At 51.2% G+C, this 50,997-nt stretch overlaps 3 protein-coding genes and 1 non-coding gene across 10 annotated transcripts; 2 read left to right on the top strand and 2 right to left on the bottom strand.

The window, feature by feature from the left end:
• Positions 1-7,970: 7,970 nt before the first annotated feature.
• On the bottom strand, positions 7,971-34,588 carry TRUB2 (TruB pseudouridine synthase family member 2). The gene is made up of 11 exons (XM_006181951.3): positions 34,452-34,588; positions 27,318-27,434; positions 26,837-26,918; positions 20,958-21,087; positions 20,465-20,596; positions 18,917-18,991; positions 17,709-17,770; positions 16,368-16,449; positions 14,603-14,675; positions 13,947-14,083; positions 7,971-13,167 (listed from the first exon to the last, which is right to left on the bottom strand). Exons 4-11 carry the CDS (start codon positions 21,064-21,066, stop codon positions 12,842-12,844), a joined length of 996 nt encoding a protein of 331 aa, XP_006182013.1. The 5' UTR covers positions 21,067-21,087; positions 26,837-26,918; positions 27,318-27,434; positions 34,452-34,588; the 3' UTR covers positions 7,971-12,841.
• Positions 21,263-31,591, top strand: COQ4 (coenzyme Q4). 5 transcript variants are annotated; one of them, XM_032478544.1, is made up of 7 exons: positions 21,263-21,602; positions 21,677-21,808; positions 22,915-23,011; positions 23,466-23,633; positions 28,241-28,370; positions 28,968-29,061; positions 29,580-31,591. In XM_032478544.1, the coding sequence occupies exons 1-7, from the start codon at positions 21,493-21,495 to the stop codon at positions 29,749-29,751; spliced, it is 903 nt and encodes a 300-aa protein (XP_032334435.1). In that variant the 5' UTR covers positions 21,263-21,492; the 3' UTR covers positions 29,752-31,591. The 5 variants fall into 5 exon arrangements, with proteins under 5 accessions (XP_032334435.1, XP_006181948.1, XP_014412364.1 ...); XM_006181886.3 differs by having other exon boundaries at positions 21,266-21,602; positions 23,531-23,633; XM_014556878.2 differs by lacking the exons at positions 28,241-28,370; positions 28,968-29,061; positions 29,580-31,591 and adding an exon at positions 25,822-27,067 and having other exon boundaries at positions 21,510-21,602; positions 23,531-23,633.
• On the bottom strand, positions 34,331-34,421 carry TRNAR-UCU. Its single transcript is given in 2 exon segments — positions 34,331-34,366; positions 34,385-34,421. It is a non-coding gene; the product is annotated as a tRNA-Arg (tRNA).
• SLC27A4 (solute carrier family 27 member 4) lies at positions 34,442-47,656 on the top strand. 3 transcript variants are annotated; one of them, XM_014556877.2, is made up of 13 exons: positions 34,442-34,552; positions 36,312-36,478; positions 38,040-38,434; positions 39,674-39,832; positions 41,229-41,298; positions 41,405-41,496; positions 42,314-42,423; positions 42,687-42,896; positions 43,122-43,248; positions 43,853-43,990; positions 44,143-44,307; positions 44,396-44,542; positions 46,801-47,656. In XM_014556877.2, exons 2-13 carry the CDS (start codon positions 36,318-36,320, stop codon positions 46,956-46,958), a joined length of 1,932 nt encoding a protein of 643 aa, XP_014412363.1. In that variant the 5' UTR covers positions 34,442-34,552; positions 36,312-36,317; the 3' UTR covers positions 46,959-47,656. The 3 variants fall into 3 exon arrangements, with proteins under 3 accessions (XP_014412363.1, XP_032334428.1, XP_006181949.1); XM_032478537.1 differs by lacking the exon at positions 34,442-34,552 and adding an exon at positions 34,794-34,813; XM_006181887.3 differs by lacking the exon at positions 34,442-34,552 and adding an exon at positions 34,869-35,067.
• Positions 47,657-50,997: the final 3,341 nt, after the last annotated feature.

The raw sequence follows: 50,997 nt of genomic DNA on the forward strand, positions 1-50,997 counted from the left end.
TATCAGCAAACACTGGGAGCACAAGCCCTGTGCCAGCCCCTACCCTAGTGCTCAGCATGTGTTCCTAATGGCGGCCCCAAAAGGTATGTGCTTATCCCCATTTTCCAGATGAGGCAAGTGAAGCTCAGAGACATCAAGCCACTTCCCCAAGGAAACAAAGCTAGGTTGCAGACTCAGAGGTTGAAGATTCCACAATTATGCTCTTGAAAGGCCAGGTAATAATTTCCAAACCTCTAAGTATATCACAATTACTGGAGAAGGTTTTTAAAAATAAAGGTTTGAGGCTCTAACTTCTTCCTAGGGATTCTGATTTGGCAGACCTGAGGGAGGCCTGTATTTTTTTAACAAGCTCCCCAGGTGATCTTGATATCTGGCCTCTCCAGTGAGTGTTCCTGGATAGTTGACAAACCACTTCTAACCGCCAGTAATAACGTCCAGTTGAATTCTCCCTCCAAACAGCTATCTTCAAATCCATCTGCAGAGCCACTGGACCCTAAGAGCCAGCTCTGGGTCAGACCCAGGTGGGATTTTTATCTGGCTTCTGCCCAGAGCCCTCTCTCAGGTCCAGGCATTTGTTAGCTCTGCCCCTGAACTGGACCTGCTGCTCCACCCTCCACCTGGCACCAGCAGACCTGCCCAGCTGGTTTGCCAGGGAGGAGCTCAGCCTGTTTTGCCATCTTAGGGCTCTTCTCGCTTCTGATTTACTAGGGGCACAGAAGTACCTGCAAGACTTGGAGGAAGTGGGACCACATGGAGAAGAATGTTGGGAAGGGAGTCACTTTGACTGAAAGCTGCTTTGCAGACCACAAGGGGGCTGAAAGGCCCCAGGACAGCCCACCACCCCATCCATCACACCCAGCCACCCACCTGATGTTTGTTTCTCTTAGTCAACCACCCCCAGAAGCACCCGGATCCAAGTCTCACTCAGACAGGAACTACTCTTGAGTGACTAATGTCAGTCCCTCCTGTTACCCAGCCTACCCGCAGATGAGTTCCCCGTCTGACTGGGATATTGCAGAGGAAATCAGATGATGATACAGTGGTGGGAATGGGTTTTTGTTTTTCATTCTGTGGCCAATCAGAGCTAAAGCTCAGCTGGCCATGCTGTGTATAAACAGATGCAGGAGGCTGGGCTGGTGGCTGGACCATCCCAGACCTCAGTTTTTTCCATGTCTATAAAGTAAGTACAATGATACCTGCTGTGGTCACTTCACATGCGATCACAGATATAAAAGCTGGTTTAATGACTGTGATGAAGTAGGCCAATGTCAGGTCATTGTTATGATGATACATTTGTGTGTTTTAAGCATATTCCTGGCTCCCTGGGAATGCAGGGTCCTTATGGCTTAGGTGGGGCCTTACTGAGCTAACATTCTTGGCGCAATAGGATGGGGGAGGGGTGCAGAGAGGAGGGCTGGGACAGAGTAAGAAAGCGAGGAGTCCAGGGAAGGAGGGTGGGCTGCGGAATCTAAGAAAACTCTTACCTTGAAAGCTGCGGTTATCTGGACATTGATTTTCATTCACTGATTCATTCAACAAGTATTCAGCCACTGTCCTAACCCCTGGGGATGCAATAGTAAAGAGAATAGACAAATATCCCTTCTAAGGTAGGGGAGACAGACAATAAAGCAAATTAAAATAAATCATTCTTTAGATGGTGATAAGTGCCGGGAAAAGGGAAGGGAACCAAAGCTTATAAAATTTGGGCCTCTCTTCCCTGCCCATCAAATATATATTGACTGAATTCAAACTTAGGTCCTGGGCCTAGGAAGGGGCTCACTCTGGAGCAGTTTTAAATAGGGTGGGAAGCTGTCAGAAGAGGGGAGACCACTGCGGGGCTGGGGGGGTGGGACCCGCAGCAGAGAGGCCCTGAGGCAGGAGTGTTTGAGAAAAAGTGTAGAAGACAATGTGGACTCAGAGGGGCCATCAAGGAAGAGAGCAGAATGAGATGGGAAAATAGAAGAAATGGGGAGCAGTTTATGAGGGCCCTCTAAGCCATAGTAAGGACTTTGGTTTCTATTCTAGGTGAAATGGGATGGGTTTTGAGCATAAAAGTGACAAGAGCTGACTTGCAGTTTTTAAAAATGCCTCTATCCACTGGGTGGAGTGGAGGGGCAAGGGTGGACACAGGTGAATGGTGAGAAGTGGTCAGATTCTGAAAAGAACAGTATTGTGAAGGTAGAACAAACAGAATTTGCTGATGGGTTAGATATGAGGTGTAGGGAAATGGGGCCTGTAGAATTTTGGCCTGAGTGACTGGAAGGGTAGAGTTGTGATTTACTGGACTGGGAACGTCTGGGAAAAAACAGGTATAGAGGAAGATAAGGAGTCAGGCTGGGGATCTGTTAGGTTGGAGACGCCAGCTCAAAGCAGAAGAAGAAATGTCAAAGGACAGATATTTGGGGACGGAATTCATGGGCAAGGTCAAGGTGAGAGGGGGTATGAACATGGGCTCCAGCAGTGTGACAGGTTGTTTTGGTTTGGTTTTTTTTTTACATTTTTTTATTGAGTTATAGTCATTTTACAATGTTGTATCGAAGGCAGTGTGACAGGTTGATGGTATTCAAGTCCTGTGATTTTAGACTGACATCCCCAAGGAGTGGGTAGGGACAGAGAGAAGAGCTGGCTGGAGCTTGTGGACGCCAAGGAGGAAAGCTGGGGAGGAGGGACTCCAGCAAGGAGGCTGAGAAGGAGCCAGGGAGGGAGGAGGAGACAGTTCCAGGAGGAGGCGGGACCGGCTGTGTCAGATGCTGCTAAGAAGGAGCCGCTGGATTTAAAGAGGAGGAGGTCATCACTGACCTGGGCAAGAGCGGCTCCTGGAGAGCTGTGTAGCGTGAATGTCTGATTAGGGAGGGCTCCAGGGCGCATGCGCTGAGAACTGGGGGCAGCGACTAGAGACAGGCTTCCCAGGAGTTCTGCTCTTAAAGGAGGCTGAGAAATGCAGGAACTAGAGAGAGATGGGAGGTTGAGAAAGAGTTTGTATTCCTGTTTGGGGCTTTTGGAGGGTAAAAGACATATACAATTTAAAAATTTTTTTAATACATAATATATACACTATATATAATTTATATTTATTATATATGTTTATATATACAATTTACATTATGTATGAAATATACTTTTACCATTTTAACCATCATTAAGTGTACAGTTTAGTGACATTAAGTACGTTGTTGTGCGACTATCACCACCATCCATCTCTCTAGCTCCTTCCATCTTGCAAGACTGAAACTCTGCCCCCATTAAACATTAACTCCCCATACCCCAGCCCCTGGCAGCCACCATTCTATTTTCTGCCTCTATGAATCTGGCTATCTAGGTACCTGATATAAATGGAATCGCACAGCCTTTCTCTTCTTGTGAAAGGCTTGCTTCGCTGAGCATAATATCTTTAAGGTTCATCCATGTTGCAGCAGGTGTCAGCAACTCCCTCCTTTTTAATGCTTGAATAATATTCTATTGTGTGGATAGGCTATATTTTGCTTATCCATGCATCTGTCGATAGACATTTGGATTTTTTCCCCCACCTTTTAGCTACGTGAATAATGTTGCTCTGAACATGGTTACACAAGTATCTGTTTGAAACTGCTTTCAGTTACCTTGGGTATATATCCAGAAGTGGAGTTGCTGGTGATTCTATGTGGTAATTCTATGTTTAATGTTTTGAGGACCTGCCGTACTGTTTTCTGTTTGTTTGCTTTCAAGATAGGGGATATAGTGGTGTGTTTGTACACTGATGAAATGATCAAATAAAACGGAAGAAACTGATGAAGCAAAAGAGAGGAGAGAATTGCCCCAGTAATGACATTGGGTCAGGAGAGAAGGTAGGATCTTGTGCACAACTGGAGGAAGCTTGGCTGTAGGCAGCAGCCCTGAATTTATCCTTAGTTACAGATTTTATGGATCTGGATGCAAGAAATGGGGATACACACAGTAGAGGGAGCTTATCCAAGTCTTCCGATTGCTTTAATTTTCTCAGTGAAATAGGAGGCAACAATATATGTCAAAGAAAAAAAGAACTATCCAGCTTTATTCATAATCACTAAAAACCACCGAGAAGTCCTTCCGTGAGTGAAAGGATTGACAAATGGTGGTACATCCACACAGTAGAACGCTCCACAGGGACCAAAAAGAATGAACTATTGATGTATCCAACGTGGATAAGTCACAGAAGCACGAGGCTGAAAGAAGCCAGTCTCAAAAGTCTACATACTGTCTCATTCCATTCAGATGACATTCTGGAAGAGACAAAATTATAGGAAGAACAAACAGCCCTGGAGTTGCCAGGAGGTGGAGGAAGGAGTCGACTGCAAGGGGCAGCATGAGGGACTTTTGGGGGTGATGGACCTGACTGTATCCTGATTGTGGCAGTGGTTAGGCAACTACATGCACTTGTCTAGAACTGGGTGCCAAAAACAGTGAACTTGAAAGTGATGTTCAAAAAAAGAGAGAATAGAGATTGGTGCTTAAACAAAAAGCACACTCTGCTTTCATTTCTTTGACACTTACTACCACATATGTTACCAGACTCCAGGTCAGCTGCTTGCTGCTCGAAAGCCAGTACTCTTTGGAGCCCCACGGCCTCACAGAGCATCTGCCTTGCCCCATTCTCCATCCTTAGCCTTCTCCCCTTTTCCTTTTGCCTACATAGGGCTTACTATTTGTGTTCCTCTGTCTAGAACACTCTGCCCTGAGATGTCTGTAGGGGCTGCTCCTTTGGCGTCCAGGTCCCAGCTTATATGTCACCGCCTCAGAGAGGCCCTCCTGGATGCCCAGTCTAAAGTAGCTTCCTGTCTCTGCTTTAGTCACCCTGCTTGACTTCCTTCCAAAGGATCAACTCTCCCATTATTTTCTTGCCTCTTCCTCCTACAATGTACTCTCCATGAGACCAAGGACATCATCTGTCCTCCACACCAAGTCCCCCATGCCAGAGCTGTGGCTGGGCCATAGAAGGATGTGCTTAATCCCTGGGGGAGAGCTGAACTGAAGCATGATAAAATGGGTGTCATTTTAATTCCCATTTTACAGACAGGTGAACTGGTTTCAGAGACGTCAAATCACCCAGTCAGTAAACAGGGCAAATTGCGGTTGACACTCAGGCCCTTCTACCACCAAAGCCTGGGGCTGCACCCCTCTTTCCCAGTGCACCCCAGTGCTCATGTCACCCTGGCAGGGGACCAGCCAGCATGGAGGCCAGCGGCTTTGTCAGTGAAGTTGGTGTTCTTGAGAGCCTGCTCTGTGCACAGTAAGGACTATTTTGCACTTTCTTTGTCTTCAAAAACGGTCTGTTTCTTGAAATAATAAACTCAATACTTTAACTTAAATTTTAAAGCTCAATTTCCAAATCTCATGCTGCTTATACATTTGGAACAATTTAATAATCACTGGTAAGAACTCCTCTTGTTAGGATTAAAGACATCCACTATGTGAGGACAACAAGCCATTTGGGGTGGTTTTCCTGACAGACCGAGGCTGCATATTGACTGAATATTTTGGCCATGACTCAGGGTTCCCTCTCCCCCAGGAAATCTCGAGCTCTTCACAGACCACACTGAGTCCTCTTTCATAAATCTCTTTGTCAATCAGGACTCCAAATAGGGTGGTATGTACCAATGTACCAACTCCAATTACCAAATTTTTCAAACTAACTGAGATTTACAAAAACCTTCTGCCCCACCCAGGTTTCTTCACCCTTGAGGTGGATCCAGCTGATCCATGTATTGCTTGATTATATCCTGCACTTTCTACTTATAAACATACATATTTCCATAAGCTTCCTATCTAACAAGGTCACACCTCTTAGACAGGATTGAATCATGCATAGCTCCTCTGTTCCCGAGGTTTCAATAGGAAAATCACCCTGGGGACACACCAAAGGCAGAGTTGGGGTGGGCCTAAATTGGGCCAAGGTCAAGATAGAGAGGCCAAGGTTAAAAAGATTAAGAGCAGGAGCTCTGGATGAGTCTGGCTAAAGGTTTATCAGTCTTCTTGATCTTTTCAAAGAACCAGCTTTTAGTTTCATTGATCTTTTCTTTCCTTTTTTTTTTTAATCTCTATTTCTGCTCTGATCTTTATGATTTCTTGCCTTCTACTAATTTTAGGTTTTGTTTGTTCTTTTTCTAGTTGCTTTAGGAGTAAGATTAGGTTGTTTGAGATTTTTCTTGTTTCCTATAAGCTTGTATCTCTATAAACTTCCCTCTTAGAATTACCTTTTCTTCATCCCATAGGTTTTGGATCATTGTGTTTTTGTTTTCATTTGTCTCCAGGTATTTTTTAAATTTCCTCTTTGATTTCTTCAGTGATCCACAGATTGTGTAATAGCATATTGTTTCGCCTCCATGTGTTTGTGTCTTTTGCAGTTTTTTTCTTGTAGTTGATTTCTAGTCTTACGCGTTGTGGTTCAAAAAGATGCTTGATATGATTTCAATTTTATTAAATTTACCGAGGCTTATCTGGTGGCCTGGCCTGTGATCTATCCTGGAGAATGTTCCACATGCACTTGAAAAGACTATAAATTCTGGGAGTAGGGTAATAGCTCAGTGGAAGAGTGTGTGCTTAGCATGCACAAGGTCCTGGGTTCAATCCTTAGTCCTCTGTTTAAAAAAGAAGTGTATATTCTGGATGATCTGTCCATTGATGTGAAGTCCCCTATAATTATTGTGTCACTGTCAATTTCTCCTTTTATGTCTGTTAATATCTGCCTTATAAACTGAGGTGCTCCTGTGTTGGGTGCATATGTATTTACGTGGTTATATCTTCTTCTTGGATTGATCCCTTGAGCATTATGTAGCATCCTTCTTTGTCTCTTGTAATAGTCTTTATTTTAAAGTCATTTTGTATAATGTAAGTATTGCTATTCGGCTTTTTTTTTTTTTTTTTTTTTTTTTGAGTCTGAGGTGATTCTAATACAAAGGGTCTAAAGCCCCACTTTCTGAGAATGTGGGACACTTGCCTCAGGTATGAAGGCATGAGGGACTTGAGTTGATTCTCATCCACAGGCAATCAGGCTCATCACTGGGCCCTGCACCCTCACCTGGGTGTTCCCTGATAACTCAGATACCTTTTGAACTGTACTGACTGTTCCCTTGGCCTTGAAGGCTTCTTCCTTGAGATAATTTCCCAGCTCTGTGCCTCACCTCCTTCAGCTGTTTATTTGAGTGACTCCTTTGCAGGCAGCCCTACTCAACATTGCCAAACTCCCTTTCCCCACATGGTATTTGGACTGTCTTGTTTACTGATGTATTCCTGGTGCCTCCAACAGAATCTGGCAAATAGTAGGCACTAAATGAGTATTTGTTGAGTAAATATTGAATAAACTGGCTGGAATCCAGAACTTTGAGAAAGCTGCCCCATCCTGGCAGCATCATTTACACAATGGGAAGGAAGGGGCCAAGGGGGGAGGAGGTCAGGACCTTCCTCAGCCAGAGCCCTGTCTCTGGCCACGCCCACAGGGTCTGGAGGAAGGGACAACCATACCTGATGGACAGACAGGGAGAAATGGCCACACTCTACTGTTATATGGAAGAAGCCAGTTGTGATACACTGTGTGTATTATGATTCCACTTCATTAAAAAATTAACCATTTAGGTTATTTATTCAGTGAACATGTATATACTGAACACATCTACACGTAAAAACAAAACAAAACAACTCCTGTTTCCTTTCCATACACAATACTTCTGACACCACATATGTGGAGTTTTCCACACCAAGCAATTCTCCAATTCCTTGTGGAGAGGACGGAGCGTCCTACAATTTAACTCAATTCTGACACTCACTGCCTGGAGTTAAACTCACACCACACAGGTGAAGGGCTCAGTCCCACAACACTGTCCCCATTTCAGACGCTTACCACAAGTCCCAGGTTGGCACGTACACTGCTGACCGATTGGCTATAAATTGGCAGTTCTCATGACCCCCAAGTTTGATCATTTGCCCAAACGGCTCACAGAACTCAGAGAAACATGTACTTATGTTCACTAGGTTTATTATAAAGGACACAGCTCAGGAACAGCTAAATGGAGGAGGTGCACAGGGCAAGGTACGTGGGAAGGGGCAGGAGCTTCCACGCCCTCTCCGGGTGCAGCCCCCACCCCAGCACCTAGATGTGTTTGCTAACCCCAAATGCTCTCCAAACCCCATCCTACAGGGTTTTTGTTTTTTTGGGTTTTTTTGGAGCTTCTATTAAGTAGGCAGGTGTGGTTGAAAGGGGCTTGTCATGAATAACAAAAGACACTCACTGCTTTTACCTCCTGGCGCCCTTTCAGGAACTGGGGACAAAACATAAAATAAAAGATGCTCTTTTCACCTTTATCACTTAGGAAATTAATTACAAGGGGTTTAGGAGCTCTGGCCAGAACTGGGGAGGAGGACAAAAAACTCTATTTCTTATTACATCCCATTATCACAATTCCTTACAATATTCAATTCCTTACATAAATATTTATTAAGCATCTACTATGTGCCAGGCCTGGGACCACCACCACGAAAGCAGCAATAGCACCAGCAGAGGGGCAAGATGGAGTCGTGGTTGGGAGCACTGACTCGGGACAGCACAGATGTGATCCCTGGTTCTGGACCCCCTTGTTGGGTGTCCTTTGGCTTGTCATTTGCCCTCTTCATGCCTCAGTTTATAGGCATAGTGCCTAAACCCTAGGCCCATTAGAGTATTGAATGAGATCAGTGTGTTAAGTGCTCTTAGCCCAGGGCCTGGCACAGGAAAAGCTTTTACCTTGTGACCTTGGGTTTGTCTGATCTCTGTGGGAGACAGAGACTGTTGGCCATCACTTCCATCTGACAGGTGAGAAACCAAGACTCAAGTGACAAGAGACCAACATGAAGTCACTTGTTCAGTTCACATCCTAAGGAAAGGACAGGGCTGGGATTCAAACCCAGAGGTCAGTCCCACAGCCCCTCTCGGGTCTTTTCAATCTGCACAGGGAGCACATATCATGCTCTTAAATGAAAAAGACAGATACATTCTGTGGGGACTAAGTTTATGTGTCAAGTAGGCTGGACCACAGTTGTCACATGGACACTTGGTCAAACACCAGTCTAGATGTGGCCATGAAGGAATTTTCAAGATGAGATTAGCATTTCAATCAGTAGATTTACCAGATTACCCTCCACAGTGTGGGTGGGCCTCATCCAATCAGTTGAAGGACTTAGGGAAAAAATCCTGAGGTCTCAGGAGGAAGAGGGAAAGCTGTCTCAAGACTGTTTTGGGACTTCAAGCTGCAACATCACCTCTTCCCTGAGTCTTCAGCTGGCTGCCCTACCCTGCAGATTTTGGACCTGCCAATCTTCACAATCACATAAGCCAATTCTTTAAAATAAATCTCTGTATATACATATCCTATTGTTTCTGTTTCTCCGAAGAACACTGACTGATACACATCTGCCCTAGAAACCCATGGCAGGGCTCAGGTGAGTGAAGTAGACGAAGCCTATCTCTCAACAGACTCCTGAGAGAAACTTTTAGCTTTAGAATCTAAGACCAACTACCCACACTTTGTAAATTCTAGAATATGATCCAGATATACCTCTTATATACAGTGTAGTCAAATAAAAAGTTTGAATTCTTATTTGTATAATGAAAGAGGAGCTTCTTGGAGAAGCCCTTGAGGGGACAGCTTCACAGTTTGACCCTGGGTTGCCACCCTCTAGACCCACTGAGGCCCTGCGCCCTCCCCCTTCCCCCAGCCCTCCCATCAAAGAGTTCCTAGGGAAGCGTTTATTAACCACAGCATCACAGGTGCCCTAGTCAACTTGTAGCAGGTGTGAAGGGGCTGCGGCTCCAGTGGCAGGAGGAAGGGGCCTGCCCTGACCTCGGGGGGAGCTTTTGGGCACAGGTCAGTAGTGCACTTTGGAGCACTAGACCAGTCCAGGTGACTGTCTAACCATCTGTTATGGGTTGAATCGTGTCCCTGCAAAATCCTCATGGTGAAGTCCTAATGCATAGTACCACAGAATGATGTGACTTCATTTGGATGGATTTAGAGTCACTGCAGATGTAATTAGTTAATACTAATTAACACTGAGTAGGGTGGGTCCCTAATCTGACTCCTGTCTTTATAAAAGGGGAAAATTTGGACACAAGCATGCACTCAGGGAGAACGCCATGTGAACATGAAGGCAGAGGCTGCGGTGATGCTTCTACAAGTCAAGAATGCCAGAGACTGCCGGCAAACCACCAGAGAAGCTAGGAGAGGCATGGGACGGTTTTCCCTGCAGCTCTCAGAAGGAATCAACACTGCTCAGACTTCCAGCCTCCAGAACTGTCAGTCAGTAAATTTCCATTGTTTAGGTCACTCAGTTTGAGGCACTTTGTTAGGGCATGCCCCACCACCCATGGCTGTTGGCTACTCTTCTTAAATGGTCTCTCAAATAGCCATCAGTGATGTCCTGAAGACCAGAAGGGAAAGACAACACATAACTGGCCTCCGAAGGGCCCTGTGGTGTTTTTAAATTTTTGTTTTGTTTTTTTTTTGGGGGGGTAATTAGGTTTATTTATTTATTTTTAATGGAGGTACTAAGGATTGAACACAGGTATGCACTCTACCACTGAGCTATACCCTCCCTGCCCCTCGGAGGGCCCAGTTTTTTAAAGCCCTGGTTTCAGATACCTTGGGAACTTGCTAAAATGCAGACTTTGGGCCCCAAACCTACTAAGTCAGAATCTGAGGGCTGGGGCTATAACCTGGATTCTCAAAGATCTCGCCAGGTGATCCCTTTTTTTTCCTCAATAGACTGTCTTTTTAGAATAGTTTGCAGAAAAATTGAGACAATACTACAGAGAATTCCCATATACTCAGTACCAAGTTTCCCATATTTGTGTATTAACATCTTAGATTAGTATGATACACATTTGTTACCATTAATGAACCACTACTGACACAGTATTATTAACTTTTATCCACAGATTGTTTAGATTTCCTTTGTTTTCACCTACAGTCCTTTGTTTCTGTTCCAGGACTCCATATTACATTTAGTTGTCACGTCTCCTTAGGTTCCTCTTGGCTATGTCAGTTTCTCAGACTTCACTGCTTTTGATGACGTTGACAGGGAACTGGTCAGGTGTTTTGTAGAAGCCCACACCCCTATTACTGGAATTTGCCTGATGTTCTCCTCATGATTAGAGACCGGAAGATATGGGGTATTGGGAGGAAGAGCATAGAGGCGAAGGGCCATTTTTATCACACAATATCAAGAGTACATACTTGCAACATGACATGACTGTTGATGTTGACCTTAGTCACCTGGCTAAGGTAGTGTTGATCCAGCTCCCAACTGATTTTGATGCCAGAGAAACAAGAGGGGATGGAGAGAAGAACTTTGGCCCTACAGGTGACCACCCTTTTGGGTCACTGTTCAGGAGAAAGTAGCCACAGCAAGCGGACAGCCCCCACAAAGAGAGCAGTTCTTACGTGCCAGGCACCATGCCAGCACCTGACTGTCCACAACTTCATCTGTCCCCAAGAGGTGGGTGAAATTATTCTTCTGTTCTGGATGAGGGAGCTGAGCTCTCCAGGCCTCACGGCCAGGAACCCACAGGCCACGCTGGCTCAGCACTGCTCCCAGACGCTGGGTGTTCCAGAATGAAGGTAAGGGAGCCATGGAGGCTGTGGCCCCCTTTCCCAGGGTGACAGCAGGGACAAGAAACACGTAGCGCCTCCACTCGGCCCACATTTGAGCCCTGGCCAGAGGCCAACTTGCTGCTCCTAGCCCAAGTGTTCTGAGTGGGAGATACCCACATGGAGAGAGGTTAAGACAACCAAGCTGGGGGGAGGGTATAGCTCAGGGGTAGAATGCGTGCCTAGCAAGCACGAGGTCCTGAGTTCTAATCCCCAGTACCTCCATTAAAATAAATAAATACAATCTAAATACTGCCCCCCCATAAAAAAGTATACAGTGCTGTATGTCCATTGTATATATCTCAATAAAACTGTAAGGCAAAAATTAAAAAAAAAAAGACAACCACACCAAAACAAAACAAAACAAAAACAGGAAAAAAGTACATATGAGGCCAAGGTGTTCAAAGTCAAAAGAAATAACAATGGCAGAAAAAAATGGGGGGGCAGTAATTTCCTCGAGGGTGTTAGAATAGAGCCTTTTGACCCTGCACATGATGTATTTACTTAACCAGGCCCTTGTCGATGGAGGGTAATCACAGTTCCTGTTTGTTCCTATTATGATGCAGCTGTGAACATCTAGGTACCTAGAACTTTCTGCAACTTCGACTTCGCTGGAAGACAGATCCTGAAACTGAACCTGCCGAGTCACAGGACAGGAGTAATGTTGATACAACTTCCAAATTACTCCTAAAAGGTTACACAGCTGTATATTCCCACCAAGTGTAGGCTGCCCATCTTCTCACAGCCTCCCTAACGCTGGTGCTGTCTTTTTCTTAAGTTTTTTTAAAAGGCAAGGTAAGTCATTTCATTTTCATCTGTATGTCTTTCATGATTAGAGAGGCTGAGCATCATTTCAGGTTTACTGACCATTTGGATTTTTCTATCTAAACACACAATTCACATCATTTTAGCCTAATTTTGTCATCTTTTTCTTAATGTTTTAAAAACTGTTTTTATATTACAGATATTAGTTTGTAAATATAAATATTTTTATCAGTCTGTCATTTGTTTAGCGTCTTTTCCTCCATAGAGAAGTTTTTCTTTTTGAATTGAGCCAAGTCTGTTGACCTTTTTTTTTCTTACAGCTTCCGAGTTTTCTGTCACATGTGAAAAAGCTCCCCCTAGTCTCACATTCTGCCCTAGTCATCAGTTCCGGCTCACGAACAATTCTCTTTATACACCCACTGCCCCACCAGCTGCCCGGCTTTTCAGTGCCTCACCTGGCCCTCCTGCCCCAAGGCAGAGTTTGGCTCCTCAGAGTCCCAGGGCCGGCCTGGACCAGGGAGCAGCTGGGTGCCCGGCCCTGGCCTCAAGCTCTTCTCCAGCTCTGCTGCCACCCGGGGAGCTGCGGCCTGGATGGCACCCTGGATGCTGGGTAGGTCCCACTGGGTCCTCAGAAGGGCATCGTCCAGGGTGAAGAAGCCATCACGCGTGCGCCGCACTTGGGAGCAGACAGCAGTGCTCTTCAGTTCCAGGCCGATTTCATGCACCAGCCTTCGCAGCTGCTTCTGCGTCTCATGCATGCACTGCACCTCTGCCAGGGGCACACAGTGACAAGTGCGTGGTCAGGAGCACGGCCTCTGGTGTCCGCTGATCTAGATCCACACCCCTTGAGACCTGGCTGTGTAACAGCCTTAGCAAGACACCTTAGTTCTCTAGGGCTTTGCTGATGTAGCCCAGGGCCGACCCTGAGTTTGTTAGACATGCAGAATCTCAGGACCCACCTGACCTGATGAGTCAGAATTTGCCTTTTAAAAAAAAACCCCAGGTGAGTCGCAGGGAGATTAAAGTTCCAGAAGTGTTGCTCTAAGACTTGGTTTGCTCATTGGTAAAATGAGGGGTTGTGAGGAATCCAAGAGATAATTTCTACAAGGTGCTTAGCCTCCGGTACAGACTCCTGGTTAGTACTGCAGAAAAGGAGCCCTTGTTAATAATTATCAAGAGAGAAGAAAGAAGTGGCGTGGGAGGGTGGGGGTGCTGAGCTGGGTGGGATCAGGCAGGGGAGAGTGGTTATCTGATGACCCACAACGACTTGAAACACTGGGTGGCTCTGGAAATGAGCCACTAAATATAAACTTTCCTTGTTAAGGTCTGGCTTCAAAGCGGGACTCGGCAGGAGACAGGACGGGGCATTTGTTCTGTGCGCTGTGTGATCGGCCAAGTCCCGCCCAAGGCCAGGAAGGAAGTCGGCCCCTGGTGCCTCGGGCACAGAGATCAGGGCTCACGGGTGCTGGCCTCTGCAAAGGCATTCCACAGTGACTCCCCAAGCCCAGGGGCCCTTTGGCACTGCTCCAACTTCTTAGTGCCTCTTACCTAAGAGGAATTCCGGGGGTGCAAACTGGAGGCATCGGATGCCGGTTATCAGCATCGGGGACTTGTTCATGGGCCGGATCAAGCCGCTTACGGCCATCTCATAGGCCTCCTGAGTCTGCAGGTCGAGGTTGGAGTACCTGGGGATTAGAAGGGGCCCGAGTGGGCAGCTGGTATGGGCAGTGGGGGAGCCGGGCTGACTGCCGACACCTGGCCCTGCCCTACTCATTCCTCTCCTGAAGCTCATCTTTCTCTTTCCATCTTATCCCTGCTCCTCCAGCCACCTCTGCAGCAGCCTTTTTCTGTCCCCTCCAATCTCTAACTGCAGGGTCTGCCCACCTCTGCACACTCTCTCTGACTTTAACTGTCAACCATGCGCTGACCGCCTGCACCCTGGCTCTGTGCTGTGATGGTGTGGACCTCTGGCTTCTCCATAGATCATATACTCCCTAGGAGGCCTGTTCCCCTTGGTCGTGGCACAAAGAAACACTTCTGTGTGCGGTGAAGGAAATGGGTGCTTCGTGTCAGGCTCTGAAAGGTGGATATGTGAAATCTGTCCCAGGGTGGGCGGAGCTGACAGGGAGCCCTTTGGGCATTTGTCCTTCCAGCACTTCCTCAAGGGCCCCCTTTCAGGGAGGTGTGGGTCGGGCCTCACTTACATCACCAGGGCCTTCTGATGGGAACCTTGGATCAGGGCCAGGATTCGGTCCAGCTTCTCCCTTGTCACGTGGTCTGCAAAAGCCATGGGCTGGTCAGCACACAGGTGCCAACTGAGGAGGGGAGTCAACAAACCGGCAAGCTCCCTCCCCTCAAAGCAGCCCTGTCCTTGGAACTAGAGGGGGGCCCAGAGCATCCTCTGGTCCCAGGGTTCCCATTTAGGGGGTTGAGAGTGCTTTGAGAATCTTAAACGCTCTGGACCTTCTCAGAAAGATACTCATGAACTCAACATATTGAGGACAATTTCAAGGGGCTCACACACTCCAGGTTAAGAACACGTTCTACTAGAAATGAGGCTCAAAGATGTAATATGACTTGCCTGATACTCTAAACCAGGTCCCCTGAGCCCCAGTCCAGGGTTTTTCATGCTGGGGACCCTAGGAGGGAGGATGCCACCTGGTCAAATGCAGAAACAGGTGGCAAGAAGTGGGAGTGGCTCTGTCTGCTGGTCCCAGTAAGTGACTGCGGGGCAGGCAGCAGCAAAACCTGGGGTTGCTCACAAACTCTGCGGGGAGGCCAATCCTACAGCTCCCTCAGGAAGCTCAGGTGCCAACTGCTGACTGCACAGGCCAGAGTCCTGTGAGCAGGTGTGGGGACTAAAGTCTGGCCAGCTCAGAAGGGCCTGGGCCTCTGATCCTTTCTGTCTGGCTCATTATGCTGTTGTCTTACCTGGAATGCACAAGCTGCTGCCTCCTCCCCACTTATTTAAAGCTCAAGTGCTGCCTCCTCCAGGAAGCCTCTCTTGGAGCACACCTCTTCTTCCTGGCTCCTGTCACTCTGTACCTGGGTCACTTTCCCAGTATTTAATTTTCTTTGGTGTTTACATTATTTTTCAATTATATAATTGATATATACATCTTCTGTAAGCAATTTAGATCAACACCAACAAACATCTCTCCTCCAAATTCTGGCTTCCCCCCTCCCAGAAATGCCAACTTGGTAGTTGTCTTTAGACTCTTTTTGGATGTTGACACACACCTACAAGTACAAATAGATAGCGCTGCTTTGCCATATGTTCCAGAAGATGTAGAAGTGTATGTCTGCTCTCCTTGATAGACTGTGAAGTCACTGAGATTGGGGATCCCATCTGATCCATCACATGTCCCCCCTAGTGCCTGGCACATGGCTGGTGCTCAAAAAAACATCTGTCAAATCAGCAAATGCAACAGATCCTACAGGAAGTCTTAGAACATGGGGAGAGTGAGAAATGAAGAATGAGCCATCTATCCACCCACTCACCCATCCAGCTACCCACCCATCTGCCCATCCATCCATCATCCACCCACCCATCCATCCATCATTCCAGCACCCACCATGTCCCAGCCCCTGTGCTGTGTGTGACCATAGGAGTAGAACTACCCAGTCTCTGCTCTCGTGGGTGACATTCTGGTAGGGAGACAGGTATTAAATAATCACTAATCACTACTTGATTACTTTTCTGACAGTATATCCAGTCTAAACCTGGGGGCTAGAGGAGCTTCCCCGGGGAGGTGACATCTAAGTGAGGCACAGAGGGGCACAGGGCATTCCTAGAAGACAGAATGACATGTCTAAGCCCCACCAAGAGCCAGCCCAAGCTTGGTGTGTCTGAGAGTAACTGAGAGGGAGTCCTCATGGCCCACGTCGGGGTGAGGAATCACAGGAAGCAATTGAAGAGGCGGCCACAACAGCCCCTCCCGCCCATGCTGGGCTCCTGCGCAATCTCACCATACGTTGTCTTCTCCACCAGCCGCCCGTCTTCACAGAAGTCGTCTGTGGCTTTGCCCAGGAGGCCGCGCACTGTGTACTCCTGTGAGGACAGGAAGTGGACAGTATGGTCAGCCTCTTGGCTTTGCGCCTCAGTGCTCACACCCCTGGATGCTCAACTGAGGCTGGGGGGCCCTCAGGTCTCCCTCAGGAAGCTCAGGCGCTCAGCCTCTGCCCGGCTGCCCCATGGGGAAGGGCACTGGACTCTCCTATGATGGGAAGCACTGGCAGCCTGCAAAGGGCACTGACGGCCCCCCTGCAACCACCCCAGGCCTGTCTCTCCACTGCCGCCCAACATGACAACTTCTCTGCCAGCCCCTCCCAGGATGTGCTATGGCTTCTCACCCTTCCGAATATGCTCTGTGTAGCCACCTGCCTCCGCCACAAAGAAAAGCAGTAACATCGATGACAGAGGGGACAAAAATGTAACATCAACTGAGCATCTACCAGTGCCAGTGGCCGTGCTAAGCACATTTCATGTAGCCAATAACTTAATCTTCAAAGTAACCCCACAGAGGAGATACAATGATCATTCCCATTTCTCTTTTAAAAATTTTTTTGGGGGAGGTAATTAGGTTTATTAATTTAATTCATTATTTTTAATGGAGGTACTAGGGATTGAACCCAGGACCTCCTGCATGCTAAGCATGTACTCTAAACACTGAGCTATACCCTCCCCCTGATCATTCCCATTTCAAAGATGAGGAAATGGAGGCACACAGATGTTAAGTGACCCACCCTGTGACACATAGTTGGTGGAGTGGTACAAGCTGGGTCTTGAATCAAAGACCCAGCTCCAGAATTTGTACTCTTCTCTACTAAAAATACGAGCCTTCTAACATGGCATCTCTGCACACACTTGTGATGCCAGACTCCACAGCCCTGGCATGCATGCGAGCTCCCTGACACCTAGACAGTGATGTCCACTTCTCAGTCTTGGGGAGAGAACGGAGTGGTGTCATGACCAGGATCTGGTGTAAGGCAGATCCAGCTTCAAATTCCAGCTCTGCCTCTTAAAGGCCCTAGGCAAGCACCTCATTCTCTCGTCTGTAAAATGGGTTAACAACAGATCCCACTTTACCGGGATGCTGTAAGGCACCTGCAAGGGAGTCCATAGACAGTGCTCAGTACAGAGAGCCGGCAGGCATTATGATGTTACTGCTAGTCTCCCCGAGCACACAACCATAATAAATGCTGACTGATGGCCTCGGTATTCCCCGTGGAATCCTCTCAGCTTCAGAATCCTACCAGTGATCCCAGGGAAAGGGCCAAGGGATAAGCAGGCCACCCACAGCCCCATACCTTGGTGAGATGAGCGTTGTACATGTCGGTGAGGAGCTTGCGTCCATGTCCCATGCCAAGCACTGAAAGGCACACAGCCTGATCTCACACCTGGCTTCCTCTTCCTGTTCCCCTGGCACCTCCAACTCCCACACCCTCCAACAGAAAACTCCCACTTCCTATGCTGTGGAAGTCGTCAAGGGGGCAAGGAGAGCTTCTTCTATAGGGAGCAAGTGAACGCCTGTGTATATATGAAAATACAGATTTCCGGGTCCCACTCACGTATACTGACAATGACTTGTGTTGGGGAGGGGGCCTAGGATCCTTAGTAAGCTCCCCCAAGGGTCCTGATGCTCTCAAAAGTGAGACCACTAGCCCAGCCACACAGACCTACACTCAAATCTGAGATGGCTCTAAGCCTGTCCTTTAACCTCCTTGGGTCTCAGGCTCCCCATCAGTGAAATGGGGATAAAAATACTGTTTGATCCCTGTGGGTGTTGTGGTAGTTGAGGCCATGCACAAAAAGCAGTCAGAACAAAGGAAGGGCCCAATAAACAGGGGCATTGTGGCTACTCCTTGCCTTCCCCTGGGTCTGTTTCCCCCTCTGGCTAAAGGAAAGAATGACCCTCCATTCACTCCTGGAGAGGAAGAACGGAGAGGCGGATGAGATCATGTCTGCCTGCCTGTGTCCCAGGAAGCAAGACACGTTGCTGTGACTACTGTGCATGGAGGAAGTGGCCACCGCCTGACCCTGGGGACACAGATGGCTCATGACTCGGGCACTGTATGTCTAGCTCCAGTGACATCCAGACCCTGGCCAGTGGGGGCCAGAGTCATGCGCTTGGCTATCCTACAGACAGTGGTGACTGTTTTCCCTCTCTGAACCACGGACATTCACTAGCCACGTTACCAAGGATGAATTACCTATGCTCCTAGAGTCTTACTTTCTTCATAAAATCATACAGTATCTATCAAATAAGGTTGTTACAGTGAATACAAAGTACAAAGGGTTTCGTACATGTCACATGCAGGAATCACTTGATAAGGTGGGTGTTTATGACTTCCCCCTTTGCACCAGTCATTTCCCCAGAGGATCAGACTTGACAGGAATCGGGAGGAAGGCGTAGTGGGAAATGGCTGTCAGGTTAGAAGTGGGCTGGGCTCCTGGTGGCTCCCCAATCATCCTCCAAGCCTCTATCACAGCACCCTAGGCTCACCACACCACCTACCAAGCACCCCAGACGCCTGGGCATCCAGTCGGTGTCCCACTCCAACCTTCAGGCTGGTGAATACTGGTCCACGTACTGGAAAGAAATAAACAAGATCCTTTTCCTCAATAAATCTAGCCTCCAGGAAGGCTTTGGGCTGTGTGATGACCTCATTGGTAGAATGCAGCCTCGTGGAACCCAAACCAGGATCAGGCTGGAATTTCAGGCTTCCCCACCATGGAATCTGGGGACCCAAATCATTTCTCCAGTTTTCTGGGCCCAGAGAAAGGGCAGCCCAAGAGGCCTGTTACTCTGCCTTTCACCATTCCCCACAGTGAGAGCTTTCAAGTGGACTGAGCATAATGCTAGAATCAAAACTGTGGGGTTCCCTGTCCAGCGCCTACGGAAGGAGAGAGAGCCTTGGCCACTATCCCAGGAAGAAAATGGAGGCTGAGAGCTCCTTAAGGCAGGACCTGGGTCTGTGTGTTCACAGTTCTGCCCCCAGAGCCCAGAACTCACTGACTGCTCAGGAAATAACTATTGAAAAAAATGAATGACCCATCAAATTAATATACATTAAGTATGTATATAGCTTTTGTATATCAATTATACATCAATAAAGTTGTTTTTTTAAAAAAGAGTATAAATGCAGGAATGAGCTAGAAGCTTTTACATTTCTGAAGATCAAAAGGAACGTCAGGGAAGGGTACATGTGATTAAGAGTCTACTGAACCCAGGCTACATTACTTAACACGTCAACCCTGAGCCTCAGTTTCCTCATTTGTGAAATGGGACTAGGACCCACCTCACAGGATTCAGAGGGGTGGTACCTGAGAAAAGCTAAACACAGTATTTAGTACAGAGTAGGTCTTCGATACAGCATACTTGTCACTGATGTTATACTGTAGAGTCACTGAATATGTCTGTCCAAGGGGTTTTAGAGGGTCCTGGTCAAGCTCCTTAGCCCTCCTACAGCCTCCCCAACACATGCCTTAATCACATCTAGTGACAGGAGGCTCATTATCAGAACTAGTTCTACTCTGGGCAGAGCTGTTAACTAGTAAGTCACTCTTTCACAGGAGCCCAAAAACTCCCTCCTTAGGACTTCTGCCTGAGGGTCTCAATTCCCACCTGGAGTCCCAGAATAATAAAGGGGTCAGCAAACTACAGTCCACAGGTCAAATCCTCAAGTCTGTTTTGTTTTTTTTAATGGCCCACAAGTTAAAATAGTTTTTACATTTTTCAATGTAAAAAATCAGTGGTTCAAAAAACTCAAGAGGATAATATTTTAAGACATATGAAATTCTATAAACTTCACCTATCAGTATCCACAAGTAACACAGCCAGGCTCATTGCTTTACATACTGTCGACAGCTGCTTCTGCACTACAATGGCAGAAGTGAGCCTGCAAAGCTAAAACACTGACTATCTGGCCCTTTCCAGGAAAATTTGCCAATATCTGGTCAAATACTTTATTCCCGCTGTGGCCCTACATTGGTTTTGGGACAGGAGTCTGAGCACTGGCTTCCTGGGATGTGACACCCAAGCCCCTTCATGAATGTGCTTTACCCAGCGGGTGGTCGACGAGGGTGGGCACACTGGTGACTGTGAGGGTCAGCTCCTTCTTTTCGCTGCCCTCCATGGGACCCGGCAGGAAGCGAACATGCTGTTCAGGGGCAGGAGGCTTCTCAGCATTGAGACCTGAGCACACAAAAGTAAAGGAGATCCTGTCAATTTTTTCTGAACACCTGGTTGGGGGTTGGGGGTGCAGGGAAGTACGGACATGTAGAAGACAGATGAAAGCCCACGGTGTAGAAAACAGCAGTCGTTAAGAAACAGACGGGTTCAAATCCTGATTCTACTACTTATTAACTATTTAAGACAACAGACAATACTGAGTTTGTGTACACCATCTGAACGCAGGGGAAAGCAAGGAGTAACAACACAGTGTAGAGAACAGACGACTAGGTCACATGACTTGATTTTGCAGCAAGGATCAGAAGCGGACAAGGGACTTCTAGGAAAACGGGAGCGGATTGTGAGTCTGGCTCAAGGCACTTACCTTTCAAAAGCTGCAGCTCCACCGTATCCCGCAGATGCTTCCATTTTAGCCCCGGGGGCTTGTAGACAGCGAAGAGCCCATGCAGCCGAGCCAGGCCGGCGGACGCCATGCCTGAAACCCGCCGCCCCGGCTGGCAAAAAAGAGGAAACCAGACGGAAGTGCTATATGGTCCCGCCCCCAAACATGGTCCTTCCAATGGGTACCGCCATGTTTCGCAGCCGGAAGAGGTTCGCGTCGTATGGTGCTCGGGGAAAACGTACTGCGGAGAAGGAAGTAGGGTCCGGCGCTGAGCCTCAAAGCTAGCGGGGCTTACTTGGAGACAGATTTTGGGGTAAGGTGAAATGGAGAGAGTTTATATCCGTGGAAGTAGGTGGCAGAAAGGTCACCTGGGTTTCCTAACACTTAGTGATAGGGACCTTTCCTGTCCGTGCCACTCCTTTACCCCCCAAAAGCCCTACTCATTGCAGTAGAGATCGAGTCTTTTTGACTTCTCCGGCGCGCCGTCTCCGGAGAAGTTTAGCGTGTGGACCTCGCCATGCCCATCCTCCCGCGGACGTCTGACAATGTCCGCTGCCATGGCGACGCTGCTGCGCCGGTCCCTGCGCCCCCTCCGCGCGTTCAGAGGCCACCCCCGGCCTGCTGCAGGCAAGTGGCGGAAACGGGAAGGAGTGCTGGGGGCCCGTCTGCTCCTTTGACCGCAGTCTTTTCTTGCCCCGCAGATGTGCCCCTCCGAGCCACGAGCCATGGCGCCGGCCTGCTCTACCCCGAACACATCCCCACCTCCCTGGTGCAGAAGGCCCTGCTTGCCGCTGGCTCTGCGGGAATGGCGCTGTACGACCCGTATCGCCACGGTAAGGCCGCTTGCGCCCGGCGCTCCCTTAGGGCATATAGAGGTGGGGGCGTGCCCTTGCTTTGGAAGCCCGAGGAGGTCCCGGCCACTGCCAAAGCCTCCGTTTCTTATGGGTAACTGGAGGCTAGACTAGGCCAGGGTACCCAAACCTGGCTGCACCTTATAATGACTCGCAACATTCATAAAAATGAAGACACCTGGGTCCCACCCTAAACTTACTCAATTCTAATCTGTCGGGAATGGGGAGCGGGGGGAGGGGGGAGGAAGGGGCGGGGAATCTGAGCTGCCTTTTTAAACTGCTTCCCGGTAGAGCCTGTCATCCAATCACACTGAGAACCTCTGGACTAAATAGATGACTTACGAGCACCCATCAAATTATAACATCCAGTTTGAAATTAAACTTTATGAGGTCAGGGACCATGACTGCCCTGTTCTACTGTAGTGGTAATGTTTTAGATATTGCATGGCACATTAATAAATGCTCGATAAATGCTGAGTGTTTAAATAGAACATTCTAGGATCCTACAATGCTTTTCTCATCTCCTCTAGGATTCTTAAGTCTGGAAAGTACTATTACCCCTACTAATAAAAACTATAATGCTAACTGATCACTGAGTCCTTGTTTTGGTTGCTCACTGTGCTAAGTTTTATATGCATGATGTTCTTGATTTTTCACGTTAACCTTATAAGAAAGGCGTTATCTGCACTTCACAAATTAGGACACTGAGAGTTGGAAATGTGAAGCAGTTTGCACAAGGTCACCTACATAGTGACTGTGCCTGGGCTCAAATCCAGCATTCTTTGATGCCAAAGCCTACACCTATCCATGGAGACGCGATATTCTATCGTGATAATGGATGTTAAAGTGATTTATAAACTAGAGTACTGTGCTAACCAGAGCCACCTCACCCCATTAGATTAATAATGTTAATAACTATAGGTATATCAAGCTTTACTGTGTGCCAGGTGATTCACTGTTTAACTTTAATCCTCATAACTAAGAATTAGATATTCTGTTTTTATCACATAGGAAATTAAGGCTCAGACTACATCAGGTAACTTACCTAAGATCATATTCTCCATTTGTCCCCATTTCTTTCCTTTCAGACATGGTTGCAGTTCTAGGGGAGACCACAGGATACCGTACCCTGAAGGTCCTCAGGGACCAGATGAGGAGGGATCCAGAGGGTGCCCAAATCCTGCAGTAGGTCCCAGCTCTGCCCGGGGGGTTGGGGGCGTTCTCCTGGGATTCTGATCTCACTGGAGTCACACTGTGTTCCTCTAGGGAGCTCCTCTTGATACCCTATGGATGGTTGCACAGGCTGGGCACTGCCCAACACCATGGGCGCCATTCATGTGGACACTGATGACCCCTGGGTAGTGCAGTATGGTGACCTAAGCCCAGTTCCAGCAACAAGACTGCCTTCTCTAAGGTCCCATAACACATGCTACCTGTAACCCCCAAGTCTGCAATGCCTTTGTGAACACCCTGGTCACATCTGAGGCCTGCCTACCTAGATTGTGCCCCTGCAAGCAGGAATCATCACCTTAGTTTGTGGTAGTCCCTGCCACCTGCCTGGCCAGTAGGAAGTGCTCCATTATGACTTGTGGCCCCATTGCTGCTCTCTGCCCCTTCATCTGTCACGCCCTTGTTCTAGCTGGACCTTTCACCTGCCTTTGCTGGTGCCTTCGCAACTCCTGAGTCCTGCTTTCTGCCTCTCAGGGAGCGTCCCCGCATCTCACTGGCCACCCTCGACCTGGGCAAGCTCCGGAGTCTGCCTGAGGACTCCTTTGGCCGCGAGTATCTCCGTTTCCTGGATGTGAATGTGAGTTTCCAGCTTCTGTGCACTTGGCAGTCATCAGGAAGGGCAGAGGAATGATACAGGAGTACTGTCTTGAGGAAGGAAGAGCCTGAGCTGCCACCATGGGCAAGAGTGCCTTGCAGTCTCTTGTACCAAGGCTTTGTCGTTTTTCTGTGGGACAGGCAAGCAGGCCAGGAACATCGCTCCAGGCAATAAAACTGGCCAGCATTTATTAACCTCTTACTGCATGCCAGATGCCAGGCTCATACATGATTTCACCAAATTGTCCCAACAACCTGGTCAAATATGTTGTATTATTATCCCCTTTTAATAAATGAGGAAACTGAGGCTCAGAACAGTTAAGCAATTTGCTGATTTCACAAGCCAGTAATAATGGAGGCAGTATTCAAATTCAGGTCACATTCTTAACTGCTGTATTGTGTCTCCTGGTTCTAGAAACAGCCTTTTCTAGACAAGTTGTGGCACTCTCCAACCCTAGGCAGGAAAGACAGTCGCTGAGGGACGGAGTCCCAACTACTGAGGGCCTCACTCATTTGTTCAGAATTGGCCATGTGCCATCCATTATTCCAAGTGCTAGGGATATAATGGTGAACTAGACAGACAAGGTCCTGCCTTCATGGAGCTAGTATTATGTCTTAACAAAAGAGAGCAATAAAAGAAAAAAAAAGTCACAAAAAATTTTCATACTTAGAACATGAGACACTGTCCCCAGCAACTGGGACTTAAACCAGCAAAGAGCGTGCCCTTGTGGAGCTTCTGTTGTAGCAGATGGTGCCGTGAGGACAGCAGTCAGTGTGACAGAGGACTGGGGTGGGGTGGGTGGATGGACCAGGAAGCCACTTCTAATGGGGTGGTCATGGGAGGCCCTGCTGAGGAGATTTGGAAGATGAGGAGGAGCCAGCCCTGAAGAGAGATGGGGGGAGCATTCCCAGTAGAGGAACTGACTCTTTGTGTTTAAGAAAAGGAAAACTGACCAATGTGGCCGTAGAGAATTCAGTTGTGGGGAGGCATCCAGTGGGCTGGGAGGTCAGCCTAGCCCAGCCAGGCCCTGCCTGCCATGGGAAGTGTTACCCAAAAACGAGATTCACCTCTTGGAGGAGGTCGAGCCAAGCCAAAGACTGGGAGGAGGAAGATAGCAGCAAGTAAGGAGAACACTGGAGATCTTTTCTAAAGCAGTGCCTCCCCAAACGACAAAATTAGGGAAGGTTTAAGCTAAAGGTATATGCATATTCATGAAGGGGCTTGAGCAGAGGAGAATTCAACATAGAATTAGGGCAAAGGTTGACCTAAGAGTCCAAGCTACAGCTGACTGAAGTCACGAGGTCAGCATTATCATTTCTTAGGTAGTTACCATTCTTGACCTGGATGGGGGACTTAGTTCCTGTAGAACGACTTAAAGATAATGTATCAGATTGTTCTGTATATCCTTTTAGGAGGAACTGGGGCTGTGTTTTATCACTGAACTCTTCTTTCTTGACGCTTTTCCTCTGTCCCTGAATTCCTTTTCCTTTAAGATCCTTAATTACTGAGACCTGTTCAAGGGCCAGCATTGTGGCCAGGCTTAGATCACAAAATGGCTTAGGCCAAAATGGCTTCTCTTATGTCAAGAAAGCCATGCCTATTTTTCTTTCTCCAGGGACCCCCTACCCTATCTACTTAAAGAAAGAGTCTATATTTTGTAATAGAAGCGATAGGAAAGTTTTCGAGCAGGATAGTTACATCATCTGATTTATAAAAGGACGTTAGGACACAGCAGGGCACCTTCCCTGACCCTACCCATCCTGGCCCCCAACACATACATATCCCATCAAAGCACCTCTGTTAAGTGGCTCTCCATTCTAGCTGCAGGAGCCAGCCAGGCTGGAGGAGGTCAAGGAGTGAGCAAAGATTGCTCTAGAACTAGGTTTCTCAACCTTGGCACTGTTGACTTTTTAGACTGGATAGTTCCTTGCAGGAGCTGCCCTGTGCATTGCAGAATATTTAGAGCATCCCTGGCCTCTACACACTAGATGCCAATAATACACGCCCCACCCAGCTGTGACCAGATATAAATGTCTCCAGATGTTGCACATGTTCCCTGGTGGACAGTTAAGAACCCCTGCTATAGGCGATTATTGTCCCTGAGAAAACAATCTGCTCCCCATACTCTCCTGACACTCGCCCCCACCCCATTTTATACCATCTCCCTCAGATTTCACCAAGATGCAAGTTATTTCATCAGTGGGAAACCCATCAGGATGACCTGCTCCAAGTGCCATCCAAGAACAGTCAGTCGTCTTCTGAAGTCCCCCAGAGCCTTTTGTCCTGCTGCTGTGGAGGGGATGGGATCCCCAAGACCTCCCTGGGCACCTTGCCCAATCACAGCCCTAGTTGTGGTAACAGCCCTATAGATTGTGACACTTCTGGAGCACAGAAACCAGCAGCCCATGAAATGTAAAGGAATACCTTTGTCCTAGCAGAGCTTTAGAGCAAAGTTCAAGGTGAGGTCACCCTCCCTGAGGCTGACATGGGTAGGGGCTATAGTCATCGTTGTGGCATCAAGATTACAAGCATGGGCTCTGGGGTTAAGAGTAGCCTGAGTTACAATTCTGCCTCTCTTCCCAACTTTAAAGCCCTGGGCAAATCATTTGACCTCTGAGCCTCAGACTCCTTATCTGAGGTAAGGAAACCTAATGTTTATCTTCCAAGGCACTTAGATGGCTGATTAATAATGGATGTTAAGGCTTTGGAATCCAGCAGGCTTTGTTTCAAATCCTGACTCAGCCACTTGATTAGCTGTGTGATCTTGGGCAGACTATCTCTGTGCGCCTTATTTTTCTTATCTATATCTGAGGCTTATAACAGTATCTACCCCCAGCTGGTCTCGACAGTACTGTATGATAATATGTGTAAAGGACTTCATACAGTGCTGGCACACATTAGGTGCTCAATAGATGTTGGCCATCACTGTTACCACCATCAGCTTCACGCAGCAGGTAGAACCCTGTAGAAGAAATTAGGACCAGGAGCCCAATGAGGTCACAAACACGGACCATGGCACCAAGCCAGCAGTCCCAAGCAATAGAAGCGTCAAACCCCTTGGGCTCTGGATAGGCTGAGGCTATGCTTTGGGAATAGGAAGGCCAGGCTCCCCCCACTCTGCATGGGTGCTGCTGAGGGTTCAGAGAGGCGCTGGGTGGGTAAAAGGAGGACAGTTGCATCCTTACCTGGGATCAGAAAAGTGCCCATGGCTTGCCTTTTGCTCGTGCATTTAAGAGATGTTTATTCATCCAGAGCCTGGAGATACAGCTGTGAGCAAAACAGAGCCAGCCTGTCAACAGTCCTGTGCTGCTGACTGGCTGCTGCAACACTGATCATAGACATAGCATGCAAGCTGTATAGGGAATTTAAAATCTGCTGCTAGCCACTTTAATAAAAGCAAAAAGAAACAGGTGGAATTCATTTTAACTTTTTGTTTTTTTTGCAGCAGGGAGGTAATTAGTTTTATTTATTTAGCTTTTCAGTGGGAGTACTGGGGATCGAACCCAGGGCCTCCTGCATGCTAAGCATGTGCTCTACCACTTGAGCTATACCCCCCTCCCCTGGAATTCATTTTAATAACATTTTGTTTAACCCAATATACTAAAATAGTTCAACATGAAGTCAGTATTTTTAAATTATTGAGATTTCACATTATTCTCTTCATACCAAGTCTTTGAAATCCAAGGTGTATTTTACATGTACAGCCCATCTCGGTTGGGACTTGTCACATTTCAAGGCTCAGGGGCCATAATGTGATTGGCTGCTATACTGGACAGTGCAGGTCTAGAAGAGAGACATTAACAATCACATGCACAAGCAAAAAATAAAAACCAAAATAAAAAAAAATCTTTTAATTAAATTTTTAAAATTAGGAAAAAAAACCCAATCACATGCACTAAACATCATAATACAATTGTGTTAAAAGCCACAAAAAGGTACAGGATGCTACAAGAGACCATAACATGGACCTGATCTGTCTGAAGCTCAGACACAGCCTTCCCACAGAGGGGACTCTTAAGCCAGGTTGTAAAGGACAGGAATTGTCAAGGGGAAGATGAGGGTGGCAGGAAAGAGTACTCTAGGCTAGGAGCAGCTCATCTAAAGCATTAGGGGTCTTGGTTGCTTCTTTTTTTTTCCCCATTTTATTTCTAATTGTGATTTTAAAAAATAACGTAAGATTTACTATCATAACCATTTCTAAATGGACCTTTCAGTAGTGTTTAATTTAGTCACATTGTTGTGAAACCAATCTCCAGAGCTTTCCCATCCTGTAAAACTAAAACTATACCCATTAAACAACAACTCCTGCTTCCCTCTCCCTGCAGGGGCTTCCCCCTGCCCCCAGGGATTTCTTTGCCATAGATTCCAACAGGGTGTGTGTGTTATGTGTGAGCTGGGGTAGGCCAAGGGGGTGCCGATCCCACCATAGTCCCTGCCTGAGGACTCCTGTGTCAGCAGGGAAACAAAGTCCCCGGGGGCTTTTGGTGAGGTATGGGTTTGGTGGGTGGGATTGAGAGTCAAGGAGAGGCTGGCAAATTGGACCCTGGGAAACATTGGGAAGGGATCTAGGGGAGGTTCCTGGTTGTTAGAGGGTCTCCCCAGACACCCGAGCGCCCACCCGATTCGTGGACGATGAGGAGCTGGCGTACGTGATCCAGAGGTACCGGGAGGTGCACGACATGGTCCACACCCTGCTGGGGATGCCCACTAACATCCTGGGTAAGTGCCAGCCAGCCAGCTGCTGGGTGCATCGGAGTGGGGCATGGGTGGGGCGGGGTGCTTCTGCCAGTCTGTCCCAGGGTCTGTCTGCAGGGCCAGGGCAAGGCACTCCTGTCTCAGCCACCTCCAGTTAGCTGGCTTAGTGCCTCATTTTTTGCTTTATTCGAACATCTTGGTACGTCTGTGCGATGTATCCCCTATCCTCCATTCCCACTGCTTCTTATGGCTCCTTCACTGATGTAGCAGTATCCAAACGCCAGGGCTCCCTGCCATGCTCTGGTTGTTAGCTTCCTGCACTCTGAAACCCTCAGCAATTCCCTAAGCCCTGGACTCCTCAGCCTGGCTTTTGGAGTCCTCTGCATTCTGGCCCCAAGCTTCCTTTCCAGCCCTATTTCCTTCTGCTATTTTCTTGGACCCTCTCCCCAACCCCAAGCCAAGTGCTCCAGGGCCCAGCACAGGCCAGGACCAGGCACTTGCTAAAAACTCTGGCAGAGATCAGAGGGGAGCAGACATCTCCTTGTGCCCTGCCCTGAGCATCACTGGCCTCTCTACCTGGCCTCTGCTCACCTCCCACCCATTCCCCACCCTGCCTGCCAGGGGAGATCGTGGTGAAGTGGTTTGAGGCTGTCCAGACCGGCCTGCCCATGTGTATCCTGAGTGCACTCTTTGGACCCATCCAACTCAGTGCCCAGTAAGTTCTCAAGTGGTGAGGGGTCGGGGGAGAGCTCAGAGGGGTCAGGGCTCCAGGAAATAGGAAAAGCCTGCTGCCTTTCTGAGCAGCCGCAATGGTTCTCCAGGAAGCCAGGGTGGGAAGAATGGGGCAGAGAGGTGAAACTGGCCTGGCGCAGGGGCTCCGGGACAGACGACAAATGAAGCCTGGACGTTTCATAGGACTCTAGGATCTCTTGGGCCAGGCCTCAATCTCAGGTCAAAACAGTGGAGTCGGGACTGGAGGGGTCAGGGGGATGCCATCTGGCATTAGTTTCTGGAGCTAGTAGCCCTCAATTTAAATCTGGGCTTTGGCATGTTTGGCTTTGGACAGGGTTTTAGCTCACTGAGCTGTTGTTTCCTTATCCGAAAAGTAGGGATAAAAACTACCTCCTTCTTGGGTCTGTGTGAAGTTTAACTGAGAAAATCCATATCTACTGCTGAGCACATGGCTTGGCCAGCACTTAAGACATTCTGTCTTGTTCCTCTGCTGCCCCACAGGAGCCTGCAAGTGCTGGTCTCGGAGCTGATCCCTTGGGCAGTTCAGAATGGACGCAGGGCCCCGTGTGTCCTCAACCTGTACTACGAGCGGCGCTGGGAGCAGCCCCTGAGGGCTCTGCGGGAGGAGCTGGGCATCACAGAGCCCCCCAGGCGCATCGAAGGCCTGGCCTAGGCCCTGAGCTGCTGAGCCAGGAGGGCCTGGCCTGGCTCCCAACCCCCGACCCCTGCTTCCCCTGGGGACAGAGCGCTCCTTTGACATTAATTTTGTTCCTTTTCTTTGCACACTGACTCTTGGACATTATGAGTCACAATTTATCATAACCACTGCTGAGCAGCTGTGAGGGCCAACCTGGGAGGGAACAGGCAGTACCTTGGAGCTCCTAGGGGAGCCGAGAGCCAAAGAGAATAACCTGTGAGCAGGAATCATTGTTTAGGCTTGTGCTGGGATGGTTCAGGTCCACAACCCCTGTTCCCAACCCGTCCCTACCAGCCAGGGTTTTCTGGGTGCCAGGCTCTCTGGTAGGAGGGAAGGCTATACCCAAGTCAAAGGCCTGAGAAGAGGGAGGCAGAGGGGGAGGTCAGTCTCCGCATTCTGAATAAAGGCTCCCATCAGGTCTAGAGTCTGCTTTTCCTGCTTTTGCCTGGTGCTGCCCAGGACTCTGGCAGCCTAGGGCCTCTGAGCCCTGAGGGCCGACATTCCCTCCAGCCTGAACTTCCACTGCTTGTCCCATCTCCCCTGAAATTAGGCAGACTGGGATTCAAATTCCCAACTCCACCATTTTCTAACAGAGGAACTTGCAGGCAAGTCCCTTCCGCTCTCTGAACTGTTTTATCATCAGTAAAAGGAGAATGAAAACAGCTCCCACCTCCTAGGGTTATGGTGGGGATTTTATTAGGTGATGCCCAGAGAAATGTTTGCAGGTGGAGGAGGCAGCTGTGAGGCTGCGGGCTCATTGGAATGGCAGCAGGCGTTTTCCTAGAGTCAGAGCCAAGGAGTGGGGATGGCAAGGTGGAAAGCACTGTTGGAAGAGTAGGCAGCCCCGTCTTGGGATTTAAAGCCAGAAACACTCCCAAGATGTCAGAGCCTTTAGAGGTTTTGGAGGCCAGATCCTTATTGTGTGGGTACAGCAACTAAGGCCAAGAGATAGGCAAAGAATTGTCTGGAGTAAATAGAACACAGGCCACAAGGCCTGGTTGGTGCTCCTGTGCCTGCTTCCCTGTGGATAATAAGGGCTACTGTTTATAGCTGTACTGTGTGCCTTAGCAGCTGAGATGCATTGTCATGCTGATACCTCCAACAACACGGAGGGAGGTGGTACTATTACTTGTATTTTACTGGGGCAGTAGGAGCGGAGCTGGGGCTGGAATCGGGTTGTCTGAAGACCCGTAGCACTGCCACACTGGTGCCTCAGCCTTCCTCGTGCCCACCGTGTCCCTGTCCAGGGCTCCCAGTGGCAGAGGGAAGGTGTGGGAGGCTGGAGGCCTACACTGGAACCATGGCCTTTTCAAGAGGGAAGCCTCATCCTGAGCTCTTGGGAGTTTCTGCAGAAAGAGGAGGGGACTGGGGTGAGCTCCCCATACTTCATCAATCTTTGCCCTAGAGACCACCTTTCCAGACCTGCCAGCTATTTCCACGGCTTCCCAAGGTCCCAGCCACCTCTAACTTGAGGTCAGTAAAAGTCAGCAGTGCCAACGTTGAGGGGAAGGACAGACCCTCAGATGGTCTCTGTCCAGCTGGTGCCCTCACCTGCTCAGGGCACTCGGTGCCCAGATGACCCTGGGCTTTTATAGCACTTAAGAGATGGGCCCTGGACATCAGGATTAGCTGGGGATGGAGCCTGGTCTCTAGATCACAGGGTAGCATTTTTGTCATCAGCTCACGATGGGTTCTCCCGTTAACAATGGCAATAGCTGCCACTTAATGAGTTCTTACCACAGCCCGTGAGTCTTGCCAACTTTTGCCTAGAACCTTCCATTCTTCGTCTGAATAAACCATGTTGGTCTTCTTCCTACCTTTGGGAACAACACCTTGTCCTTACGTGGTGAGCTCCTTGTCATTCACACCTGTGTTCAAATGCCACCTCGGAGAAGCCTTCCCCGACCATCCTGTCTGAAGCAGACCCCTCGCCCTCGCTCCATCTCATCACCTTATTGTCTTTACAGTGCTTACCAGCCAGAAATTATCTTATCGGTTAGTTTATGAGTTCCATGTGCTCCAGGAAGGCAGGGACTTTGTTCTTTGCCTTCACTGCTGGGAACAGTGCCTGACACACAGTAAGAGCTTGCTGTTTGGTGGCTGAAGGGATGGGTGCCAAGCCCCGAGTGCCCCACCTGCAAGATCTCATTAGGTCCCCACAATAACCTCACTTGCAGTAAAGACTGCGTTTCAGGTTTGGGGGGTTGTCCTAGGGTCACACAGTTGGGATATGGTGGAGCTTGGCTGGGGATACATAGGCCTTGAGTCCCCTCCCAGTAGCCCAGGGGAAGCTCCCTTCCTCTCTGTCTGATAAAAGTCTTATGTAGCTGACTCTAGAGCAGTGTTTGGGGTACAGGCTCTGAAGGCAGACAGACCTGGCCCTACCACTGACCAGCCCTGCACCCTTGCAGTAGTCACAGCACCGCTTTGAGCCTCTGTTTTCTCATCTGTAAATGGGAGAGTATGTATCTATCTCACAGTAGGGGCACTGTGTACATGTAGTGCTTTCGTATGTAATCACTTAGGAAATGGAAGGCCCTTTGAGGTCTCTTAAGTCACCATGTACACAATCAAGCCAGAGGTATTTATTTTGCATACACCCAGAGTGGAAGGATTTATACAGCTTAGAGGTCCAAATGCCAAAGGCAACTGAATATCTATGGGATAAGCATCTACTCTGTGCCAGGGCCAGATCACTTCATGCCCCTGGGGAGGCTGAATTCCTTCAAGTGAGTTCAAGTGTCAGTCTGGTAAGTCTGGAGATTTGAGCGCTGATGTTCCCTAATGCAGGGCAGTTGGGAGTTGCATCAGTGGAAGTCAGCCTCAGTTCAGCCTGTCACACAAATGACAGCACCCAGCTCGCCCTTCTTAAGAACCCTCCGTGGTTCTTCACTGCCCTCAGCATAAACTCCTCAGCCTAGCACACAAAGGCTCTTCCAATCACTTTTCCCACTGCCCGCCTGTGTATCCTGATGTACAAGCCCACTAGTCATCAATTATTTCATCAAGATTGTCTAAGTATTTGCCGAATGCTGGAGTTCCGCAGTGACCAAGACAGCTGCATCCCCACCCTCTTGGGGTTGAGCAGTTACAGCAGCTGAGGGCCTTCCACGTGCCAGCCCTGTGCCAAGAGCTTGATGTGCATCATGTCACTGAATCCACACTCAGCCTGAGGTATGAGACGGAGGCAAAGACCATGACGACTCTATTCCCATTCTAACAAGGACACTGAGGCTCCAGGAGGAGTGGTGATTTACCCAATGACTCACAGCTGAGGCTGAGAGTGCAACCCAGCCTGGCAAGCAAAGAAGACAACAATGCGTCATGGGTGTTGACAGAAGTTCCATATGCTCCAGGTGATGAGCACTTGGTGAGAGACAACTTATTCTAGTGACCTAATCTCCACTCACCTTCTCTGTGTGTCCAGCTAGACCGTGAGCAACTTGAAGGCTGACTGTCTTGTCCCCTCTCTGTCCCTCTTGCATCTCCCCTTAAGGCCTGGCCCAGTGTATGTTGGGGGTACTGCGTTGGCTTCACCAATGTGTCCTGGGAGCAACGGGGCTGGTCACCACTGCCTTCCTCCAAATTCTCATGTGCCCACTTTGCATATGACCTCAGCAGTCGAAGTGGAAATGATTGTGCTTATACCTCTGGACCCTGGTGTGGATAAGGTCAGAGCCTCCAATTCACTCTCCCCATCATTCATTCAACAAACATTTATCGAGCCTCTGTTATGTGCTAAGCCCTGTGGATACAATCAGAGATAATCTTCCTGTCTAGATTTTGTATGTACTTTGTGGTCAGTGAGCCTGTGAGCTACAATAATAAATATGACTGCATACCAACCCAGTGGGGTAAACACCATTAGTATGTCCTCATTTTAAATGGAGACTAGAACTTTCAACTGAGAAGTTGACCCTGGTCTGTTGGATGCCAGTACCCATGTCCACAATCCCTGCATCACACTGCCTCCTGAATGTACTACCCATGAGGGAGGTGGTGCTTTAATTTACCTAGGTTCCCTATAAGGATGCACCTGTACTCTGGAAGAAATAGGTCCAAATACTTGTCAGGCCAAAATATTTCATTTTTAATCCCTATAAATAGACCCTGAAAACTGCCCCTCCCCACTTTTAAGGACTTCTATTGGACTAAGGGATTAAGGGATCTATTTAAGGAAAAGTGGCAACTGTGGATGCCCAACATGTTTGATTATCAAGGAACCAAGTTTTCAGAGGCCTAGGGGAAGGACTGGGAAGCTGGCCTATGGCATGACAAATATGGTCACAGTCTTAGAGGTTAACTGATTTGCTGCAGAGTCCAGAACGATCAGAGGCCAAAGATAAGCACAGACCCCCGATCCATGCCCTTTGTACAACCAGGTGTGCCAAGTTGCTTTCAAGATACCATGGATGTGAAAGGATTCCTACAACGCCAAGTTGATTGTGTAACATAGGCTGGTCTCAGGTCTGCAGGAGTTGGGGGTCTTTTGGACCTTATCTCAATGGAATCCGTAAAATATCCGAATGGAAGTTAAAGAGAACCTATCAAAACTCGACTCTGGTGGGACTCGAACCCACAACCTTTGAATAACCACACCCGGATTGGCTAGAAGTCCAATGCGCTATCCATTGCGCCACAGAGCCGGTCACTTAAAACTCCGCCCCTCGGCTCACCTCTGCGTGAAACCGCCCTTTAGCGCTCTTCTAGGTGTGACGTTGGGCCTTTGCTGAACTCTGCTCTGGTCTGGGCGCAGACTCAGGATCCTCCACCAACGGTGAGGTGGGGGTGCTCTACCCGACGTTTGGACGTCCAGGGATTGGGGGTCGGGGTCCCAGCAGAGCCCGCCTGTCTCCTTCCGGCCGCGGGGGTCTCCGCGGCCGGGCGGGGTTGCGCGGCGCGGACTACAGTTCCCAGCGTGCCGCGCAGGGCGCCGCCCGAGGCCGTCGCGCGCGCTGGGCGGGCTGGGTCTGGCGGCGTCGGGAGCGCAGAGGCTGCGCTGCGCCGCCGGCTCTGCGGCTAGCTCGCCGTGGGGAAGGTGCGGTAGGCGGCGTTGCCGGCCGGCGCAGCCGGTTTGGGTTGCAGGAGGCGGGCGGGCGGGCGGGGGAGGAGCGCCGCTGGCGGGCGGGGCCAGCTGGGCGGCCGGGCCATGCAGGGCGCAGAGCCGGCTAAGTGCTACTGAGACCCTGCTCTGCGCGCCCAGGAGCGGCTGATGCCCCCCCGCGCTCCCCACTCTGCTACCGCAGCTGGGCCGCATCTGGACAGGGCGCCGCGCGGCGGGGCCGAAGCTGGGTGAGCACAGGCCAGGCCACTGGGTCTCCGGGCAGGGGAATGTGCTGAGGTCGGGGGCGCGCCCTGCTGTTCCGTCTCCTTGCCGGGCGCTCTACGACCCTGGCTCAAAGGGCCAGGGCGGTCCGCAGTGACCTGGGACCGGGGCCTGAGGGATCTAGGTATCCCCTTCTCTCCTTGTCACATTCCCCAGACATCCAGGACAGGTTCTTGCCTTCTGACCTGGCAGGCTCTGGGAGGCCAGAGTCTGAGGACTTTGAAGATCTTTAGCGTTGGAGTTGGTTTGGTCCCCTTCCCAGCTTTTGCTTTTCGCATGGAGGAGGGGGTATAGTCTAAGGGCTCCCTGTGATCCAGACCATGTCCTCATCAAGGCTTGGAGAATCTCAGGGTACTTCACAGCCGTGACCTTCAGCCCCTCCCCGGGGAATAGGAGCACTTAGGGAAAACTGAGTCCCATCTGCTGCTCCTTGAGCAAGTCCATAAAGCGCCAGAAATAGAGCCCAGGAGTCCTAATCTCAGGTCTGCCAGCCATTCCTCTCCCCTTTAGCCCCAGTCTCCAAAGATTCATCTGAGTGACTTGCTGAGTGTATTTGTGGGGATGCCTTCAAGACCCTCTTCCTCTCTCTCAGTCACCTTTCTCCTCTGGGCGGTCATCTCAGGCATCTCCAGGCTCTAACCTGTTTTCTCCGTCGCCCTCTGTGGGCCAGCAGAGGCATGGCGCTGAGACTGGGTAGGGACTGAGCAGGGTCCCTTCCCAGGAAGCTGCCACTTTGGGTTTTGTGACTTGGCCTGATCATCTACAGAAACTCCCTAGGTCTCTTGGGGGGAGTTGAGCGAAAGGCACTTAAGTCAATACCTGCTCCAAGCCATTTTGGTTAGGATCCTGGTTGTCAGGAGAGTGGACTCCTGTTTTGGTTGGAAGGGCCTTTGAGAGCAATTCTCATTATACCTATTGCAGAGTAGGAGACTAAGGACTCAAGTGGGAAAGGGACTTGCCCAAGGTCATTCAGAGATTCATAAATGGGACTAGGGAGCTAAAACCCAGCCTCTACTCTCAGTCCTGGATCTCCTTACCTCAAGTTCCATACCTCTAGCCTGACCCTTTCAGACAACCCAGGCAAGAGTCCCTGTCCTCAGCTACCCTACTCAATGTGGCTAAGTCTGACTACAGGTTGACCCTTTGGGATCATAGTGGCCTGGCTGCCTGGGCCCAGGCATTGGGTCCACTGACTGCCCTGTGCCCACAGGCCACAATGCTGCTTGGGGCATCTCTGGTGGGGATGCTGCTGTTCTCCAAGCTGGTGCTGAAACTTCCTTGGACCCATGTCGGGTTCTCCCTGCTGTTCCTCTACCTGGGGTCTGGCGGCTGGCGCTTCATCCGAATCTTCATCAAGACTATCAGACGTGATATCTTGTGAGTACCTGGGGTAAAGCGCTCCCTGGGGTCTCCTACATTGTGCTAGGCTCCTAACCCCAAAAATCTTCTCAGACCATACCCATGGCCTCTACCAGCATAGGGTACCTGGGCCCCAAAGGAGCAGCCTCTGCTCCATGCCCTTCCCCTGGTAGTAGTACAGGTATCTCCATCTCCAAGGTCAAAGTCTCCTCCCAGAGAATTTCCCTAACTTGGTGCTCCTTAGCTTGAAGCAGACTTGGGGGCCTGGGACATCAAACACCAGGTGTGTTGAGGAGACATCTGTAACTATAGCTTGTGAGAGGGTGAAGAGGAACCCTGAGGGGAAGGCCTTGTCCTCTGGCTGATGTGAATCTAAGAGGACACTGAGTTTTAGAGCAGGGCTCTGAATCATGTCTGGGAGAACCTGCTCCCCAAAGAAAGTCGGGGATATCCTGTACTAGAAACACCTGCTGCCACCTGCTCTGTGCCAGGGGCTGGGCTGGCTCTGGGATCCAGAGGCAGACCTAGTTCTAGGCCAAGCTCAGACTGCTCAGGGAGACTGGAATGGGACACAGTAAATCCCTAAACTGGCAGTGCCATGTGGGCAGAGACCCTGGCAGTCTTGCTCACAGTAATGTCCCAGCGCCCAGCACAGTGAGGGACCCACGCTCAGAACAGAAAGCTCAGCATTTGTCAGTTGAGTATCAGGTGGCCACTACAGGAGGGGTGGCAGCAGTAGAGCTGTGGGAGAATGGAGCACAGAGAGGTGGCTTCTGGCCAGTGCCTTGGGGAATCAGAGAAGGCCTCCTGGAGGAAAAGCAATTGTACTTGAGAGTCACCTCAAGAAGGTGGGAGCAGGGAATTCTAGGCAGAGGGCACAGCATCAGCAAAGGCATAGAGGCTGGGGAGCTGGGAGAGTTCAGGGGTCAGAGGTGGCAGGGATGGGGCAGGAAAGGGGGATATTGCCAAGCTATTTCACCAACACTTACTGTGCCCAGCCCTGAGCAGGGCCCCAGGGGCAAGATAGTGAATAGGATGGAGCCCCACCCTTGCTGGGCTTACAGGGAGGGGGACTGGACAGATCACAAACATCCTCTTTTTTACTGTGGTAGTAAGGGGGAGAGGTACAATAAGGGGCTGTGGAAGGTCCAGGACGAGGAGTTTGGACTTCGATTCGGGGCCCTGGGGTTGTGGAAGGCTCTGACAGAGCAGCAGACTCAGAGCAGAGCTTAGAGGGTGGTGGGATCGAACTCTGGAACCAGGAAAGACTGAGGTTCAGATGTCAGCGCTGCCACATTCCACCTGTAAATTCATCGCCCGCGTCCCTGGTGTTACTGTGCGGCATTTGTGAGCCACCGCGTGTAAGGCTGCCCTGACACAGGTGCTGGGAAGGGAGAGTGTCACCAGTGGTTGGGCTCAGGAGCTTCAGGCCAGTGGGGTAGCAACCTGGGCCAGGGTCTTAGACCTGCCCCTGCCCCCCACCCCCGCGTGCGCGCGTGTGCGCGCGCGCGCACACACACACACACACACACACACACACACAAGCCCAGCAGTCACGGCCCCCTCTGTCTCCCCACAGCGGTGGCATAGTGCTCCTGAAGGTGAAGGCCAAGGTCCGCCGGCACCTGCGGGAGCGGCACACAGTGCCCATCTTGTTTGCCTCCACGGTCCAACGTCACCCTGACAAGACGGCCCTGATCTTTGAGGGCACGGACACCCACTGGACCTTCCGCCAGCTAGATGACTACTCAAGCCGGGTGGCCAACTTCCTGCAGGCCCGGGGCCTGGCCTCGGGTGATGTGGTTGCCCTCTTCATGGAGAACCGCAATGAGTTTGTGGGCCTGTGGCTGGGCATGGCCAAGCTGGGCGTAGAGGCGGCGCTCATCAACACCAACCTCCGGCGGGATGCCCTGCACCACTGCCTGACCTCCTCTCAGGCCCGGGCTCTCATCTTTGGCAGCGAGATGGCCCCAGGTGAGTCCCAGAGGGGCGGGGGACAGGCGAGAGTCCCACAGGACTGCCACACACCCCCTCCAGCCCTTGGGGAGAATGTGTGGCTCAGAGGTTAAGGGCATCAGCCCTGGAGTCAGATGGCCTGGGCTCTGCCCCTGGTACGCTGGAAACCTGAGTGAGAGACGGAAGCTCTGGGCCTCAGTTTCCTCACTATTAAGCACCTACCTCACACTAGTTTCAGGAAGATACGGAAGTCTTAACAAAGTGGCTGATGCTAGGTGAGCCCTCAGATGTAATGGTAACCATTCTTGTGACTAATTAGGCCTCATTTACCTCATCTATAAAATGAGAACAAGAATCTGATCCCCTTTCTCCTGCAGAGACCATGTTTTATTGCCACCTCGGGTACTGATCAAGTGCCGAGCTTGGTGCTTTACAAAAGCAGCTCCAAAACCCTTCATAAAGCCTGCTGAGGTAGATTGTTATCTCAGCTTCACAGATGAGGAGACTGAGGTTCAGAGTGGTGTGAGACACTCACCCCACGTCACACAGCTGATAAGTGAAAGAACTGAGATTTGATCTTGGGCTTTGCCACAGTGTCCCTATTCTTTCTCCCCACGCTGCTGTGGCTACAGGATAATGGACAGGAGAGGTTATTAAGATGCTGAAAGGGGAGGAGGCAGAACGCAGTAGGGAGAAGGGGGAGGGTTGGACAAATCAAGAGGAAGCCAGAGGAAGTGGGGCCGAGTGGGCCAGGACTGGCCTGTGCCCAAGGTGGGTGAGTATCTGGATGTCTGTAGTGCACAGGGGAGCCCAACAGAAGGTTCTCACTCTCTGAAGACACTGGGGGCCTGCTGGCCTCTGACCCCACTGCTTCCTTCTAAACAGCCCCCCAGGATGAGTGTAGTACAGTGAGTAAGCGTATAAACCTTGGTGTGTGATAGAGCTGGCTTTGAGTCCCAGCTCCGGCACATTCTAGTTGTAAGCGAGTCCTTTCTATTCTCAGAGTCTCAGTTTTCTCATCTGTAAAATGGGTTGTTATTGGCACCTAATTTTTGTGAACAGGAGAATACATTTAAAGGTCCTGCAGTATAGTTAGCTGTTGCTCCTATCAGGACCTTCCTTATACTGAGGTCCCAGGTGCTTCATCCATCTCTCTGCCCCACCCAGCCCGTCTTTCCTCAAAACATGCTCAGCCCTGACGTGAGCAGAGGTTCCTGGGAACGTGGCGTTTCCTGATCTTCCCTGTCTTCCCCACAGCTGTCTGGGAGATCCACACCAGCCTGGACCCCTTGCTCAGTCTCTTCTGCTCCGGTCCCTGGGAACCCAGCGCGGTGCCCGCTGGCACAGAACACCTGGACCCCCTGCTGGAAGAGGCCCCCAAGCACCTACCCAGCCGCCCCAACAAGGGCTTCTTAGGTGGGCCCCTCCCCTCACAGAGGGATTCTAAGATGGCCAAGGACAGAGCACTGGCCTCTGGGCCTGGGGTCTGCTGTAAATATGCCGTAGCAGCCTGGAGAGAGTCACACCACCTCCCTTCTCCATCTGGGAAAATGAAGACAGTAACCCTGGGGTTACTACGAAGGCTGCATGAGCTAATGTGTGAAAGTGCCAGGCACAAAAAACGCAATTCTTGAACAGCCTTCGTTGATGCCTAACGAACATGTGCAGGATCACGAGGAGCCCAGGAGCCTGCTTTGTCTGAGTTTGGCCTGGGGGTGGGCCGGGGGCAAGACCCTTTGTATATTCATCCAGCACCTGTTTAGTGAAGACCCCGATGGGCTGCACTGGGCTACCTGCCTCTCCCTCCCCTCCTCCAGGCAGCCTCCTGGGTCCTCTCACATCTCTTCCTCTACCCTCTAGCCTGCCTTGTGGAGCCCATAGCTTGCTGCCTTGCCTGGAGGCTCAGAGTGTGGGCTAAGTTCATATCCCAGCTCTGTGTCTTCCCTTGTGTGACCCTGAACACCTGAGCTGCCCTCTGAGCCTCGGTTCCCACTGCCATAAAACTAGGGATGGTAGCAGAACCTGTGTTATGGAGCAGCTTTGAGGATTGGAAGAGATACAGTGGGAAGCTAGGGTATGACTGGAAGTGCTCAGTAACTGGCCATTGTTGTCATCATTTAACCTCTGCTGTATGTGGATCTTGTCTGCTGGGTGCTATTGTAACCTCCTTGAGGGCAGGGACTCAGGCTGGTTGTGCCAGGTGTCCTGATGTCCTGGAACCTCCAGCCTTTTGGAGCTCAGCCTCATACAATAACTGTAATGTGACAGCCCCTGCTCCGGGCTGTAGGGAGGGATAAAGAAATGGTCAGTGGTGCAGAAACTACCTCTGCACCCTGCTTCCTGCAGCTAATGCCTCCTCATGCTCCAAGACTCGGGGTAGGCACCACCTCCTTTGAGAAGCCCTCCCTGGTGTTACCTCCCCTCCCTGAAGCCAGGGTCAGGTGCTGCCACTGGGCTTTGACAGGGCCTGTACTACCCAGCACTTTGTCCTCGGCATTAGAAATGCCCATGTCCTCATATTCCTGTTCCATTTGGCTGTGACCACTACCCGCACAGGGCCTGTTCCCATCCTAGTAACTGATGTCTCCCCAGGCTTGGTACAGAGCAAGGGCCCAGAAAAAGTTTGTTGAAGGAACAGGTGCAGGCATTAAAGCAGAGTGGTGTCTGGGGTCATCAGAGTAGGCTTCCTGGAGGAGGTGTGATGGGAGTGGGTATTGAACGATGCACACATACACATGTTCATCTGTCTTGACTCTGGGCCCAGCCATGTGCTGCCCCCTCTCACAGCCAATCCTGTGTTTGTTTTCTTCAGATAAGCTCTTCTACATCTACACGTCAGGTACCACAGGACTGCCCAAAGCCGCCATCGTGGTGCACAGCAGGTAAGGGAAAGGTGCTCTGAGGGGAGGCCTGGGATGGTGGGGCCTGGGAGCCTCTCCTCCTGCCTTTCCAGGGGCCTACTGAGCCCTTCGCCCTCTCCCCTTCCAGGTATTACCGCATGGTTGCCCTGGTGTACTACGGATTCCGCATGCAGCCTGACGACATTGTTTATGACTGCCTCCCTCTCTACCACTCTGCAGGTATCCCAGGCCTGCCCTCTCAGCCTCCAGCACCCCCAAGGTCTCAGGAACCCCGCCCCTCTTGACAGGCAGAGTGTTGCAGGAGAATCATGTGACCTCTGGAGTCAAATATGGGTTCAAATCCAGATGTGGCCATTGACTTGACCTCTGAATGAGGGTGTCCACACCAGCATCACTGGTGTGTGTGGTTGTGTCCCACAAGGCACCTGGGCTGGCCTGACTGTTCAGTTCATTTACACAGGTGGGCGTGGCCTTGCTGCTTTCTCTTATAAAGAAGGACAGAGATGCAATAAATATAGCTCCTGCCCTCAAGTTGCTTAGAGTTTGGGTATATGTGTATTTGGAGCAGGATGAGTGATGGGAACCTACCTGACTCCAGTACAAGAAAAGGCATCAACTGTGGGGAGGAGCAGGGAGCAGGAGCTCAGCTCAAGGGAAGAGCCCAGTGATGGCTAGGAAGGGTTCCTGGAGAAGGTGTACCCAAGGCAGGCAGATGTGAGATGCTGAGCCAGGCAGGCTAGCTCAGTCCCTGCTGGCTGAGTAGCAGCATTACGGATATTAGAGCAAGATTTTGGAGGCCAGCTCCAGAGGCCCCAGGGGATGGTCTAAGGAGTGCGCACTCAATCCCGTAGGCCCTGGGGAGCCGTGGAAGGTGTCTGACCAGGAGCAAGAGATATGATTAGGTAGTGTTGGAGGGACAGGACAGGAAAGAGAGACTGGGGAAAGGGCCTGTGAGGAGGTTGGGCTGTGTAAGAGGAAGCTCTAGAGGGAAGGTCTCCTGTCTCCCTGACCTCTGGGGCTCACCTCTCTGCTTCAGGAAACATCGTGGGAATCGGGCAGTGCCTGCTCCACGGCATGACAGTGGTGATCCGGAAGAAGTTCTCAGCTTCCCGGTTCTGGGACGATTGTATCAAGTACAACTGCACAGTGAGTGGGAAGGGAAGGGGGATGAGATCCCTGTCCCCTCATGGCCTTTCCCCCGGTTCTTACAGCTGGAGGCAGCCAACCATTTATTCAGGGCAACACTCCTATTGTTCAGATGGGGAGACCGAGGCGCAGAGAGGGACAGGTTTGCGCAGCCAGCCCCTGGGTGGAACACAAGCCTAGTAGGGGTAGGGCCTTGGGGGATGGGCAGGCAGTGAAGTGAGAGCAGCCTCAGGGGCCCAGACTCACTCCAAGTCCATCCGCAGATTGTGCAGTACATCGGCGAACTGTGCCGCTACCTCCTGAACCAGCCACCCCGGGAGGCAGAAAACCGGCACCGGGTGCGCATGGCACTTGGCAACGGCCTCCGACAGTCCATCTGGACCGACTTTTCTAGCCGCTTCCACATCCCCCAGGTGGCCGAGTTCTACGGGGCCACTGAGTGCAACTGCAGCCTGGGCAACTTCGATGGCCAGGTGCCACCCAGTTGGGGATGCGGGTGGACCCTGGAGGCACTGGGGGCAGAGGGGAGGGCAGAGTTCCAGCATGGGAATGTGGGTGCCAGAGCCACTACACACACACACACACACACACACACACACACACACACACACACACACACACACACGAACACACACATACACGAGTCTAGTTTCGGGCCTATGGTGGGAGACCCCGGCTCAAGTCCTTGGCCTTTGCAGGTGGGGGCCTGTGGCTTCAACAGCCGCATCCTGTCCTCTGTGTACCCCATCCGGCTGGTACGTGTCAACGAGAACACCATGGAGCTGATCCGGGGACCTGATGGCGTTTGCCTCCCCTGCAAGCCAGGTCTGCCCCAGGGTTGGGATTGGGGGTCAGAGTGGGTGGGGCTGGCTTGGGAGGGACATGGGACGGGGTGGGTGGGTGGGGAACCCCATCCTGATCAGTGGCCGTCAGTCAGCTCTTAGGGCTGCAGACATTTACTTCTTCATCCGTCCATTTATTTCTTCATCAGTCTATTTGTGCACTTCCGTGTTGTGGACTCTGGGTCCGGGCTGCCTGATCCTGGCTCATCCCCCCGAGAGCTGTGCCTGAGTTCCCATATCTGCACATGGGGCTGATGGCAGCACTTCCACATCGGCTTCCCCGAGGGCTCCGGGTGGTGAAAGACATAATGCTGTTTGAGCAGAGCCAGGGCCCAGGCAGTGCTGGCACTAGTTAGACTTGTCCACACAGAGCTTGGCCACCCTTTCATTTGTTTGCTCGACTTTCCATCTGTTCAGTGACCAGACGTGACCAAGTTCCTCCGTGTGCTAGACCTGCCAGGAGAACTCCCTGCCCTTGGGGCTCCCAGGCTGGGGAAGAAATGGGCACTTCTCTGGGCAGCAGTAGGGGCATTTAGGGTGCAAAAGAGACCCCAAGGCGAATGTGACCCTGGTTTTGCTATCCCCAGGTGAGCCAGGCCAGCTAGTGGGCACCATCATCCAGAAGGACCCCCTGCGGCGCTTCGATGGCTACCTCAACCAGGGCGCCAACAATAAGAAGATTGCCAAGGATGTCTTCAGGAAGGGGGACCAGGCCTACCTCACTGGTGGGTGGGCACCTCTCCCCAGGCCTTTGCTGCCCCTCAGTGAGAGTGGAGAGGAATGAAGGGGCCTTTCCTCCTTTTCAGAGAACACCTCCCAGAATTCCCCCAGGCCTGGCCCGAGCCCGCGGGCCCTGCCTCACACCACTCCTTTCTAGGCGATGTGCTGGTGATGGACGAGCTGGGCTACCTGTACTTTCGGGACCGCACGGGGGACACGTTCCGCTGGAAAGGGGAGAACGTGTCCACCACCGAGGTGGAAGGCACGCTCAGCCGTCTGCTGGACATGGCTGACGTGGCAGTATATGGCGTCGAGGTGCCAGGTACCTGGGGAGGCAGGAGGTGCCGGGCCTGTGTGTGGAGGCACCACAGGGGCCACTGCCAGCTCTTACTGTCTGCTCTGCTGTCCAGGAACCGAGGGCCGGGCTGGAATGGCTGCTGTGGCCAAGCCCTTTGGCAGCTGTGACCTGGAGCACTTTGCCCGACTCCTGGACAAGGAGCTGCCCCTGTACGCCCGCCCCATCTTCCTGCGCTTCCTGCCTGAGCTGCACAAAACAGGTCTGTCCCCCTGGGACACAGGGTCCTTCTGGAGAGACCAGGGTGGCTATCATTTGACCTTCACCCACCACCTTGCCAGGTGATTGGTAACCTGACCTGCCTGCATTCAAGTGAGCGCACCAGGCCTTCAGAGAGATAGAATACGTCCTTCATTAGTCTGCGCCAGGCACTGTGCTAGGCTTTGGAGACGTAGGTGACAAATTCCGGCAGGACTTGTGCCTTCCTGGAGCTCTGGAGCAGTAGGGGACACAGCCACAGGGACGGTGAATCCCAAAGATAAAGAACGGAATGCAGATCAAACTGATAGAAAAGTGAATGAGGGGCATGGGGATGACTGGGAGGCTCCCCTGAGGAGGTGATTGTTCATCTGAGGCCTGAATGAGAGAGAGAGGACTTTCTGGGGGTGGTAGGCATTCTAGGCTGTAGGAACAGCGAGTGTGAAGTCCCTGAGGCAGGAAGGTACTAGAGGAATGAAAGGAGACCCCCGAAGCTGGAGCCAGTAGAGGGTGGGCAGCGGTGTGAGGTGGGATGGAGAGGGCTGCTGGGGCCTTGTGGGCTGGGGAGGGGCTTGGATTGTGCCCGGGGCAGTAGGGAGCCACAGCAGTGTTTGAGCAGGGCAGTGACCTTATCAGATTTGTTTCCTACAAAGCCCTCTGGCAGCTGTGTGCAGAGTATGTGTAGAGGCTGCAGGTGGCCCTAGGGGAGGGGAGATGAGAAAAGGGCTGTCATCCAGGGAGGGGTGAGTGGTGGGTCCACTGTGACATGGTGGGGTGTTGCCATCCTTCTGTCCGTTGGTCCACTGCTGGTTCTCAGGAGTTCCCTGATGGGCAGGAAGCGCTGAGGCTCATGCCCAGACCTCCCCTCTGCTCTCCTCAGTCCTTGCTGCCCATCCTAGCTCCCTACACTGCTCAGCCTCTCCTTGGCTGCTCAGCCTGGGGCCACGTCTGCCTAGCTACCTCCCAGGGGGTCATTGTGTCTGCCCCTCTCTTGATGGAAGGCCTTCCCTGATTGACGTGGCCCCTGCCAGATAGTGGGCCCCTGGGCACACCTGAAGCAGTGGGGAGGGTCAGATGGGGACACTGGTGCTGTGCTCCTGACCAAGACTGTAAGCTCCCTGAGGACTAGAGGGCCGCTGTGACTTCTGCGTCCAGGAGGGAGGAAGTGTTCTGTCCCTGTGCTGTTGGCCCCATGTAGCTGTTGAGCACTTGAAGTGGGACCAGTGTGGCTGAGAAACCAAATTTTAAATTTTGTTTAATTTTAATTAAATTTACATAGCCATTCAGGGCTAGTGACTACCCTATTGGACAGTGCGGGTATAAATGGCCTTTCCCAGGATGGCTAGACTGCTTTCAGGACACCCCCAAGAGGGTGGGGGTGGAGCTGCAAGGCTCCTTGAGGCCTGGACTCACTCAGAACTCCCACAACATCACTTCTGCCACATCCTGTGGGTCAAAGAAGTCATACGGCCAGTCTGGATTCAAGGAGGGGTTGAGAAAGACTCCAGCTCTTAACTGGGAGAAGTGGCCAAGCCACATGGCAGAGGAGTGTGTGTACAGGGAGGGGAGGAATCTGTAGCCATTTCTGGCATCTGTCACACCTGGGTTCAGATCCCAGCACACTGCTTACAAGCTGTGTGATGCTGGCCTAGAGATGTGCCTCTCTGAGCATCAGTCTTCTCATATGTATACAGAGGCTAACCCTACATTGATTGAAAGATGCATAATTTACATTATATACTATTAAGGAGAAAAAAAACACTGCTAATTGAGTTCTTTCAGAGATGTTAAAATCCAAAAACTTGTGCATCTTAGAATCTATAGAATATGGTTGAGCACCTGCCCCTGGGGTTGGTGTGCAGATTAAATGACATCACACCTTTACCTGGGAGGTGCACCAATAAAGGGAGCCATCACGGAAGACCCCCGTTCTGGCCCTCATTCAGCTGTCACTCAGCACGTGGCCCTGGGCTAATAGCTTCCCTTCTTCAGGCCTGAGTTTCCCTGTCTGCACAAAGGGGCAGATAACACCCCCCAACCCTGGCACCTTTGCTAGGGCTGCTCTGTTACATAATGTAATGGATGGAGCCTTTGCAAACTGTAAAGGGCAGTTCCCCTCCTCCCACACTTCCCCTTTTCCTGTGTTCTCTCCAGCCCTCTCTCTTAGCCCCGTGTCAACCCTGGGGGGTGGGTTCCTGGGAGCTCAGGCTTTTGCTCTGCACTCTCTGACCCTTCTTCCCCCTTGTCTTCCCACTCCCTCAGGGACTTTTAAGTTACAGAAGATGGAGCTGCGGAAGGAGGGCTTTGACCTGAAGGTTGTGAAAGACCCGCTGTTCTACCTGGACGCGCGGAAGGGCCGCTATGTCCCACTGGACCAAGAGGCCTACACCCGCATCCAGGCAGGCGAGGAGAAGCTGTGATTGGCCCCAGGTCCCTCTGAGGGCCAGTGGATACTGGATCCAGAGCCCCAGCTCCCACCCCAGAGGGGTCCTGGGCGAAGCCAGACCAAAGCAAGCAGGGCCCAGCACCTTGACCCAGAGGTGCTGATCCCTTCTCCTCAAAACTGCCAAGGGACTCACTGCCGCCTCCCCCGCCCCAGAGGCTTTCTGTGAAAGCCTCACATCCATGTTATGTCTTCGAGGCCACGCAGGGCCTCTGGGCCCCAGGCTGAGACTGAGACCCTCAGGATGATGTCTTGGGTCAGGGCCGGGGGAGGTGGGAGATCACCAAGCACCCCCAAAGCGCAGGCAGCTTGTAAATGGGACGAAGGCGGAAGCTCCCAGACTCAGGAAGCCAGCAAAGTGGGCAGGGGCAGTGGTGGCTTTGGCTCAGGTGTCCAAAGAGGATCCAGACCCTGGCGCTGCTCAGGTGTCACCCAGCCCAGGCGGCGCCTGCAGGAGGGCAGGAGGAGGACTGGACACAGCAGTTGGCCTGGACGGAGCATGCCCTCCTTCTCCTCTCCCTGGGTGGCTACCTGGCTCTCCCTCTGGCAGGACTTTTCTGTCTCTGTGGGTCTGTCTGTCCATGTCACCATCTCCATCTCTGTACTGGCCCAGCTGTGAGACAAGAAGGGGTGGGAGGCGCTCAGGGGCCAATAAACTCTGCCTTGACTCCCCCAGGCTGTGTGCATGCCACCTGAGCTCACCCCTAGCCTGATCAGGCCCCAGCTCCTGCCCCAGGCACTCACTTGCCCATTTATTCATTCACTTGGACTGAGGGATGTGGCAGGTAAGAGGCCACAGCCCCTGTCCGCAGTGTTATCTCAGACAGAGGGCAGTTCCCACCTGAGCCTGGCAAGGTGTTTTAACAGCGTGAGCTTGAAAGTCCAAACCAACTGTGTCACTTAGGAGCTTGTGGCCTTGGGCAAGTGGCTCAGTGTCCTCATCTATGACATGGGAATAATCAGGATTCAGAGAGCTAAAGGTAGCCATTATGAGAAAAGGGCTGTTCAGAGTCTTCGAGGGAGGAAACCCTAGCCCATGGTGGGGTCCCATCTCCAGACCCTTGCTCATGCAGTTCCCTCTGCTGGGGTCCATTTTCCCAGGGTCTTGGGGGCCGTGGGAGGCAAAGCATGGCTTCCTAACCAGCTGGGTGGTCTAGGAAAGTTCCTGGAGCAGTCTTTCCAGTGCTGTAGTCAGCAGCGCCAGTGGAAGGCCACCTGTCTCTAGAGCCCATTGCTGGAGTCACACCCAGGCTGGAAAGGTCCCACCCAGTGGGAAGAGGGTGGTCCAACCAAACACAGGGCAGCAGGCAGTGTGTGTGCCCCAGGGCATTATCTGCACTGTTTAACCCTCACCACTTGGCTGTTTAACCTCCGTCACTTGGCTGAGGTCACACAGCAAGTAGTGGGGACTGGAATGCAAACCCCAGCTCTGTGCTCTTCCTGCTGCTCCACTGCCCCCTTGGTGTAGAAGCCAACAGGAAAGCTAGAAGAGCTTCCATTCCACACATGCTTGTGGAGCCATCTGTGAGCCACACCCCAGGCCAGCAGCTGACAGTTTGGGTGGAGGGTGGCCAGGATAAGAAATTTGGGGGGGTGACCTTTGAAAGATTGAGGAGTCTGGTGCCACTCTTGACAGAAGTGAGAGGGGCAGACCTGGAGTTGGCCCTTGGAGAGCAATGCTCAGTGGGGTTTGGGAGTGGCAGGCATGGCTGCGGTGGCCCAGTGTGACCAGCAGAGGGTGCATGGGGCTTGCAGAATCAGGTCCAGTCCTTAGTGCTCAGCCAGGGGAGCTGGGAAGAGGGACTGTAAGTTCCTCCTTCACCCCAAGGCAGGTACCCAGCCCAGAGGACTCCCTGGTGGGCCTTTGGGCTTCTGAGGAGCTGGACTTGGCTGACAGTGAAGCTTTGTGTCTTTAACCCTCAGCAATGAATGCTCTCCGATGGGAAGGAGGCCCCTGTTCCTTCCCCCAGATTGAACACCATCACTGAAAGGCAGTATGGAGTGGTGGTTTAAAGCTCCAGCTTGGGAGTCAATCAGACCTGGGTTCAAGTCTATTTGCCAGGCTGAGCCTCAGTTTCCTCTCCTGTAAATGGAGATCTAGGAATCTACCTTGGGACAGTTATGAACATACAATGAGATCGTGCTTGGAAATCTCTTAGCAAGGGGTCTGGTGCTGGTATGTGCTCAGTACGTGGTAGCTAAAAGAATACGAGATATATTCAGGTGTTAATACCCCAGACTAGGTCTAAGTTTCCCACTTCTGTGCTGCACCCCGCTCTGCCCACATCCCCTCCGTGAAGGGACGGGACTGGTGGGCCTCTGGGCCTTGCAGCTCTCCTGTCTGCCTCTGGTCATCTCAAGCCATGGCTGTGAGTCGTCTCCCATGCCTGCAGCAAGTGCTCGGTACACAGTGCTTGTGAAGTCAGTTAATGATAGCTCCTGTTTATTGGGCATTTCCTTATATGTCTGTAGTGCCCCATGGTTTACAAAGCGCAGTGTAAGTTCGTTTATGGGGCAGATTCTAAAGGCCCATGCTGTGCAGGGAGCTGGTGGCGGGGATATGGTATGAGAGACCCGGACCCTAGGTCTACCCTCAGGGAGCCCACTATCTGGGGGCAGGGGAGAGGGGGCTGTTAAGTCAGGAAGCAAAGGGTATTTGCTTAGCTGCACCCTAACCCAGTGCCCTGATGGGTGGAGGGGTCATGTTTCATGGTCACAGGGGCCTTTCAAAGAAGAGTTATCAAAAAATAGGAGGGGTAAGAATGTTCCAGACAGAAGGAGCAGTGAAACAGGCATGGAGGTGAAGGGTGAGCAGGGCTGATGAAAGAAGGGTCGTGAGGCTGCAGGGGTGGGGCTAGGGGAGAGCTGAGGCAAGGTGTGCAAAGTGAATCCTTTGTGGGCCTTTATCCTTGCACACCTCCAGGTCTGGGAGCTCAGCTAGGAAATCCTTATATCAGGCCAAACCCGCTTCCTTCGACTTGCTAACAGCCACCACCATGGAGCACTTCCTAGTGCGTGATGCAGTGCCAAGCACTTTATATGCATTATTTCATTAAACCCATAACACAAAGCAGCTACTATTTTTAACCCCATTCCACAGATGAGGAACCTGAGGCTCAGAGGGGCAGTCACAGGGCCTAGGAATAGCAGCGCTTGGATGCAGGCCCCCGCCCCAGAGCCTCAGTGTTCCCATCTGCACGCTGCACTGGGGAAGCTGGAAGGGGCCTGCCTTGAGCGTCCCCGGAGGTCCTACCGCCTTCAGACAGGCAAGTGGCTGCCCAGGCCAGTGCTGGGCGTATCACTTTCAATTCCTGGGAAGAAGGTTAAATACGTCCAAGGGGCCCATTGAGGCGCTGGCAGCAAGGGAAGGCGCAACCAAGTGACTTTCAAAGGGGCCTGAATGCGTGGCCAGCCCCTCCCTTGGAGGAGGGGGCCCAGCTTCCTCCCAGCCTAATGATATTCTGGGCTCAGCCCTCGTCTTTGGCGGCAGTTTAACCCGAGCCGGGGCGGATTTCTTTCTCACTGATCTCAGCTTGACACCCAATTAGCACAAGAATGGGAGGAGGAAGCCTGTGAGAGGCACCTCCCAGCCTCCCAGGGAGCACGAGGGGAGCAGGCGGGGAGACAAAAGGCAGTGGGCAGGGGGGCACCCATGCCCTTGCCTCCCCCGCAGACGCTGCCATTGTCTCCCTAGGAGCTTCAGAGGGGATGGAGGCCAACGCCCGGGCTGGCCAGCCTGCTAGAGGGACAGGGGTTGGGGCCCAAGTCCCTCTTCTGTGTGGATCCCAGGGGAAGACGTTTGGGTGAGCCAAGCCTATCAGGACACAGTGCGCGTCAAGAATCCTGAAGGCATAACAACCTGGGGTTGGGGCTGGACACATAGGGGTCCATGGACAAGTCACCAGTTCTGAGCCTCAGTTTTCACATTTGGAAAATGGACCCAATAGTAGCCCCTGTGAGAAATCAATCAGATAATGCCTATAAAGCACCTGGCAGATGCAAAGTGGGCATTCAGT

This window comes from Camelus ferus, chromosome 4, assembly GCF_009834535.1.
Source record: "Camelus ferus isolate YT-003-E chromosome 4, BCGSAC_Cfer_1.0, whole genome shotgun sequence".
NCBI lineage: Eukaryota > Metazoa > Chordata > Mammalia > Artiodactyla > Camelidae > Camelus > Camelus ferus.

What these genes read in the sequence shown, in the direction of transcription:
- COQ4 (XM_032478544.1), top strand. Translation starts at nt 21,493, where the DNA reads ATGCCCATCCTCCCGCGGACGTCTGACAATGTCCGCTGCCATGGCGAC. An exon ending in GTACGACCCGTATCGCCACG is followed by an intron (nt 21,809 to 22,914) that starts GTAAGGCCGCTT and finishes CTTTCCTTTCAG; the next exon opens with ACATGGTTGCAGTTCTAGGG. An exon ending in GAGGGTGCCCAAATCCTGCA is followed by an intron (nt 23,012 to 23,465) that starts GTAGGTCCCAGC and finishes CCCTTGTTCTAG; the next exon opens with CTGGACCTTTCACCTGCCTT.
- SLC27A4 (XM_014556877.2), top strand. Translation starts at nt 36,318, where the DNA reads ATGCTGCTTGGGGCATCTCTGGTGGGGATGCTGCTGTTCTCCAAGCTG. An exon ending in ACTATCAGACGTGATATCTT is followed by an intron (nt 36,479 to 38,039) that starts GTGAGTACCTGG and finishes GTCTCCCCACAG; the next exon opens with CGGTGGCATAGTGCTCCTGA. An exon ending in GGACCAGGCCTACCTCACTG is followed by an intron (nt 43,991 to 44,142) that starts GTGGGTGGGCAC and finishes ACTCCTTTCTAG; the next exon opens with GCGATGTGCTGGTGATGGAC.
- TRUB2 (XM_006181951.3), bottom strand. Translation starts at nt 21,066, where the DNA reads ATGGCGTCCGCCGGCCTGGCTCGGCTGCATGGGCTCTTCGCTGTCTAC. An exon ending in CCTCGTCGACCACCCGCTGG is followed by an intron (nt 18,992 to 20,464) that starts GTAAAGCACATT and finishes ATTTCTTTCCAG; the next exon opens with TACGTGGACCAGTATTCACC. An exon ending in ACCCCCGGAATTCCTCTTAG is followed by an intron (nt 13,168 to 13,946) that starts GTAAGAGGCACT and finishes TGCCCCTGGCAG; the next exon opens with AGGTGCAGTGCATGCATGAG.